The following is a 58,756-nucleotide window of genomic DNA, read 5'->3' as shown; positions in this document are numbered from 1 at the left end:
CAGTAGGTGCAGCTCGGCAAAAGGAAGATTGATGGCCGTACAGTGCGCAAGTACCTTCATGTGGTGAAAAGGCTGGGGCCAAACAGGTGCTTTAACGCTAGCAGAGGATGGCAGATGAAGAACTAGTGGCTGGAAGCTGGAACCGGACCCACTGAAATGGGAAACAGGGCCCAAATGTTGAAGTGGGGTGATCAGCCACTGGACGGGGTGGATTCGCCAGCTCTTGAAGGCTTCACATCACAGCCGGCCGCTTTTCTGGAAGATGCTTTAGCCAAACAAGTTACACTTTAGTCAAAAGCAAGTTCCTGGGCAGGCTCCCTCCAGGGTGAAATAAGAGGGCCTGCCTGTGTGCTACAGGTCAGACCAGATGAGCGAATGATGGCTGGTGGCCATGACTGCCCTCAAGCTGTGCCAGTGCTGAGTGCTCTGTGCACACCGGGTGACATAGCCCTGCCTGCCAGAGCTCCTGATGGGGTGTGGAGGGCCGGGGAGTGTTTTATACACTGCAGCAGGGGGCTGCTAGCTAGGCGGCAGATGCAGAATGGCACAGCCTGGCACTAGGGCAGCTACCTCACGTCTGGCTTGTGCCTGGGCTGGAACCCTGGGCACTCTGCCACCCTCCCACACATGGGGTACTGGAGCGCTGGGTGAAGGCCATGGAGCAAAAGGCCTCTAGGACCTAGTTCGTGGACTCGGTACTGCATGGCCAAACTGGGTTAGTGGAATGGGCAGTGGGCCAGTCTGGCTTTGGTTTAATGGCGGCACTGTGGGCAGTGAGTAGGAAGGTAACAGTGGAGCCCGGTGAAACACCTGCGGGTGAGCCACTCAGGAGGTTGAGAGACCAGGCCTGACGCATTAGCTGAGAAGATGCGCCATCTGCCCAGCTGTTGTGCCGGGGGGGGAATGAGCAGAGCCAACGCAGCAGGGGGCTGCTCATGAAGACCAGAGTGACACAGAGGTGCTCACGTGGGGGGGTGGGGGCTGAAGACACCAGGCCATTCTTAAGTTTACCAGCACAGCTGGCACTTGGCTAGGCGAGCCCACAGCCTGGGCGAACCCTTTTCTCTCACACTTTGCCTCATTTCCCACAGGGCTTTGGGGTGAGGCGCTGTATGCACCTAGGTCACCGCTCCCGAAGGGGTGAGCTGCCAGTGCCGACCCTGCTGCGTAATGGCGACTGGCTCACAGGATGCCATAGGCTGGTGGCCTGGCCTGAGAGTGGGAGAATCAGGGGATGAGGAGCAGGGCCTGTCAGGGGAGGACGTGCCGTCAGAGACCAGTGCGGGGCCATGGGCGCCAGGTGCACTGAACTGCACCAGCGTGCACGGGGCAGCAGCTCGCTGGTGCTTGCCTTGTGGTCATGGCTGGGCCGCTGTCATGAGAGCAGCACGTCCCTCAGTGAGGTACCCCCAGCACCTGTGCCGCTCTGCCCACAGCCCCAAAGAGCAGGCTGTGCTGGGAGTGCACGTGTGTCAGGACAGGGACACGTTTGCTTCAGGCTTGGAAGCATTTGCCCTGGGGCCTGGCACTGGGCAACAAGAGGCAGAGCCTGAGTGCTCTCCGCCAAGCTGCAGGAACGAGGGCAGGGGCACCCCTGCGTAGCAGGGAGAGGAGAAAGGCGGCCAAGCCGAGAGCAAAGCTCCTCAGCACTCAGACAGCCCCGGGGGTGGCACTACGGCTGCCAGCACTGTGGCTGTTCTGGGCAAAGCAGGTACTTCTGCCCCCCGGGATGTCACTCCAGTAATAACAGGCACTGGAAGTCCTAGAACAGCCCCTGCGCTGACGCTCAATCGACCGGACTCCCAGTTCAGTATGAGAGATAAACCCTTCCTTGTGGCTGCAGGCCCAGACCCAGGCACTGGAGTGGTCCCGTGTCCAGCCAGCCCCCTCGCTCTATATTCACACATGCTGCAGGCACGTTTGGAGCACAGGCAGCTACCCCTGTTGCAGGCCTTGTATGGCGGTTTAGCTGCACTGGCTGTAAGCCCTGTCCCAAAGAGCCTGCAGGCAGCTGGAGCCCAGCTGCAGTGAGTGACTCACACTGGGTGGGGGGCGAGGGGGAGAGAGCATGTGGGGGTACCAGCCTGGCACGGTGGCTCTAGTACTGTGGCGCTCAGTTTCCAGAGTTAGCATCACGGCTTAGCCAAACCAGGCCGGTCCTTGCAGAGAGTGTGGGGCGTATAACTGAGGGGCCAGGCCTGCGGAGAGGGACAAACAAGTCTCTGCTGCCGTTGCTGCTGCCCTTGGCTGCAAGCACACAGGAGGGCAGAGCTGGGCATGGGAACCAGTTCTGCTCTCTCAGCCTGGCCCAGAGCAATTCTGCAACCCCAGGCAGCTGTGGGGCTGCGCCCTGCCCTAGTTAGAGAATGGAAGGGAGCTGGGGCCCTGGAGTTGTCCCACAGCTCCTAGCCCAGCCAGCGCCAGTCCCTGGTGGCTGCATGAGCTGTGCCACTGGGCGGGCTGGTAACTGCTGCCGTGTGGGGGAGCAGCCTGGGGGCACCAAAGATCCCAGGACCAGGGGGGTGCTGAGTTCGCTCGGCCTCACCCCCTAGGAGGAGGTAAGCTATGCAGCGTGGGGTGCGTGGAGCGGGGGCCTGGGACGGGACCAGGTGCTGAAGCAGCAGCGTCTCTTCCGTGCCATTGCAGTGCGTACCTGCAGCGGAGCTGAATGGGCTGACGCCGTCACCCCGTGCCTCAGGGAGAGGGGCTGGGCTGCCCCAGCTGTGCTCAGACTGGGGCATGCCCCGCACCTCACAAGCTCCCTATCCTGGCAGTGGGGTGCCCCTCTCTAGGGCCTGTGCATCCCACTAAGCCCATCTCACACCCGGTCGGTCCCCCCAACAGCACCTGCTCACATGTGCCACCACATGCCAACGCTGTGGGCAAGTGTCCTGGAGATGGTCTGGCAAAGCTAACGATCCCGGCTTCCTGGCTAAATGGGCACTGGCCTGCCTGCCCACGCTGCAACGCATCCCACAGCAGCCACAAACCTGGACACAAACACTCACCCCTGTATACTGCCCCCCCCCCTCCCACCACAGAGACCCACAACCACTGCCCTGGCCGGCAGACCGACAAACGGGTGGACGTGCCAAACCCTGGAGCATCAACACAACAATCACAGGGCCAGCCACACACTAACACCCCCCCACACACCCCAATCCTCAAAGAACCCGACCCACCCAACAGAAAACCGTATCCTCAGCAGGCAAGCTGCACCCCTGCAGGGCTGCCATCACCCAAAGACTTTCCTCCCCCCGCCAAGGCTGGTAGGGCCCAATCCTGCACTGGGCGCGGGCTGGACTTAATGACCATTTCCAGCACCTCTGGGCGTGGACTTCCCTGAGGAGGCCCCCCCGCCCCCCGCCCGGAGAGAGCGAGACCTCAAGGGTTTAGCTGAAATACAAATAACCGGTTTATTTAAAAAGTGACAATCACATAATTCATCCTGTGAGAAGATCTGTAGAGCGGCTGCTCGAGACTTGGCCCCCGCAGTCCCGGCGCGCCAGGTCCTGGGCTGGAGTGTGAAGGGCTGCACAGAGAGGCAGACACAGGTTTGATCCATTGACAGGTAAAAGCCACCACTCTTGAGCCAGTCAAGAGCCAGCGGAGAGATTAACACTCACATCCCAGCAGCAGCAAAGAAAAATTCACTCAACTGAGAAAAATCACTGAGGTACAGGACATGGTGAGGGGCTGATGACCCAGCCGTTAGTCCGCGTATCGCCAGCGGCCTCGTCATGAGACACACACGCAGTTAGAAAAATAATACAAACCGAGGTCTCTAGAGCACTTTGATTCTTACACAGTAGGAAACAGATCTGCATCCATTTGATTCAGAGAAAGCAATTTGGTGTGTGAGTGCTGATTATCCCTGCCCGGCCCCCAAGAACAATGCGGCGGCTGGGTCGTGCGCAAGCACACGCGCTCTCAGTTGTACCTAGGTTTGTGCCTAGGACTATAAAGCGAGAAGACTCCCTCCACCCTGTCCCTGCTTTACAATAGCTCCGGGCGCCTTCCTGTCTCCCCCCAGCCTGCGGGCGAGGGTCATTCGGGCTTGAGGCCATTCTGTTGCTTTGGCTGCAGGGCCCTGGGCAGTTTTTGGTTGATGAAGAAAGCTTTAAGGAAGAGGTCTCTGATGATGGAGGGCAGATAGTGGTGGATGAAGTAAATGAGCCGCATGCCCGCCCCCGGGTAATAGCGCGCCGCCGGACTGGCGGAGATGAGGGCGTCGGTGATGCTGTTCACCACTAAACTCAAATCCTCATTTGCAGTCTTCATGAATTTCACAAACTGCTTGTTGATCTCATGGATGTACTCCTCCCCGTAGGCCTGCAGCAGGTCGGCGGGCAGGCTGGCCAGGAGCTGCTCCTTCTTCTCATGCCAGTAGGCAGGGTCGCAACTCGTACCTAGAACGAACCAAACATCCTTAAGCCCTCGTCCCTGCTGCCCGGGGGAATGCAGAGAGCGCAGCACCTCCCTCCTCCAGCCAGGGCGTCCAGGGCTAGCAAACCTAGGGAGCCGTCCCTCCTCCCAGCCGTGGGGTCAAGAACCGGCCCCGCTGGCCTGTGCTCACGGCAGGAGGGGGTCATGCAGTGGTTCTCATCACATAATCCCTTGTAAGGGCCAGGCTGCTCAGTGAGCAACGCGAACACGCCACTGCTCAGGAACGGCCTCCGGTTCTCAGGGGCCATCTACACAGCAAAAATACCCCGCGGCCGCGCGGCCCAGAGCCTGGGTCAATTGACTCTGGCTTGCGGGGCTCACACTACAGGGCTGAAACGCAGGGAGTGGGTCAGAGCCCGGGGGGTCCAGCCCCAGCCGGAACATGCCCAGTGCTTTCTCCAGCCCCGGAGCACGAGCCCCGCAAGCCCAAGGCAGTCGGCCCTGGCTGAGACTCGCTGCCATGGGGTTTTTGGCTATGTAGACGTACCCTCTGGACACAAGTTGGTGACCCGTCCCCGCTGGGTAGAGCCCTACCAAAGTCAAGGTCCAGTTTGGTCAACTTCATGGTCATAGGAATTTAAAATTAGTCAATGTCACGGTTTCAGTGTCTACACCTGAAATTTCAGTGTTGTAACTATGGGGGGCCTGACCCAAAAGGGGGTCACAAAGCTCTTGTGGGGGGGGGGAGTGCCACCCTCACTTCTGAGCTGCCTTCAGCCCTCATCCTCAGTCCTGGATTCTCCACTACCTCAGTGTCCCCCGCACGCTGCCTCGGCATGCATCTCATGGCCATGTAAGGGTTAGTCTACACAGGAACCTTATTCCGGACTAAGATGGGGTGTGAATTTACAATAGAACAGCCAGTCCAGAACAGCTCCAAGCCCACACTCCTCCTTTGGGCAATGCAGTGCAAGGATTTTTCAAAGTAACTAGTGGCACCCAGGGTGCAGCCCTACCTCCGGCTGACATTCCCCCAGGGACGTATCTCGCTGCCCTTGCTCTCTTTGATCTAGCTGTGAGTTGGGGATCCTGGGGTTTCCGTTTTTTCCGTGACACTCCCTGCCCAATGTTGCTCTTATACAATAACTGTTAAGTAACAGCAGCATAATGACAGGGCGAGGCAAACAGCACACGGACGACATGTGCAGATGATGACACTAAATTGACAGGAGTTGCTAACATCAGTGAAACCCAACAGCAGGCCCCAGAGAGACGAGACACGCGGCCGGCAGGTAAAGTGAGAGTCAACCTGCAAAAAGATTGCTAAAGAGCTGGGGAAAATAACCCCAAGCCTAGATCCGCCCTGGGAAGCAGAACTGCTGAGACTTGGGGAGAGTAAATTAGACAGGTTATTGCAGAGCGAAAGCACCACTTCATCCAGGAGCCAGAAGGCTGCTTAGTGCCCCATCGAAACAGAGCAAGGACAAGATCTCTGGCCCAGAGAGACACCACACGGCCAGGGAAGGAGCCGCCAGCTAAATTAGTTCCACGATATTAACATCCCGTCTCCCCTGCTGACCTGCCCCCCACGTTTGGACTGGCTGCGGTTCAAATAGCAAAATCTGTCCCTGGTGCTCTCCCCGGGAGTGGAGCAGAAAAAGCCCCGTGCAGTTGTGGTCGGAACTCGTGTCAATGCAGCCCCGCTCTGTACAGCTCCGGGGAGCGACCAGCTGGCAGGTCTCCCCTCACACCGGAGAAATGCTCCTCTCTAACCCGGGGTGCGAACACGCCTGGAACATGGGGTTCCGTTCTGGGCACTTCTATGGCCAACGTGCAGATAGTTCAGAGCAGAGCAACTGCCGTGACCGGGGCCGGAGGGATGGTTAGCACAGGACCAGAAAAGAGCGAGGTGCGGCCGAGGGACAGCTAAGGCCAGACGTTCTAGAGAGGCTCAGCATCGCATCCAGCAGCTCCTGGTGTTCTTACTGTGGCCACGAGGGGGACGTTCTGGCAGCCTCCCCCTTAGGGTCTGGGCAATCAGACAGCACCGCACAGTACACAGAGCTCCCAAAAGGGAAGCAAATGACAGCTGGGGCTGTGCCATTAGAGAGTTCAGGGTTCTAGGCCTGGCCGTGCCTGGAGTGATCTTGAGCAATCTCTCTGTGATCTGACCTTTACCGAGAGGCGGACGCGGCTGGTCCTTTCCTCCTCTCCTGTACAGACAGAGGCTTTAGTTAACAACAGCTGTGAAACGCTCAGTAAACATTCGGGGGGCCAGCTGGGACTGGGCCTCTTCCCACACAGCAGGTTTTTGGGAGCCGTGCATGCGTGGCGTTCCCTGAGACACGCACCCTTGTGACAACCTGCCCAACGCACCACGTGTCCCCCCAGCACGGCCCAGCTGGCAGGCGAGGGGCTCTTACCAGTTTTGAAGTAGCCGGGTAGGATCACGCTCACTTTGACCCCCCAGGGCTCCAGCTCGCTGCGGAATGTGTCCATGAGGAGGGTGAGGGCAGCTTTCGAGGCCCCGTACGCTGATAAACAAGGGTACGGCATGTCGCCTTGGGGAGAAGAAAACACGCGGGCCGTTGCTGCGGGGGCACAACAGTATCCGAACCCCTGGGGCCCGGTCCTGTGTGGTCCAGCACTTCCACACAGCACAGCTGGGCACACAGATTGGCATGGCCTCTCCAAGAGACACGGGATGAAACTCAGGACTGTCACAGCCGAGACCCGAGTTTGAGTCCTCACTCCGCCTCCAGCTGAGAGTGCCTCAGCCCCGGCACTGCAGCCCCCACTGGCTTCCGGCTAGAACAACGGGCGAGTGTCAGGAGGTCACTTCTCCTCCCTAAAGACCTCCATGGCTTTGGAGCAAGTTACCTAAAGCCACGCCACCCGCCCAGAGAGGATGGACCCGCCTGCCTCCAGGGGGAGACGTGTGGCAGCAGGGGTGGGAACTTCTTGGCAAGCAGCACAAGGCTACAGACTTGCCTCCAGGGGGAGAGACCGACCCCAACGCTTGGAGCTCTGCCTTCAGAACAAGATGCAAACCTCACAATGGCAGCTGGGGACGAGGAAGCAACACAAATAAAAACATTCAGCAGCTTTCTGGGCATGAAGGAGGCAGCTAGCCCCCTTGCTGGACTCTTTGCTGTGTTTGCTGCGGCCACAGGAGGGTGACCAGGTGTCCGGTTTTCGACTGGAACACCCGGACGAAAAGGGACCCTGGCGGCTCCAGTCAGCACCGTTAACAGTCCAGTCGGTGGTGCTGCAGGGTTAGGCAGGCTAGTCCCACCCTGTCCTGGCTCCTAGGCTGGGGGTGGGGGTGGGGGCTGGAACGGGGCCAATGGGAGCTGCAGGGGCGGTGCCTGCGGATGAGAGCAGCGTGCAGAGCCGCCTGCCGTGCCTCCGCCTAGGAGCCAGAACTGCTGGCTGCTTCCAGGGTGCAGCGCAGAGTCAGGACAGGCAGGAAGCCTGCCTTAGGCCCCCCACTAGGAGCCGTCTGAGGTAAGCCCTGCCTCAGCCCCCGCAAACCCAGAGCCCCCTCCTACACCCCAAACCCCTCATCCCCGGCCCCACCCCAGAGCCGGAGCCCTCACCCACATCCTAACCCCCCTGCCCTAGCCCAGAGCCCCCTCCCGCAGCCTGAACCCCTCCTCCCCGGCCCCAGTTAGAGCCCTCACCCCCTCTGCACCCCAACCCCCTGCCCCAGCCCAGTGAAAGTGAGTGAGGGTGGAGGAGAGCGAGCCACTGAGGGCGGGGGAATGTAGTGAGCAGGGGGCGTGGCCTCAGGGAAGGGGCGGGGCTAGGGTGTTCGGTTTTGTGCAATTAGAAAGTTGGTAACCCTAGGCCACAGGTGCCAGATAAAACATACATTATTGGGGATCGGGGCAAACTCGGCTTGATATCTATTAGCTGAGGCCAGTATGAAAAATACTGGGACCCTACTGAGAAGCTCACCATCAAATCTGCCTCCCAGGCAGCTAGGAGAACGGTGCATGTTTGGTTTCTGTTCAGGGCTATTCTATGGGATAACTCCTGCTTTTGGCCCGTAGGCTGATGGCCAAGTCCCCGGGTGTGGACTGGGGGAAAAACATGGCACATTTCAACTTTTGGGAGAAAAAAAAATCCAAATCCAAAATATTTGGGCTGAAAACCAAAATATTTCAATTCCAACGTGCTGCCTCGGTGCCTCATGGGAGTTGTAGTGCGGGCAACTCGTGCTCCTGTTCTTTATAAGCCAGGCTCCCTGGGTCGGACTACATCTCCCATAACACACCATACTCTCTTGTGGGTGGGATGGCGGTTGTGCTTCATGGCAGATGAAGTCTGGCTGGGGTGCCTGGCCCATAGAGAACAGGGACATGGGCAGAGTTTCAATTCAGCCGGAGCTGTCCAGAGCAGAGCTCCGGTAAATATTTCCAAGCCCGATGGAGTTTTCATAGCATGTTGGCTCTGTGTGTATGTGTGTGGGGGGGAGCGGCTTTGGGAAATACTCCAGGAGAATTTAAGCCCTGGACATCAGGCAACCAAACTACAGCTCCTATGAAACCTCTGTCTGCCAGAATCTGGGCGTGGACGACAGGTGATGGATCATTCGCCAATTGCCTGTTCTGTTCATTCCCTCGGAAGCACCTGGCTTTGGTCACTGTCGGAAGACAGGATACAGGGCTAGCTGCACCATTGGGCTGACCCAGTATGGCCGCTCTTATGAGGCCCTGTGGCCCGGTCCCCACCCAGCCCCACTTTTTCCCCACCGGGTGGGGACCGGGTCTTTACCTGCCGGGCTGCTGACGGTCACAATCCTGCCCCGGGCGGAGCGCAGCAGGGGCAGCAGCGCTTTGGTGAGCTCAAGCGTGCCGAAGAAGTTCACGTCCATGCAGGTGCGGAATTTGCAGAGCGGGGAGAGCTCGGCGTCAGCGATGGTGTCGTCGAAGCCTGCGTTGTTCACCAAACCCCAGAGCCCTGCGGGGAGGGGCCCGGAGAAAGCGAGCATCAGCGGGATGTAGGCACGGGACCGGCACGGCCTGACGCGACCCCCCCGTTCGAATGCCCGCGCCGATCGGGGCTGCTTAGGGAGCTCAGTTCTACCCTGAGGCAGGGAGGGGACCCACCATGATCCGTGAGCGATCCCCTCCCCCCAGAGAGTGCTCCCCAGATCAGAAGGGTACAGCGGTTCAGAGCCAGGCATAGATCATTTCCATGGACCTGCCAAGCTGCAGCTGGAGCCCAAGGTGAGGGGAGAGCAGAGTTGGGGGCATAGCCACTCCCAGGAAGGAGGGGGAGAAACAAACACCAGCCTCCCGAGCGGATCGTGGTGGGAGGCCGTGGGTGCAGCCTGAGCAGTGTAACCAGAAGGGGCCGGTCTGGGGCCCTGCTCCACAGGCTGAGGTCACCGAGTGGGGTGTCTCGCGCCGGGCTGCCCCCGGTGTTCTGATGCGGATGGGCGCGCCCGGAAGCCAGGGCTCCTACCTGTGCTCGCCGTCTGGGGCTGGACGAGCTGCTGGGCTTTCCGGATATCTTCCGGTTTGGTCAGGTCCATCTGCAGCAGCGTGAGGCTTGGCGAGCAGCGCTGCCGGAGCTCCTTGGCGCCAGCGCTCTGCAGGTCCAGCACGCTCGCAAACACCTTAAAGCCCATGGAATCCAAGTGGCACGCGGCCTGCTTTCCAAACCCGGAATCGCACCCTGCAAAAGCCCAGAGAAGACTTAGCACTACCCGCTGCCTACAACCCGGCCCGGCTGCAGCCTCCACATCCTGAGCTCCAGGAAACAGGGACGGGCATACCCCCCTTCCCCCCCAGCCAGGAAGATGCCCTGAAAGGGCAGCCAGGATTATCTGTGTCGGGGAGTTTGGGGGCGGTAGATCGACACCACATCCTCCCCCTACACCTAGAGGAAAGGTAGCTAAGCCATCTTGCCCTCTCACTCCCCACCGGGCACAGCCGAGGATCTGGCCCAGAGGAGGACGCGTGCACAGAGACCCTCTGCTGGAGCAGCACCTGTGTGCCTTGTGGGTAGGGGGGCAGGATCTACTTCATGGGGATTTCGTAGCAACAATAAAACCTTTCATGAGAACCATTCAAAGGGCCTTCGAAAGGCGGGTAAGTCTCATTATGCCTAGGCCCAGTGACTTGCCAGGTTGTCATAGGGAGCTGGTGATTGAGGGGCAGAGGGGGTCCTTAGCTGTTAAGCAGAACTCCCCATTAATTACAGCAAAGAATGGCACCACACGGTCCAGAGCCAGGCGCAGAACCCAGGTGCCTGGCTTCCCGTCTGTTCATCCAGCCACTGGGCAGCACTGCCTCGAGCACAGCAGCAGCTCCCAGCGGAGTGCCAGCAGTGACTGGGAGCCCAGCTGTGAGATTTGGCAGCCAGCGTGGGGCAGGTATGTTTTTAAACCAACGTACGACGCACCCCAGAGACCCCACTGCTTTCATGGGCCTCAGACGGGGTGTCTAGATAGAGTTTCTGGTCCTGGGTTAACTTGAGAGAAGTAGCACAACTGGAAATGCTACTCGAGACATTCCAGATGTTTGTGTGTCACCCGTGGCTAGGAGCGCTCCCACGGCGTGTGAGTGCTGGTACGCGGTGCTGGCAAAGCACTCCTGCTGCGAATGCAACTACAGTGGCAAAGCTATACCCATAAAAGGGCAGCTTTCCCAGTCTCGCTCCATTTACACTCTGGGCTTTTGCTGATCAGGACTCAGACCTCTTCGCACCCCAACCAACACAGCTCTTCTGGCAGAAGCCTGCAGTGTAGACTTGGCCTTAATTAAGGACTTAGGGCTAGTCTACACTGGCAACGCTAAAGCTAAAGGAAGTGTTGCTGACTTGCATTGCTAGTCTTGTGAGATTTGGCACATGTCACAAAGCCCCAGCTTCTGGAGTCAGGTGATTATGTGAGTGACTTTTTTTTTCTTTTTTTAATGAAAGTTTCTAGCCCTCATGGTTGTGTGAAAATGTGACTTGAAAAGCCAGATGATGAATTAAAAGAATCCCAAATGTCCACATTTTTAAACCCTCCTGACTTTGTAGCCAACCTCTGAGTGTTGACTGCCTGGGGCTGGCAGTGCTGAGTGGGGAATGTGGTGCCAGCAGGAGCCAGCCCAGGACAGGGTGCTAGATCTGACAGGCGGTATCATCCGGCTGGCCCCTGAGCCTTCCCACTCTCGTCTGGCAGTCTGAATGATCTAGGGTGTGTTTATCTGGGGCTATTTTTAGAGCTGTGCTCGGTGATGGGTTTGGAGATAAATGAGTGTTTTGTTCCTCCTCCGTGAGGTAAAAACAGCAGCTGAGTGACCTAATAAATCTCTGTGCCAAGGTCACGTCCTCATGGGACGGGGGCCTCCTCCCTTGCTGCTTGTCTGCTGATGAGATCGGAGGGGAAGATTAGGGGGGAGGTAGAGTCTGAGCAGGGCTTGGCTCCAGGGCATGGTGGGAAGGTGTAGATGGGCAGCAGGAGGCTGGGGCTGGTACTGCAGGCCCTGGGAAAGCTGTGTGCATTTGGAGCTGATGACGTTCATGTGGTGGCAGGTGTCCTACTGATAGCCCTGGAGGCTGACGTCCTCAGCTTAGTCCCAGACCAGGTACGGCCTGGACAGCAGCGTCTGCCACGTGCTGCCTCACCAGTGTGCCTCAGCCCGCACTGCAGGAGGAGAGGGGCCAGGCTTGTTTGTTCCTGAACCTCGTTGTTGAGCCTAAAGCAGGCCCAACCGCTTGTGGGGAGGTGAGGGGGACGGGACGGACAGACCGGCACCTGTGCTTGCTGGATTTGGGCGGCTATGACCACTCCCACTGGAAAGAAGGCCTCTGCACTGCTGGGTTTGTGCCATGTGCTGTGGGCTGGGGCTTGGTGCACAGGTATTATCCAGTAGCGGGTACGATAAGTACATTTTAGACAGTTCCACATGTCCAGTCCATGGTAGGCATTCTCCATAAGAAACTGTTATGCGGGAGGTTGGGTGGCTCCCAGGAAATGTGTCTTTGATCTGTGGGCAGCAGCAAAGTAGTTTGAAACTGGTGGACTAAATGGGAGAGCAGTTAAATGTCCCTTTGTTTAGTGATAGCTGAAACAGTAGAAGCCACTGCCCAAATCACAGGTCAGTGTGGCGAAACTGGAGTAGGAGTCGAGCCATGCAATCTGAGGGGTTTTCCCAGGGGTCTTACTGCAAACACAAGGGGCTGTGTATGGTTTGGTGGAGCTGTATGTGTGCGCTAAACAGAAACAGCAGAAAAGAGGAGAGGGCCCAGAGAAACCCAAGGAAGCTGCAAGAGCTTCCTTGTTCACAAATCCAAGCCTCTTTCCAGCAAGCACACTGCCCAAAAAGCTCTCTGTCTCAGCTTTCTCACAGGGTCGTGCTCTTAGCACTGAGCACAGCAGAAGTCAAACAGGACTTTCCATGTTCTTTGTCAATAAACAGGATTGCATCACAGAAACACCTGACTTCATCATCAATGTCTCCTCTTAACAAAAACAACCAGCAAGGACCTGAATATTGGCTAACATCTTGGGCTAAAAAGGGGAAGACTAAAGCTTGTCAACATGGGCACTTTACAGCGCTGCAACTTTCTCGCTCGGGGGGGTGAAAAAAAACCCCTGAGCGCAGCAAGTTTCAGTGCTGTGAAGTGCCAGTGTAGACAGTGCCCCGGCGCTGGGAGCTGTGCCCCTCGTGGAGGTGGGTTTTTAGAGCGCTGGGATCGCTGCCAGTGTAAACTAGGCCACACTCCAGCGTCCCAGCCCCGGTCATTCTGGGGCTGAGGCTGGTCAAGAAACGCTCCCTTCCATTCGATTGGCCCAGCAAGGTGTCTTGGATCCCTCTCGGAAATCAGACTTCCCGGAAAAACTCCCCGTCGGGCAGAGCCCAGGCCTGGCCAATGTCTAGCTGACCGGTGACCGCTGAGACCGGTGCGCATGGAAACACTCAATTAACTCTAGCCACGGCTGGTGCTCCAGGTAGAGTAAGCGTTTAGCACCCTTTCAGCACGTTGTGTCTCCGAAGTGTGATGCAAAGACGAGCGAGCACTGCTGGAATCTCCGTCATCTTCACTTTGATTTGAAACCCACCAGGCTGCTGCAGAGACCGTCAATAAAGTCAACAGCCACTGTTTATGTAGGGCCTTCAGTGCTGTGCCAGCCAGGCAGCAGTGGAGGGAGGAGAGGTTGCCTCAGACGCTTGCACCAGGATTCACTCTTCTGGGGCCAAGCTGCAGCACCTCCCCCTGGCAGCACACGGCAGGGCAGACAGGCGGGTGACTCGGGCGGCTGCGGCCCCCGGGGGTGCACAGGGACAGATGGCGGCACAGGACGAGGGGCTTGTCCTTTGAACAAGGACCCACCCTTGCTAAGCATGATTCAGGAACCTATATTTTCTGGCTTTTCATATCAAGGATGGCGGAAGACGAACGTGGGGCTCCGCTCAGCCCCCTCCATCCCCACTGTCCCTTAGCAAAGGCTCTGACTGCGCTCTCCCGGACAGGGCACCCTGCCTGTAGGACAATGCAAACCGCAGCACTGCTGGGAGCTGACGGACGTTATACCAGCAAGTGAGTCAAGCACAACCCCGCCCCCCCGCCCCCCTTTCCCAACAATTCCTTAGCCAGTAGGACTGACACCGGCTCTCCAAGGAGCCAGGGTGCCGCAGAGCAGGGACAGGGTGTCTTGGGAGCTGGGGGAGGGCAGCGACTGCTCCGCAAGAAGGATCTCCTTTCCGTCCACGCGCTCTGAGCCCCCGGGGCCGGAAAAGCTCAGTCTGCAATGGTGAACACCTGGCTGGCCGGGGCAGTTCTGGGCCCCCAACGCACTCCCCTGCCGGGGGCTAGGGGGACCAGAGAGCAAGTGTGAAAAATCGGGACGGGGGTGGGGGGGTAATAGGAGGCTATATAAGAAAAAGACCCAAAAATCAGGACTGTCCCTATAAAATCGGGACATCTGGTCACCCTACCGGGGGCAGAGCAGGCCACAGGGGATTTAAAACAGAAGCAGAGCCCAAGGGCAGGCCAGAACGTGGGATTGCACCAATGGGGCAGCACCAGTGCAGAGCCCTTGCAGCGTAGACACACCACGCCGGGGTGAGGAGTGACTCGCCCTGGTCTCACTGTGCCTCCAGGCTGTGCTGTGGGAAGGAGGAGACGTCAGGCGAGAGGCCCAAGAAGAGCAGGAAAGCCTAGCACCACATCCCATCCCTGCCTGCTCCAGCCACACGCCCCTCCTCACAGCACCGAGAAAGCAAAGGCTCCCCTGACCCGGGCAGGACCACAGCACCAGAGCCCCCCCCCCCGAGCACCGTCTAAGGCTGCCCAGTGCCAGGCAGGACAATGGCTCGGTGTGTTCCGGGGCCCCGTGCAGAGGGAGCTGCAGGGCAGCAGCGGGGGTCAGTTAGGGGTACGACGCTGGAGCCGGGCCCAGGCCCTGCTGGCCAGCCCCACGACTGATTCTGCTGGGCCAGGGATAGGCTTGTGTCCGTCTCTGGCTCTCACGCAGGGGCCAGCGTCTGAGGGAGCTGCCGGGGATCAGGGGGTGCAGGGTATTGCATGTGTGTGTGGGTGTGGAGGGGGTGTTCTAACTCTCTTCCCCACGTGGGTATGACCAGGCGTTACCGACCCAGCACAGCCTCCTGGGGCAGCTTTGAGCTGCAGCGCGGCTCTGCCCGCTGGGCGCCCGGCCTGCCCCGGGGAGTGGGCTAGCACAGGGGGCAGGCCCAGAGAACTGCCCGCACTCCCGCAGCTCAGAGCAGCCTGGCCTGGCAGAGGGGCAACCCCGTGGGGCGCTGGGAGGGGACTGGCTGGAGCAGGGCTGAGCCGAGGCCCAGGCAGGGGCCGGTGCGCGGCAGGCAGCAGCAAGGGGCTAGCGGAGCCTAGCACCGGGGAAGATTACGGCAGCGCAGAGCAGCGATCCCGTGGGGCCGCTTAGCGCTCTGTGCACCTGCAGGTATCATGTCCCGGGAAGGAGAGAAAGGAATGAAAACAAACAATCCCACCGAGGTACAGTGTGTTCTCAGTGCTGATGGCAGGGCTGATAGCTCCTGGCGGGAGGCTGTGCGCCGCTGGCTGGCAACATTAACCATTAACAGGAGCGGGACCTGGCCAAGGAACACAGCTCTTGTAATGCAGTCTGCACGCTCCCACGCGCACACACACCCTGCCCCCGCCTCATCCCGGCCCTGCACGCCAAAGGTGTACACGGCGCGCACACCCACTCACGTACTTGTGCAAATATCAGCCCCTCACCAAGACAGCCCCCACGCCCTACTGTCACACTGGCCACGGGGTGCGCACCATCCTCCGCTCCCTATCCACACATGGAGGAGTATGCACCAACCCACAGATCCCACCTGCTCTCCCACCCTGCTGGGTACGTACCCCCACGCGGCCCATCCACTCACTCAGGCGGTGGGGAACACAGTACTCAACCCACCCTTCCCTCCCCACCCCGCTCCCATGCATTCCGGAGGACACAGAACGCATGCCCAGGGAGCCCCCACTCAGCTCCCTGCCCAGGACGGCCAGGGCAGGAGGCAGGGTTAAGAAGGGAGCTTGTTGTCCTCAGTCGCTGCAGCAGCTGAAAGCATGCAGTGAACGGGGCAGCAAATACCTTAAGAAAACAGATCCCTTCGGGATCGGGCCCCACGAGTGCTGGGTTCTGGCCCTGATTCTGCCAGCAGCTCCCCGTCTGATGTGACCACTGGGGTGCCAACCGGAGACGTCTAGGGCCTGATTTTCAGGAGTGCCGAGTGCTGCATGTGAGCCCCCAGCCATATAGGCACCCAAAACCGGTGGCACACTTGAAGCGTGTGCCTGTCTCTGTAAAGCAGAGAGGGATTATTCCATTTTACAGATGGGGAACGGAGGCCGAGTGTTGGGAAGATATGAGGGATTCAGCTACTACAGCAACGAGTGCATTTGAGAACCCCCCTGGCAATGATACTCCATCTTTAGCGCAGGGTTTGGGGGGGGGGCATGAAATAATCCACAGGGCCATGCACCGAATGACCCCGGGAAGGTGGAATACCGAACAGTGGCCTCATTCAGTTAGCACCAGCAACCTTGTTCCCGGACTGTAAAAACGCCAGCCCATGAGCAGGGCATTACAGGTCGGGTCCGAATGCGTGTGCCCAGGGGAGCTGAAGGAAGGTTGCACGGATGGGGGCAGTGTCTGGTAATTGCGTCGTGTCCCTTTAAACAGCGAGAGCCCTCTCCGGGCACTCCCTGTGTTTTATGTTCACTGCCCGCCCAGAGCAGCGGGGTAGATGGAACTGGGCCGTGCATGGTGTAGGTCATTCAGACCCCACTGCGCCCGGGTGGCTCCTTCTTCCTACATGTGTTGTGTGAAGAGCAAAAGACAAATCAGGCAATCTTTAGCATAACTACATTGGGCAGGGGTGTGCCCCCCCCCCCCAGTTATGCCACCAGACCCCCCCAGGGAGAAGGCAACAGAACAGTGCTTCTGTCAGGGAGGTGTGTTACTCTGCCTGGCACCCGGGGTGCGTCGTGCCGGTTTTATAATGCAGCGGGGTTGTAGCCATATGGGCCCAGGATACTAGAAAGAAAAGCTGGGTGAGGTAGGCTCTTGCCCAGACCTAAAGAAGAGCTCTGCGTAAGCTCGAAAGTTGGTCCTGTGACGTTTTTAGTCAGGCCTGCAATTTTTCACTTGCATGCAAAATGGCATCGGCCCTGTGATGTGATGTGGCAGGTACGGTGCACGGGTGGTTATGTTGTTCTACAAAATGGCGTCCTCCATGCGTGTCCGGGGGCTGCAGGCACAGCCACTCCTGCACCGATGGCACGCCACTGCTGTCAGCGTTCTCTGCCTCCTCACTAGGGGGCCATGCTGGTCTAGCTCCACCCATAGAGCTCTGCCCACATTGGCTCTGACGTCTGGACGTGGCCTTGCTGTCCTTTACTCAGAGCTGTTTGTATGTAGTATTTGCTTTCTCCAGTCTCCTTGCATCTTCCCAGGATTTTCATAAGTTATGGCCAGGGGCCCAAGCCCTGTTCCCTGACCCCTCCTGGGTGGGTTGCATCTATTCAACTTTCCAAAGACCCTCTCTCTCTCTCCTGCTTTTTATCCGTTCGTTACAGGGTTACATTAAAATCGTATAGTTGGGCTAACTCCTGAGATTTCCCTCTCAGTCACCAGTGGGACTTTGAGTCAAGGCCTCAGCTAAGTTTTAAGGGTTCAGAAACTAACCTGAGACGCGTGGGCATGACCCCCTTGAGAACCAGGGGTTTCACACCGTGGCGAATACGAACTCCTCCATACTGCCAGTGTTTCATAATGGCGGTGAGCTGGCCCTGACTCTTCCATAGCGACCCAGAAACTCCATAAAGGTGGGGATGGAACGTCTAATGTTTGCAAACTGACTGTTTCTCAGAAAGCCAGCTTGTGACTCCTGGCAACACATTGTACCAGCACCGCCGGCCACCCTTGCAGTGTTTGCCAAGAGGTTACGGGGGTTTTGAATGGCACCCTGCTCTTAACCACTTCAGTTTTGCCAAGCACTTCCCATCTCTGCTCTGGGGAAGGACTTTTCCTAGCTACCAGTATGACCCCAACCCAGGCCCTGCTGGCCATGTTCTCCCTGACCATCTGCCCTTTCCAAGCCTCTCCATTATGGAGATATGGATGAGCCAAAACTGAGGAGATTAAGCCGCTCCGGCCGGGGAAGCCACACGCTGATCTTCCTAAATTTTCTTAAACCCACCTTTGGGTTTTAAAAATTCCCCAAATATGCTCAGACTTGAGACCAGCCCAGGGAATTTGCACCTGAACGAGGTTCTAGAAGAGCAAGGGGACAGGTCAGAATCCACATGCATTATCCGCTGCCACGACCTTGACTATGGCATTTCTCAGGGAGCTCCACATTCCGTGTGAATTGTGCATTTATTGCAGAGGTTAGATATGATCTGGATTGTGTCACAGGTCAGGGCACCTGCCCCTCTGTTTCCCCTTCAGCGGTCCAGCCAGGGCACCCACTCTCCAGTTTCTGGCTTCCCTGGCCCTCCCCTCTGGCCTGGCTGAACAGCTCACCTTCACTGGGTTACTCCCAGCAGAGTCTGCTTAACCAGTCCTGCTTGCTCTCTCTCCCGCGACTGAGAGCAGTGCCAGCGCCCACGGTTATAAGTCACTACAGTTTTTCCTGTGTAAGCTTAAGGTAAAAGTACTACTGAGAAAACACTAAAAGCACCTACATGCATGAAAGCTTACCCGAGATCCCTGACCTGGATTCTGGCTGGAGCAGTCCAAGACTCCACCCAGGTCCATCACAGCTTCAGCTCAGAACACGTACTCTCATGAACGGGTTAATCCACCTTTTATACAGGTTGGTGTCATTGGCTGGAGTTTGCAGGAGCAGCTGGGGAGTCGACAACAGGACTCTCTCCCAGAGTAGAGCTGCAAAAGGAGGCTTGGAAGTGGGTCATTTGCAATCCCCCCTCCCACCCATCCCCCAGTATTTCCTAGGAAATCCACTTTACACTCCTTGACCCCAAAAGTCCTTGGATGTTCCTAACATTTCCCCCCCAAGGTTGATGCTGGCTAGTCTCCTAGAAACGTTACACACAGGCCCCCACTAACACATCAACAATTGTATTTGTAATACACTGGACCCCACAGGTGTTAATCCTAACTCAAGAACTTTTCCCTTTATTCAATTAAGTTTAGGTTAATTGCATAAGGTTTGTCCAGCCACTGTCAGTCTGTCACAGTAACCACCCATAGAACCTTGTTTCAATGAAATGTCATTGCAAAGTTAATTTCTCCTTGGTTTCCTAGAGGCCTCCTTTGCCAGTCCTGCAGTCCCCTGTTACCCACGCCTTGGGCTCTCCCCCCCCCCCCCCAGCTCTGCCAGTGTCCCTCAATCCCAGCCCCCTGCTGTGCCAGTCCTGAAATGTCAGTACCCCCCAATCCCAACCAGTAGCCCCCACTGCTCCTCTCGTCCTCAGGAGCTCTTGATCCAACTGGAACCACCTCGTGGTTTTACGACAGGCACAAATGGGAACTAGAACTGGAGACACCCCGGCCTGGTTCTAGGGCGGCATGTGACGGAGAAGGGCTGGTGCATTCATTCGGGGGCCGCGGAACCCCTTCTCTATTTGAACACGAGGGCTGCGCGCAGGGACACCGTGCTGCTGCCGGAAGGGGAGCGACCGACGGGAGAGGCAGAACTGTAGCATTTTTGTCAATGAGCTGGGAGGAAACAAAGTCAGTAACGCAGACAACAGGTCATGGATACAGAGCGATGGGGGATTCTGTCCTGGGAAGCAGTGACTTGGATAGAGATTGGGGGTCATGGTGGAGAATCAGTTGAACATGAACGCCCAGTGCAATGTTGTGGCCAAAAGAGCGGAGGGGACCCTGGGATGCACAAACAGGGGAAGGGAGAGTAGCGGTAGAGAGGTTCTATTACCTCTGTTTGGCTGGAGCGACCGCTGCTGGAATCCTGTGTCCAGTTCAGGTGCCCACAATTCAAGAAGGATGTTGATCAATTGGAGAGGGTTCAAAGAAGAGCCAAGAAAATGATTAAAGGATCAGAAACCTGCCTTACAGTGATAAGCTACATCGCTTGAGCTCCTCGAGTCTAACAAAGAGAAGGTTACGGGGTGCTTGATTACCATCTATTAGTATCTACACGGGGAACAAACATTTAATAATGGGCTCTTCAGTCCAACAGAGAAAGGTCTAACACGAGCCAGTGGCTGGCAGTTGAAGCCAGAGACATTCAGCGTGGAAATGAGGTGTAAGTTTTTAACAGCGAGGGTAATTAACCACAGGTACAATTTGCTAAGGGCCGTGGTGGATTCTCCATCACTGACTGTTTTTAAAGCAGGATTGGATGTAGCTGTAGCCCAGTGCTGCTCCAGAGATCTGGTGGTGCCAGGGAAGCCCGTGAGGTCAATCTCCATGCTTCTGGCCATAAAGCTACTCAGCCCTGACGTTCCCTTGTACGGTGGGGATCCAGGGCAGAGGCCAGGTCTGTGTTACACCGCTAGGAACGAGGATCAGTTGGTTTAAGTACTGAATCCCGACTGCGTGGCAGCGCAGGCCCCAATCCTGGCTGGATCGGCTCAGCCCACGCTCCCTGCCAGGGAGAGATCCCAGAACTCTATGCCAGAGCCCGCCTGCCCGGGGCCACGTCCCATGGAGATGGAGTTTGCCTGGCGCCCTGGCTTCTCCAGTCACCGCTGGGGCCACCCCGCCAACGTTTCCAGACAGAATGTTGGTCGGGGAAAGAACGCCGAGCGGGCGACACCCAAATAGCATGTGAATTCTCAGCGGTTTCACCCAATTGTCAAAGTTTCGATTTGAAACGAATCCATTTAAAAAAAAAATCAAATGGAAGGAAAGTTTGAAATCAGTGTTAAAAACGCTCAGCGTTGACAGAATTGCTTCGTTCCAGGCCAAACACAATGTTTTGTTTGACCCCAAACCAATGTTTTTCCGACTCTTTGTTCCCACAGGACTGAGAGCAGCCCATTCTCTGGGCACCAAGACACCCCTGGGGCCCACAGGCAGGCTCCTCAGCTTAACAAGGAGAACGTGGCTCCCAAGTCAGATAAAAGGTTAGCAGCACAGAGACCAAGCCCTCCCCAGCCCCAGTTTGGGGCATGGCTCTCCCCAGGCCTGGCTCAGCCAGAGCCTGGTTACCACTCCACTCAGCAGCTCACCCCACCCCTCAGCTTGTTGAGTGCTTCCCGGAGGGTGAAAATCTCTAACTGGGCTGGAAAATGGTGACCGAGGGTCAGCACCTACTGGGGCTTTGCTCACAGGACTCCAAGTCCCACCTCCCCCCGAAGCACCAGATGCATCAGCAGTGGAGGGCTCCCTAGGAATCCCATACGGGGTGAGAGGGAGCCAAAAGGTTAAGGGAACCAGGCTCTGGGCAGAATTGTGTAAACGTTGGGTGGGACCAGTCTGAGGGACATACGGAGAACCAGCCACCATCAGCCTGATGGGGCTTCCTGGCCTAGTATTGGAGCAGATAACAAGGGAGCGTTAACCTCAATCAGGCAGCAGCAAATGCAAATAAATGACGCCAAGCCAAGCCAATGGAGCCCTCCCTTCTCTGTCGATCTCCGAGATAAGTGCCATCTGTGGCTAGAGTAAACTGGATTTCAGTCCTGTGCTCCATTGACTTTAGTGCCACCTCATAAACCTAGAAAGAAATTGGATGAACTCCTGCCAGATAGAGGGCCATGAATATGGATGCCAAGTTACATATTGAGCAGGAACCAGTTACTGATGGTAACCCCGCACCCCCACCACCAGTGGCAGCGGCATCTCCTGGACCCTCACAGGCACGGTTATGGGGCCCTCCCTAGAGCTGCTTCTCCATCTGCAGGGGGGTGGATCTGGGAGCAAGCCCCCTGCACACACCAGCACCAAGTGGGGAGTCGCCCCATGGCACTTGGCAGCATCCCAGGGAGACACAGACAGGGGCTGCAGGCAAAGTACCAAGTCTTCCACCCGGGGTGAGGACACCCACAGCACGGAGGAGGCAACTACCTGGGAAGCAAAGCCAGGGAAGGCAGGAGGCTGCTGTGAAGCAGCCAGTGTTGATCCCAGAGGCACTCTGCGGAGACAGGAGCAGGGATGCAATGGGTCTGCGGTGACCCAGGCCCCCCAGACAGGGAAGCAGGGACAAGGATGAGAGAAGGAGACACGCCTGAGGGAGCGAGATGCGCCGTCTAGATGGGAGGGAACTCATCAAGGGAACGGAGCAGTCCCAGAACGCTGGTGACACAAGAGGTCGGGTCTCCCCCAAAATGCCAGAATTTAGCCGCTCCCAGGCTGGGAAGATGGGAGGACAAGAGGGCCTGACCTCAGGAACCTAGAGCAGTGTTTCTCAACCTTTTGGATACCAGGGACTGTCTTGCTGCCTTTCTACACTGTGTCAGGGACCAGCGCTGGTCCACAGAGAAACACAGAGCTCCAGCACCCGGGAAGGGAGCAGCCGAGTGCAGGGCCCTGGCCACCTGCCCTCCAGGGGCTCTCTCGTCTCTCCATCCCCTTTGCCCTGCGTGAGCTGCAGTTACCAGGGAGCCTGCATGAGCACGAACAGGCCTGGCTGCCAGAAGCTGGCAGAGATAAGGTGTATTATATGGTTCCCAACAGGCAGGAGAAAACGGCAATAAAGATAAGATTTAAAAATGAAAGCGCACTCGGCCGTGTCCCCAGGGCTCCTGCCTGGCCTTTATTGGCCATTAGCCTTCTCAGTGCCTGACATCCTGCCTGCTTGCTCCCAGCGTTCCTAATGCGGTTAGACGCCAGCCCCCAGGCCCCCCGGCCCATCTGGACCTGCCAGCCAAGCTGCTTGCGGGAGAGTAACTTAATTTCACAAGCCAAGAAAGTCATTTGTCTCCCCAGGCCAGCGCATAGGACGATGGGCTCCAGCCTGTGAATCCATCTGCAGCCTGCACAGGACAGCCCTGCTGCTGGGTCACTACTCACAGGAGAGGAGCATTTACTGACCAAGAGTCAGCCCCTCGCTCCCAGGCGGGCCATTAACTTGTAGCGGCAAGAGCTACGCACTCACGCTGGGGGGCAGCCTAGAGCGACACCCAGTCCACACATCCCCCCGGCAAATCACATCTAGGTGGCCAGCGCTCCATGTAAAGTCTGCAAGAAACACCAGAGTCTGAAACCCCCTGGGAGGGGGGCCTCCACACCCCTGGTTTCCTTTGTAACAGTCATCTCCATGAAGGCAGAGCCTTCTCTTCTCTGGGTCCTGGGGTCTGCTGCGCCTGTCTCCAACAGCAGTAGCTAGCCGCAGTCCCTGAATCTCACCCATGCTTAGGAGTTCCATAAGGAGCTCAGGTGACACCAGCGTCACACAGGAAAATCCAGATAGGGTAAGAAGGACAGAAGATGTCCATGGCCCATGAACGTGGGTGGACACATAGTCAGCAGTTATCTGAGGGCACTGATGTTTTTACCAGAAAGACACCCAGGGAGGAGACAGGAACCGCTCCCTTGTGCCCAGGTAGAAGAGCAGGGTTACAAAGACAGTCAGAAAGTCCTGGTCAAGTCCTCCAAGAGATTCATAGATTCCCAGGTCAGAAGGGGCCTGACCTCCTGTCTAGCACAAGCCAGAGAACACAGAGGAGCTGCTGCAAGGCATCCCCATGAAAACATAAAGCCGCCCTCACCTAAACAGCCTCCCAAGGACTAAATTCTCCAAGCAACCCATTCCTCAAGCTCCATGGCTTGTTTCGTAGACACCCGACACACATCCAGCCTTCCTGGGGAGAGACAGAAGCAGCCCTATAGGCCTTTCCTAGGGCACTTGGGACAGCCAACCTGCCCCGCGTCAGGCACAGGGGTCCCCCTGCATCCAGGATCTCCCCTCTAGGCACAAAGTGCTCCTTTCCCGGGATTTACCAGCACTCATCCCAGGCAGACGCTTCTCCAAGCACTTGCATTAAACACAATCAAAGGAGATGCTGTCAAACAATGCCAGACCTGAGCTCCAGCACGACTCCACAGCCGCCGTCAGCAGCAGCAGCCCTTGGGAGGCCGAAGCCCATTAGGGCTCTCCCTGCCCTACTTTCCCACGCAACGCTCCAGCTCGGTCCCGCACAGGACGTGTTCACAGCCAGCCTGCACAGTCACCCTCCCCAACACACCCGGGCAATAGGCCATTAACGCCAACCGGGCAGCAGTGCCTAGGGTGCTCCCTTCGTGCCCGTCTTTGGGCCAGAGCTGATCAGCACCACCCTTTGCAGCAGCATCAGGCACACAAGGCGGGGAAGGGGACATTTTGGCTCCCTTGCAGTTTTTGATTTCACCAGTAAGTGGCATCAGCCATTTGTCTCTGCTGCAGAAGAAAGAATTGTAGTAGCAAGTGGCCTGAACACAGGAGCTTTGGGCTTGTCATATATTCCTTGCGTGAAACTGGCAACGCCAGTCCTAGCAGGGAACCCACCGTTAGCCTTTGCCACAAGGAAAGCTGACTCCATTCCTACTCTTAGTTGCTTACTCCATTTCTTACCCACGACAATATTTTGGCTCCCACCCCTTGATTACTTTCCTTACCAGTATCTTGACTTTGCCAAAAAACAGTCCAAATAAACATTCATCAAATCTCCTGCGTCCACTCTTCTGTTGAAAGGCTCAACCCATTCTAGGAGATTAGCGAGGCGTGATTCTCCTTTGCCGAACTTGTGCTGATTCTTCCCCATTGGATCATGCTCATCGAGGTGTTCTAGAACTTGAGTTTGAATTATTTCATCCAGTTTGCCAGGTCTGGACGCAAGGCGCCGGGTCTGTAATGCCCTGGATCACTAGTGCCTTGCTCCAGAGAATAGCTACAATGGTTGCTGCCCTTGAGTTCTTGGGTACAGGAGCAGATTTGAAATGTCAGATCTATCCCACGATGCCATCGTCTTAGGTGTGATTTGCCCAGGCCCCGAGACTGTAGAAGGCAAAGGCCTTAGTTACAGGCCTCGGTTGTTTAATGGAGAGTTTGATCTGAACTCTCGGCCGTCCCCCAGACAAAGAGATTGGGCTTTCTGAGTTCACATATTTAATCACTATTAAGCACTTCTGGACACAGCCTTCGCCTTCGCCTCCTCCTGCTCATGCCACAGGGGTCAAAGGTTACGAGAGCAAGGTGACCTGCTGCCAGTCTAAGTCACCAGTAAGAATCTACTCCTGCCCTCTGGCTGGGGCACCTGCAGAACAAACCACCCACGCAGAGCCAGAGCTGTCCGAGCTACCTGGGTTTCGCACAGAGACGAAGGAAAACAGCCGGGGAGGGCCCATAGCAGGGGAGTTAGACCAGACGCTCAGTCCCACTGGTGGAGAGGACCCGCCTGCCTCGCTGGTGCCTCGCACGTCTGGGTTGGCAGCTCACACGAGCAGTTGCGCAGGAGTTTATGGCAGCAGCGGGGATGCTGCGGGAACACCTCTCCTTAGGCTGTGCAGAGGCAGCCGGTCAGCAGGGCCGGCTCCAGGAACCAGCTTGGCAAGCAGGTGCTTGGGGCGGCCACTCTGGAGAGGGGCGGCACGTCCAGCTATTCGGCGGTGGGTCCCTCACTCCCGCTCGGAGCGAAGGACCTCCCGCCGAATTGCTGCCGCAGATCACGATCGCAGCTTTTTTGGGAGGGGGGGCTGCTTGGGGCGGCAAAAACCCTGGAGCCGGCCCTGCCGGTCAGGGAGGAGTCGTCCCAGGGCAGGCTGGGACGTGGTCCAAGCGGCGGAGAAAGGGGCCTAGTTTGGCTGAAGCAGGTCTCCTCACCCTCCAGCCCACGGTCCCAGAGCCTGCAGAGCACAACGCACCCCCCTGTGCGTCCCGCATGGTCGCCCCGGCTGCCTCCCCTCCCTGTCCGCGCCCTCAGCGACACCGCCAGAGGGAGAGCCAGGCATTTCACACACAGCGTTACAGCAAGACAATCCAAGGGCGTGACAGCGACGGACGGATGGACAAACGAATGAGTTCGGGGGCGGTGGAGCAGCAGCCAGGCCTGGTCAATAGGCTGCTGACAGCATCACGGCCACTTCACCTTCCGTGGCGCCCCTGCTGCCGGGCCCCGCTTAAGAGGCGTTTCCACCGCCATTCAAGCCGCCAGGACACCACGTGCTTTTTCTTCTGGTTCGAGATTGCCCACCTGCAAGCCAAGAGACGGCACCGCTCAAACCTCTGCCTCGCCCAGCCGCCAACCACCCCGCAGGGCACGGGGCTGAGAAAGGGAGTGAGTAGCTCGGTAGCCAACACCCTGGGGGGCCGCCTGGCTCAGGGCTCGCTATGGATGGGGTGATGAGCACTCCAGAGGGAGTCCAAATGTCTCCCAGGCTGTTTCCTAGGGATCTGGTGACGGCATTCGGCCCCCCTGCAGTCCAGGGCCAAACCTTACAGCTGCCTGAAGGGTGGTTGAACAGACTGTCTCCTCTCAGGCAGGGCTGTCAATTAGTGCTTACGGCTCCTGGCTGGGGTGCCTGCCCAAGGCCGGAGAGAGCCCCGTGATCTGGGGACAGGGGCCTCCCCAGCCCCAGGCTGGGGGAACACCGGATCCGAGCTCTCTCTGGCTGCCTGTTGCAGTGGTTCCCTCCAATCAGTCTGCAAAGATCCCACAAGGTGAAACGCCTCCGCTCCCCCCCCACCCCATCCCAGCCACGAAGGAACACAGACTTGTGCACACACAAGGGCACGCACAGCCTAGGTCCCCGTCACACATCATTTGCACAGGGAAAGGTTGCACAGATGCTCACACTTGATTCTTGACTCTTCGCCACGGACTGCCGGGGCTAGTTAGAAGAGCAAATCAAGTCCCAGCCGAGCCCAGCAGCGGCATCCGAGAGCGTGGGGGGCAGCGTAGCCCCCGGAAGGACATAGAACAGGATAGATTCCTAACGCCCCTTCAGAGCTAGCAGGCTAAGCACTAGAATTGCCTCTCGGCTTCATTTACCAAAATCTTTCCCTTTGGAAATGCGAGTCTTTAATTACCCAATCTCAGGCTACTTGCCTCATTCAGCGCAGGCCACCTTCCTTCGAGGGGTCACGGCACACCCCACTGATCACAGACGGAGGGATTTCATTGTGCGTATCAGAGTTCCCAAGCCTCGTCCAATACGCACAAGAGATTCAGCCGTGCCCCCAGCAGGCTTGGCTGGCCGGACCTGCCCGACACGGACACTACGCAGAACACAGAGCTCTTCCTGGCCTACCCTCACCCCTTCGGGGCTACCCTTCAAGGGGGGCAGGAGGACACGCAGCTCCGAGTTGAGCTTTGGAGTGCAGAAGAAGCTCAGAGACCTTTGCTCAAGTACTTGAAACAACACGACAGCTCTTAAGAATGTGTGGTTGTGATTGCCGGATTCTCCCTGGAGAGCGGATGCAGTATAAGAAGGGCTCTCCGAGAGGCAGATTTGCATTTAACACCTTCATTCAAAGACCAGGATGAAGGTTCCTTCAGGAGAACAGAGCGAGGGTTCTTTGACCGTGACCAGTAGGGTTTTCGTGACTGTTGGTAACTCCAAGAAAAACAGAGACAGTCACATGGAAGATTAAGAGACTTCCAGAATAGCTGTCCTACAGCGTGAGGGTCATATGAACCCACAATGATCATGAATCCCCTGGGATACGCCATCCACATGGAGAAACCAGACAAAGCCCAAAGCTGCAAGTGCTCTGCAGGTCTGGCTGTGCATGGGATGGAATCTACGGGATGTGCCTTGGCCGACACCGGGAACTGAACCGGGGACCTCCAGCACTAAAAGCAGATGCTGCAACAGCGTAAGCTAGAGAGGCAAGACTCTACTGCTGGGGGCTGTAACAACTCATCCTCTGGGGATCAGCACAGACGGGCACTACAATGCTCCCCAGCGGCTACCTGGGCATGTGCCGTGGTGAGTCACATGGCACAGGCTGGCAGTGTCTTGAGGGAGGCAGGGTTTGAAGGTGACGAGGCAACCTGCGAACCCTGCTCTGCCAAGGAGCAGAGGGCCAACCACAGAGAAGATGGGGCTGCTTGGTCAGGCCAGGCAACTGGCACTGCCCCGAATCCCCAAGGAATGTGCAGTGGCAGCTCCCCTACCTGTGTGGCCTCCACAGAAACAGTGGGGGTACAGATTGCAGGTGCTCCTTGCAGCCCTGGGTTGGCTCGGGCCCTGTTGCTTCACTGGTGCATACAGGGTGGCGAGTCTAGGGGATGTGCCTCATTTGGTGCTTAATAATAATAATAATAATAAAATATGGAGATATACCTAGCTCATAGAACTGGAAGGGACCTTGAAAGGTCATTGAGTCCAGCCCCCTACCTTCACTAGCAGGACCAAGTACTGGTTTTGCCCCAGATCCCTAAGTGGCCCCCTCAAGGATTGAACTCACAACCCTGGGTTTAGTAGGCCAATACTCAAACCACTGAGCTATCCCCCCCCAGTGATTCTTCTCCCCCAGAGATCAGAGACAACCAGAGCTGGGCCCAATTCCCAAGGAGGAAAGCAGCACAGCTCGGGTAGCTGCTACCCTGCACCCAACCTCGACACCTGGTCAAACAGGAAAATACAGGCCTGCCCGCAGTGTCATGGGAAGATGGGCCAGGAGAGAACAAGCCAGGGCAGAGAGAGACAGCACTGGATTTAAAATAAAATCAGAGTGGATCAAAGGAAAGCGGCCGATGTCCTCCGGTGTCTGACAATGCCTCAAGAAAGCCGACTGGCACCAGTAACTCCTGCTAGCGTGCCTGGAAATGCGGACATGTGGACCTAAGAGTGGTGAAGGGCTGCAGACACAGGGCACCGGAGGAAGGTGTGTAGTAGGCTCTGATCTTAAAGATCTTCAGCAATGGCCGGAAAGGAGGAGTAAACAGAACAAAGCCCCAGATGACAGGCAATTGGCAGAGTCGCAAACACCAGTGAGAGCAGAGAAATAGTGAGTCAAGTGCTGGGAACAGAACAAAAGCAAGCTTCATCTTGGGGAAATGCAGGTAAAACGTCTGGGGACTGGCGATTCCGTGGAATATGAGCAGGGGGAGCAGCAATGTCTCCAGGGCTGACAGCAGAGAGCAAGTGACCGGAGTGTGCGGAGCAGCGAAATTACAGTGGCCATGCAGGGGCAGCAGCTGGATTCATGCATGCGCGGGGCAGCGTTCCCCTCGCCGGCACCTGCTCTTCTGTTCTCACAGGCTTGTTACCGGCTTCAGGCAAACTGAAGGGAGCTCAGAGAAGAGAAACGGATTAGTGGGCCTGGAGGGAGTCATTTACCGGGAGGATTTCAAGCACTGCCTAGGTCCAGCTGTGCTCAGCAGTAACTGACCGGGGAAACTCCTGATTACCAGGGCACGGGCATATGACCAGGAGTACAGCCAGCTGTTTGAGGGGGTCTGTGAAGAGGCAGAGCCCCTCCCCCACCCTCAGACCTGCAGCTCAAACAGTTTGAGTTTGCTGGAGTTATGCAATTGCAGACAGGGGGTTATAATGGTTTAGGCCTCACTGCTCCTTCTCCCGTACTCTGGGGTGGTGCATTCTGGGAAGACCCCCTGGCCGGATTCACTCCTCTCTTGGCTTCGTCTCTGCCCAGGTTTCGGATCACTGGCAGAGCTCATCTTTGCCCTTCGCGGGGCTGCAGCCACACTGCTGTTCTGCATTGCGGTGCCATGTCTGGGCTACATGGCACTTGCCGTATGGCGCTGACGGCACGAAGGCAGCCTGCGGGACGGAGGTTTTAATTGGTGGAGTTGGCGGGGTGGGGGGGAAGAGAGGGGAGTTTAGTGGTTGCCAGCAGGCCCAGGCTTGTTTGAAAGATATTTTGTTTACTGCCTGTCTGTGCCCATACCTGCTGGCACATACGGGTTGTGGCATTTCTCATGCCAGATGGATCTGGGGAGGATTATTACCCAGCCCTGACTGCTGGCAGGGCTGGTGACATGCCAGGCACTCCCCAGATGGAAGGGAAGGGACCTGCCAGCCATCCCAATGGATTTGGCCACTAGGAGTGAGCGACTATGTGAGACGGGATGACGGTGATTGTCTATGGAACATGGCAGTGCCAGTTTGGCTTAGAGCAGTATCATGTGGATGGGGTGAGCGAGGAGGGGAAGGAAGTAGCAGGCATTCTCCAACCCGAAGACCCCACTGTTACACCCTGATACCCCAATAGCCCACTGACAGTGTGACCCCCCCTCTGGGATGCTACCTGATGTGCTGGGGTCTCATTGAGCCCACCTGTTCCACCAGCTGGGGCTTCCTCACGCTGTTTATGCTGTGCCAGGCCGTCAAGCCTTCGCACACACACACACACACACACACACACACACACACACACACACAGCCACACCCAGCTGCAGACACAGAATGAAGTCAGCTGTGAGTGAGAGGGTTCACCCAGCACTCACGTGCACACCCCCTTTGGGAAGTAAACCCAAAGTAATAGTGTCTTGTACTGTTTAGAAAGATCTGCACAGTGCAATCTCATAAAAATTCACCCTCTCCCTGCATGTGGAGAGAGATATGCACAGCTTCTTCCCCCCCAGATATGTTATAAACAAGAAATAATTTACCTTTTGTAGTTAATAAACTTAAGGGATTATAAGGGATAGCGAACAGATCAAAGCAGATTACCTTAGTAAATAAAAAACCAAACGCAAATTGATCTTAACACACTAGATAGCAAGATATAAATTAGCAAATTCTCACCCTGAGTGATAAACAGGCTGGCAGATTCTTAAGGCCCAAGTTGCCTTGGCTTTCCCAGGTTTTCATACACAGGCTAAAAATCCTTTTAGCCTGGGACCATCACTTCCCACAGTTCAGTCTTTGTTCCTCAGGTGTTTCCAGGTGTGTTGTAGGAAGAGTGAGGACTACCCACAATGCCATTTCCCCCTTTTATAGCTTCTCCCTACTTGCTTGAAAGCTCTTTAACCCAAGTCACAGCAAAACAGTTCCTACTGTGTAGTGCTATCTCAGAGGTTTCTCTTGTACACAGTTCCTGAGATAATCCTTGTGTACATTTCCTCAATAAGCCATTAACATTGTTCAGCCTTTTTACGGTCGTCCCTGAAAGGCTGCTTGTGGGTGTTTTCAACCTCAGGATGTGTTTCAGTAACACATACATAGCCAAACTTCATAACTTCACGTATGACGGTAGCACGTACAATCCACGTACGTCTGATCATGATGCATGCCGAAGTGCACGGTCCTGGCACAGCCAAAGGAGAGCAGCTGGTCTGGCTTTTCACAGGACAATCTGCTTGTAAATTCCTAGCCAGTTCCTGCGATGTAGCAGAAAGGTGGTTCTGGACACTCTCAGACAAGAGCTCCACTCTAGAGAAATGCTGCCAGACTGCAAGCCGAGAGGAGATTGTCCCTGCTAGGACTGCCCAAGTACCATAGGCGCCGACTCTGTGGGTGCTCCAGGGCTGGAGTACCCATGGGGGGGGGAAATATAGTGGGTGCTCAGCACCCACCAGCCACAGGTGATTGATGGTGCTGCCAAACAGCCATTTGGTGGCTCGGGGGGGGGGGGGGCGGAGAGCAGTGAGTGGCAGGCAGCCTCGGGGAGGAGGTGGAGAGAGGGGAGGAAGAGGCAGAGCAAGGCTAGGGCACCCCTGGGGAAAGAAAAAAAGTCAGCGCCTATGCCAAGCACCCAGAGCAGGGAGCTCTGCTCCCGTCCAATTGCCGCTAAAACTCCATTGGGCACCCCCTTCCTATGGAGACTGCTTGGGTAACTGCTCCCAGCTTCAGGAAGGAGCATTCCGATACCACCGGGGATTTCCAGCTTGCTAAAGGGCCGTCTGTGCTGCATGACTGGTGCTGCAGTAACCAGGCCCATGCTAGCTTTGGGCAACAGTAGCAGTGTAGACCTAGGCCCTGGCTTTCAGCATGGGCTACCAGAGCAGGTCCCCAGTGGGCATGATGGACTGGGGCAGCTAGCCCACCCACGCCATCAGGTCTACACGGTGACGGTTAGCTGCACCAGCTAGACGAAAGCTGGTTTTCCTCCTTTTCAAAGCATTGTACAGATATTGGTCTTCAACACGCCGCCGCTGTACAGATGGAGAAACTGAGGCACCCCCATCCAATGGGCCAAGGCCACACAAGTCAATTCCAGCAAGATGGGGTTCGAACAGAGGCTTCCAAACCTGTCCTTAGCTCCCTCGCCCACAGCCAGCCTGCTGCGACCAGGAAGGGCTAAACACAGGTTCAGTTACTGGCAAAGTCATGTCCTTTATCAGGCCCGGCCCAGAGCCTGACTTTGGAGAGCCTAGAGATCAGAGGCCCCTGTGCTTTCCCTGCTACAAGCGATCAGTACAATGCACTGACCGAGTCACCACGTCTACATTCCCCTGCCCAACATCCGCCTTCAGAGTCCGAGGCCATGAAGAGTTAAAGTATTGGCTGGAATTCGTTTTGCTGGGTAAGGAATACAGGTATTGACACCAGATGGCTCAGCCCTGAGAGTGCCTTTCAAAAGTCACAGAAGGAAACGACAGAGCTCGTGAACTAGAGGCCACCGGCATGCATTTGACAGCATTTCATGCAAATGTCTCAGTGGTGCAAGTGAATTCCTTGAGTCCCCTCCTGTGAACCCTGCCCCACTAGCCTAGCCCCACTCCCCCTGCTATTCCCCGTGCCACTTTCTCCGTACTCAGAGAAACCCTCCGCAGCACAGCTGGTGAGGTTAACTGAGCACCATGGACACGTGCCCAATTCGTGCCTCCTTTGGTGCAGCGGGGAAAGCGCGGACAGCGCCCGATGCTCCCCAGCATTAAAACAGCCACATGCTGAAGGGCATAACACCAAACCCACGGCTCCCAGACAGGCCTAGCAACATTAACTGCTTAATGCTGGAAGAGAAGTAGGGCCAGCTTCTCCCCGCTTCTTTGGTTCAGTGTCCACGTGGCCCACTTCATTCCCACGTGCTTCACGCCAAACACGAGTGCGCAGAACAGGGGAAACCGAGGCAGCGGATTTGCAGTAAGCACCCTTGTGTCACCTCGGCAGTTTAAGCAGCATGTCACTTGGACTGGCTCTCGGAGACATGGTGTTAAAGTGCTGCGAGCTGCTGCGGGTCTTGTCTACACTAGCAATGGCAGCGGGGAAGTACAAACATTCTGGCGCTGGGAAGGCCCTGGAGCTCCTTGCAGGGGTTCTAAGCGTCAGAGACATTTGCCTGGGAACCGGGGCCTACTCCCCACGGCCCTGCTGTTTGTGCCGTTATCTACATGGGGGTAAAACAATCCCCGATCCGCACGGCAGCGCTTTACACTCATTTTGTGTTGGTGCAAGTGACAGCACATGACAGGGGAACAGTGAGTTAGGCCCAGGATCTTGGTCCTTTTCAGAGTCCCTCTGCCCCCACTGCAGACTGCTCAACCAGACACACAGCGTCCGTCTGTGGGACCACCGGGGCTGTGGAGACGTGTCACTCCAGTCCCAGATTCCAACGCCAGGAGTAGCCAGGGGCAGAGACCCTCTCAGGAGCAAGGCCCTGGTTCCTGGAGTGATTAGCTTTGCTGGGGAGGGGTAGCACTCTACAGAGTCACTGGGGGCCATGGTACATGGGTTAGTAGCTTGGTAACTGACCGATCTCAAAGCATAACTGTTAATTAGGATCATCCTCCAGTGCTGTCCTGCTGCGGTGTGTTCTTGGCCCAAAGCTAGTCAATATCTGTATCAATGATCTGGAAGAGGAGAATTGCTGACTGAGTATGGAGAGGACAGATTCGTGGGATGGTAGATAAGGACAGGGCAGTTCTACAGAGCCGTCTGGAGTGCTTGGGATGCCGGGCACAATTAGACATGCATCTGATATGGCCAAATGCAGTCATACAGCTAGGAACAGAGGATGTCGGTCAGACCGACAGGGTGGTGGGCTACGCCCTGGAAAGCGGTGACTCAGAAAAAGGAGGTTGGGCGCCTGGTGAACACCAGCTGAACAGGAATTGCCCATACGACGACGTGGCCAGGAAGAACAAGCGAAGGAAAGCTGAGCCGGAGTAGGGGGGTGAAGAACTTCTCTATATGCACTGGCGAGATCAGTCCCGCACTGGGGAGCCCATGACTGGACACAGGGTCGAGTTCTTGGGCCCCTGCTGCAAAAAGCATGTTCAAACCCTGGAAGAGGTTCCGAGACGAACCACGTGAATGACTCCAGGTCTGGAAAACCTGCCAGACAGTGAGAGGCTCAAAAAGGCCAATCTCGAATTTAGCCAAGAGACAAGGCTCTGGGCCTTCTCTAAGTACCCACAGGGGAGATGGGATCAGAGAACAGATACTTCACACTAATGGGCAGAGGCAGAAGAACCAAGAGCTGCGAAATGCCAACATCATAGAATATCAGGGTTGGAAGGGACCTCAGGAGGTCATCTAGTCCAACCCCCTGCTCAAAGCAGGACCAATCCCCAGACAGATTTTTGTCCCAGATCCCTAAATGGCCCCTCAAGGATTGAACTCACAACCCTGGGTTTAGCAGGCCAGTGCTCAAACCACTGAACTATCCCTCCCCCCCGCCAAGCTGGAGCTGGAAAAAAGGTGTCCTGGTTTCACCTGGGCGTCACTCACTGGTGCTCTAGTTCAGCCTGGAGTTACGCGGCCAGATGCAGGAATGGCCGAGTGGGATTTATCCAGCCTGCCCTGCGGCTTGACAGGGGTCCTCGGTGGAGGCCTGCAGTGGTTTGCAGGAGGCCGCTGCTAGCTCTCAGGCAAGGGCAGCAAGTCCACACAGCTTCCACAGGCCTCTCCCTGTGCTGAGTCCCATGGCGCTCCTCAGAGCACAGCCCAGGTTGACTCAGCTGGGGGCTGGTCTCCCCAGGGAGTCCTGGCAGCCAGGATCCCCAATGCTGGGGCTGGTCAGTGGGAGAAGGGTGCTGAAGGAGCAGGGGCTACCTGACGTGGGATCCCAGGACTGGTTGGGAACCCCTGGCCCGTAGCCCCCCTGAGTCTGTGCAGGGCAGGTCCCGCACGGCTTTACCCTGGCCCCAAGCAGGGATCCTTCCCACCGAGAGCCATCTGCAGAGGCCACCTGTGTGCTGCAGCTTTGCCTTGGGTTTCAAGCCGCTCTTGGCTAGTGCTCTGAGCTCGGTGGCTAGTGCTCGAAGAGAAGCAGTATCGGAATTCCGCGAGGGAGTTGAAGCAAGAGCGCCGCGACCTTGCAAGGTCCTTTCCTAGCCCCGGGGAGGCCAAGAAGCTGGTGTTTGTGTTCTTGGTTCTTTGTCACCTTCAGACCGGATAGTCTGGTTTGGATTCTTCCCCGTTGCCCCGCGGGCCTCCTTGACCTTTATGGAGATTCTCCGACTGGCTGGCTGTGACCAGAGTGCAGGAGGGAAGCCAGGAGCTCCAGCCGGTTTCCAAGCCCAGCTCTGCCAACGACTGGCTGCACCTTCCTGTGCCCAAGAGACCTCGGCACCCTGCAGCCAGGCGGCAGCGGTACCCAGCGGGCGAGCGCCTAGACAGCCATAGGAGTGACTTCTGTCCTGTTCCACAGCCCAGCAATGGCTTTCGGCTGCTTGGCAAGACCCGATGTGGAAGTGGAGGGGAGGGAAGGGGGAGCTGGAGCTCTCTGGGGTCCTCTGCCTCCTGCGGCAGCTCTCTGCAGCAGAGCCAGGAGTCCCAGTAGATGGCTCCTAAGGCTACTGCCAGCGTGGCTCGCTCTAATGGGACAGGACGCTTGGGTGAATTCTGCCCTGCTGCAGGAACGGGCCCTTCTCTCCCCGATGGGGCGTGCCCAGCCGCACGGTGCAGCCAGGCACGCTGCTGCTGAGCCATCCAAGATCCTGGGGGTGTCACAGGGGAGTCGTCAGCACCCCAGGAAACAGAGTCGTGACTGGGGGCAGGGTCTAAACCCACAGCCCCCATGCAGCACAGCGGTTCTGCCTTCACTGGTGGCCCTCCACAGCCCACTCACCAGGGATCTCTGCTCTGCTGCTCATGCAGCCATTTCCCCCCTGTGAGGCACCAGGGTCCCCCCCCACACACACATCTAGGGGTTCTTCCCCTACAAGGGCTGTGCTCCCCTTGACCCAGCAGCTACACAGGGACTGGGGAAATTTCCCCCACCCAGGAGCACTCTAGGCCCAGCGTAATCAGCCCTACACTACTCCAACAGATGGGGTGTGCCAGGGCAGGAGATGCCTCCGTGGCACTCAGTGGGACTGGGATTCCAGGTGGGGCCAGCCCAGCCAGCCCTCTGCAGGCGGCTGTGAGAGAGCAGCCCCTGGGGTATCAGCGCATTTACCCTCCACACCCCTAGGAGGCAGGGCAGCGCCCGCCTCCCCACTGTGCAGAGGGGAACCGAGGCACAGAGAGACTAAGTGACTGGCCCAAGGTCATACAGGAAGCCTGCGGCGGAGCAGTGACTTGAAGCCCGGTCTACCAAGTTCCCACACTAGTGCCCTGACTACTAGGCCATCCTCCCTGCTCTGTCCTACCCAGGGCCACACTGCCCAGCCAGCCCAGTGAGCACTAAAACGCCAGGGACTGTCTGCACCACACCCCACTGCTGGCCTGGTGGAGCCGCCCTGGCGTAGGCTTTGTCCTCCAGGCGCTACCAATGTCCCTGGCATCCCCAAGCCTCCAGAGTCCTGCAGATCCAGTGCTCTGCTGAGTCACACCTGGGCTCCTCCCAGACTGGGCTCCTGCCCGGACACTCTAAGTGCGCCCAGTGCGGAGTGGAGGCTGGGGGGGCAGGACCACCCCTGCACATGTAGGGGGTGAACTATACACACGGGGCAGACAGGGTTTGGCATAGGACCATGAGGCCCCCTAAGGAACCACTGAGAGGTGCAGCTGGGAGGGAGGGGAAGAGGGGCAGGTGGGTAATGCTCTGCCCTTGTGTTTCCAGCCTCAAATTCAAACCCCGCATCAGATCCTAAATGAAATGAAGCGAACCCTCGGGTCCCAGGAGCACCTTTTGCTGCCAAGAGTCACCGCAAGGCTTGCCTGGTTTGAAGCTCAGCACCGGAATCGCAGGGGGCTGTGGGGCAGGCCTGTCCTACACCAGCAGTATTCACCCCCACACTGAGAAGCGTTAGATTCCCCCTCTAGACATGTCCGAGTGAGGGCTCTGCACAGAGGACGCTGTCCCTGGACGGTGCGGAGGGACCAGGAATCCAGTCATACCTGGCTTACAATAAACACGAAGGGCCTCTTGGTGCTGTCCTCAGAGGCTGGGCAATCGGTTTTGTAAAAGGAAATAAACAAAAACCTTGCCAGCTGCATTCTTTCCTGGAAACCCAACATGTTCTCTGGGGGGTTGCGTCTCGGGCTTTGCTGTGGCTCAGCGAACAAAGACAGCTGTGCTGGAGCTTGCCCGGAGCGGGTGCCGAACGAGACCTTGCCAGAAGGGTCAGACGCCGCTGGAATTTGATGCTTGCATCACGTGAGTAAAAAGCTCTGCTGAACTGGGGCCTAAAGTCGCCACCCCTGCTCCGGGTAGCTCACTGGCACCCGCGAGGACAGGGAAGCTTGGACCCGGCGGCCACAGGCTAATGGCACTCATTACGCAGCGAGGGAATCGCAGCACAGGCGCGTGGAGGCCTTAACAGAGTTGGATTTCTACAACCAGGCAGAGCAGGTTTCAAGGGCTCAGCAACCCCAGCTGGGGGCCAGCAGCTCCCACTGGGACATCCCTGCACAGATTTGCAGAAGCTGTCCTGTTGGCTTTGAAAACAATGCTGCTTCTCCCCCTGAAGGTGCAGTGGAGCCAGGCCAACACTCAGACTCATAGACTTTAAGGTCAGAAGGGACCATTCTGATCATCTAGTCTGACCTCCTGCACGACGCAGGCCACAGAACCTCACCCACCCGCTCCTGTAACAAACCCCTAACCTATGTCTGAGTTATTGAAGTCCTCAAATCGTGGTTTAAAGACCTCAAGGTGCAGAGAATCCTCCAGCAAGTGACCCGTGCCCCACGCTGCAGAGGAAGGCAAAAAACCTCCAGGGCCTCTGCCAATCTGCCCTGGAGGAAAATTCCTTCCTGACCCCAAATATGGTGATGAGCTAAACCCCAAGCATGTGGGCAAGACTCACCAGCCAGACACCCAGGACAGAATTCTCTGTAGTAACTCAGATCCCACCCCATCTAACATCCCATTACAGGCCATTGGGCATATTTACTGCTAGTAGTCAAAGATGAATTAATTGCCCAAATTAGGCTACTCCATCATACCATCCCCTCCATAACTTATCAAGCTTAGTCTTGAAGCCAGATATGTCTTTTGCCCCCACTACTCCCCTTGGAAGGTTGTTCCAGAACTTCACTCCTCTGATGGTTAAAAACCTTCGTCTAATTTCAAGTCTAAACTTCCTGATAGCCAGTTTATATCCATTTGTTCTTGTGCCCACATTGGTACTGAGCTTAAATAATTCCTCTCCCTCCCTGGTATTTATCCCTCTGATGTATTTATAGAGAGCAATCATATCTCCCCTCAGCCTTCTTTTGGTTAGGCTAAACAAGCCAAGCTCTTTGAGTCTCCTTTCATAAGACAGGTTTTCCATTCCTCGGATCATCCTAGTAGCCTTCTTTGTACCTGTTCCAGTTTGAATTCATCCTTCTTAAACATGGAGACCAGAACTGCACACAATATTCCAGATGAGGTCTCACCAGTGCCTTGTATAATGGTACTAACACCTCCTTATCTCTACTGGAAATACCTCGCCTGATGCATCCCAAGACCGCATAAGCTTTTTTAACGGCCATATCACATTGGCGGCTCATAGTCATCCTGTGATCAACCAATACTCCGAGGTCCTTCTCCTTCTCTGTTACTTCCAAGTGATGCGTCCCCAATTCATAACAAAAATTCTTGTTATTAATCCCTAAATGCATGACCTTGCACTGTTCACTATTACATTTCATCCTATTACTATTACTCCAGTTTACAAGGTCATCCAGATCTTCCTGTTTGATATCCCGGTCCTTCTCTGTATTGGCAATACCTCCCAGCTTTGTCTCATCCGCAAACTTTATTAGCACACTCCCACTTTTTGTGCCAAGGTCAGTAATAAAACGATTAAATAAGATTGGTCCCAAAACCCACTGATTTTGGGTGCCCAGCTTGAGGAACCAGGGTGTCTAAAGCCAACAGCAAGGAGACAGACAACCCAAGTCAGCGGGCACTTCTGAAGACATTGGCCTTCGGACTCCAATTCGGCACAGCAGGTGTTCAAGGTTTGCTAAGGGTCAGAGGAGTCTCAGAACTGGGCTAGAATGCCAAGGTTGCACTAGTATCATTCCAAACTACGGTGTACTTGCTGGAGGTGCTGATCGTGGGCCAGAGTGAACGTTCTGTGCACAAATGCAAGTCACTGGGTGAACCCGAAACCAAACCACCAAAACATAGGCAAGGAACATCTCTGCGGAGGGAGGAAAGCCTGGTCATATTATTTAGAAGAGTGCAAGTCGGTGGATGCCCCTTGGTGCGGATGGACTGGGCAGCTGTGGATTTGACCAGCAAGGGGCTGGGAAGGGAGCCAGGCTGGGTGAACAAAGCAGGGCTCCTCTGTACTGCTGTCAGCTGGAGTGTCCGTCCAGCCTCCCAAACCTTAACCATGAGGGAATAACCAGGCGCTCACAGGGGAGAGAGGAACCGTCCCAGGGACAGAGTGAATAGCTGCGTCGCAGGGGGCCTGGGAGGTTCTGGGAGCATCACCAACGCGGAACATAGAACCCCCCCCCCCCCCAAGAGGGGAGCTCGGTGGCTACTACCCGCAGAATGGAGCCTGGCCTCAGAGAGGAGCTCAAGGAACCAGAGCTCCGGGCTCAACACGAGCTCTGCTTTTACTCCAAAAGCCCCCACGCCCGACCTCCCCCCCAGCCCAGAACCGGAACCTGGTTCACCAGCACCAGAACCTGGTGTCAAAACTGCACATCACCAATAAGTGCAAGCAGCGGAGGAGGGGTAAGCTAGTGAGACAAGTGAAGGAGTACAGGTGGCGTCACTAGGGATCAGCCCGAACCGGACCCCCCAGTCCGAACACCCCTGGTATGGAACTGGATCAGAACCAGACAAGCAATCTGCAGCTTGGGCCAAATGCTAGGTTTCACACCTGCTCAGAGAAGCCCCCTTTGAACCACAGTTCCCAGCATGTGCCCATGCTTGGCCTCGGACATCAGCTCAGAAGACGGGACTCCCGTCGTGCAGGCCGCTCGTTCGGTGGCTGCCACTCCCAGCAATGGTTTACTCAGCAGCTCGTGAACCATACAGTAGTGTAGCTAGTGGGGTGCAAGGGAAGCAGCCGCTTCCCCTCAGCACATTTCCCAAAAGCGGCGCCTGCCGGGCCGGCGCTCGGGGCAGCACAGCTGGAGGAGCCATGGGGGGGGGCGCAGCAGGCACGGCCGGAGGAGCAAGGGGGCCGGCTCCTCGGCCATCGCACCCCACCATCGCCGCAGGGGCAGCCACCTCCTGCGGCGGCTCAGGGCTCGGCGGCCAAGCACTCCCCGCCCCGAGCCGGAGCTGGGATCCGCCCGCAGCGCGGGGCCGGGATCGGCCGGGGACAGGCGGCGGCGCAGGACAGAAGGTGAGCGGCGGGGGTCTGGTGCCTTGCACTGGGGGGTCCCCGCCGGGCGAGGGGCTCCCTGGGGTCGGGCCCGCAGGGCAGGGGCGCAGGCTGCGCTGTCTGGACGGGGGGCCCTGGCGCAGCACAGGAGCCTGGAGCCCGGGGCGGGGAGGACGGGACCCCGCGGGTGGGGCCGGGACCCCGCGGGTGGGGCCGGGCAGCGCAGCCCGGCGAGGGACACATGCAGAGCGGGCTGGGCAGGAGAGACTCTCCCGGGACCGTGGGGGGATGGGGGTATCTGCACCCCCAGGAAGCCCGCAGGAGTCCTGAGCTGGGCCCCGGGGTTAATCTGGGGGGGAAACGGGAGGAGCCAAGGGGGGGCGTGGCCAGGGGAGCCAAGGGGGGGCGCCTTTTTTATGTTTGCTCCCCCTACACTTAGACCCTGGCTACGCCACTGGAACCATACTGGGTACGGCCACACTGAGGCTGGCCCAGGTCAGCGGATCAGGCTCACGGGGCTCGGGCTGCGGGGCTGTCAAACTGCAGGTGTAGACAGGCTGCAGCCTGAGCTCGGACGTCTGTGCTGCAATTCAAGAGCCCCGTAGCCCTGAGCCCAAGTCCGCGGACACGGGCCAGCGCGGGTGTTTCACTGCCCCATACCCGGTGAGTGCTCGCTGACAGCCTGAGACACGGCCCAGGAGCAGGGAGCTGATCGGTCCGCAGCCAGGCCACACTGACAGCTTCCTCCACAGCTGCGCAAGGCTGTGATCGGACGGCTCTTGTGCAGTAAAACCCTGGCAGCTCAGCGCCCGGCTTGCCCCGGGCCTGCAGGGAGCGGTACGGGGAAGGGCCCGTGACCAGCATGCTGCCTACTGCCGGATTTGCTTTTGGCTTGGGGGCAGCTTGCCCCGTAGCACACACTGCTCTATACAGCACCCAGCTGCATCCTCTGGAGAGGACACCCCAGATGAAGCAGGTCATCTCTACCAGCCCTGCGTGCTGCCCCGCTCATTTACCCTTGGGGGGCTCCCCTCACTGCCCAGCTCATCCCAGAACAGTTCACTCAGACCTACTGCAAATGGACAGCTGCTGCTGCTAGAGAAACACGCCAGGTTCCCAAGCAGGCAGCCCCCAGCCTGGGAGAACGTCCTAGTGATGGCAGCCATGAGGGAATGCACAAGGGTGACCGACGGCAGGATCCGGCCCAGGCACAGCCAGTGATGGACACAGACCTCACGGTCTCGCGGTCTCGCAGTGCACTGGGGTGGAGCTGCCGCAGACAGACCTGTCCAGACGCTGGGCTGTCTCTGAATAACCCGGTTCTAGCTGAAGGGCCTTTTTTGGGACAAATATTTTTCATTGGGAAACCAAGATCAGGGCTGCAGAAAGCCCGACGGGCTCATGCAGAGGGCCCGAGGAATTGGATTAGTGGACAGATTCCAGGTGGCAAGGCAGGAGGAAGCACTTTAGGCTAAGAATTGGCCACACAAGTCACACGGACACAGGCAAAATCCAGGCTCAGGCCTTTCCAACTGGAAGGACCCACCAAAGAGAAACGTGGGCACTTGAGGAGAGAGAGCCGACGGAGCCCACGCACGCTGCTGCTGTGCCAGGGCCGAGGAGGTAACAGCCCAGGGGCCTTCAGACATGAGTCATGCAGCATCAGCTGTACCTGCCTCCATGTGCCGTGTTCTGCATTTGCTCTTTAACCCACTGGGCAGCTCCCAAGCCTGTTCCATTCCACCGGCGCCTGGTGTTGGTTGGAATAAACCCCTCCCTTGGCACACACCTGTACGCCCTCGCCTGTGATTGCCCAGGACAGCAGACACGCCCAGTGGGGTGTTTATTCCTCGGGATTACAGTTTGCCATGGTAAGCGAAACGGAGTCCTGCTCTAGCCACCTGGGAAAGAGGCAATATCGTGATTGATACAGTGACGAGTGTCCAGAGACAATGCTGGTGCTAATGAGACAGCTGGCCTGAGTAAGCAGGTACGATCCGTGTGGATCAAGACTCCGTGCATATGCCTAACCCTTCAACTATTCTCCTGGCAGACACGCACCCAGACTGTACTCCGGCACTTCACTCATTAAGCACCTGCCTCTCATGTGCCGGCCGTTTGGCTCACCCCTCTTCCTATATGTCAAGTTATTGCAAGGCAGCTACTGCAGCCTTGGTGAAAACTAAAGAGCACAGACCTCCTTACTCCTGGTCCCCCATGCTTCCTCTGACGTGCACCCCTCCACACACCCTCCTGCTGCCCGTGACTGAACCTTGCTGCATTGCAGAATGGTGAAGGGAAAAGCTGGCAGCTTCCATCTCACTGACCCGCTGCAGTCCAGGCTGGGGGAGGAGGAATATTCTCAAACCAAAAAGTTTAGAGCTCTCGAGAACCTCTGCCAATGCAGAGAAGATTCGGATGCACATTAGCCCTTGGGAAAGTGGCCTGTAACTGAACAGATCCTAAAACTGATGGGTGGAGATAACCCCTCCCAGACTGTCCTGCCTCCCCCCAGACGGAGCCATCCAGGAAAGGCCCCTCCAGGCTCCAGCAGCGAGCCTGTTGCAGGTTACACCTTTGACTAATCCAGGGCCTCCCATCCAGAGGCAGCCCTAGCTTTTTTGCCACCCCAAGCATGGCAGGCAGGCTGCCTTCGGCGGCATGCCTGCGGGAGGTCCCCGGTCCCGTGGATTCGGCGGCATGCCTGCAGGAGGTCCCCGGTCCCGTGGATTCGGCGGCATGCCTGCGGGAGGTCTGCCAGTCCCGTGGATTCGGCGTACCCGCCGCCAAATTGCCGCCGAATCCGCAGGACCGGCAGCCCTCCTGCAGGCATGCCGCTGAAGGCTGCCTGACTGCCGCCCCCTGCCGCTTGCTGCCCCAGGCACACTGCCGCCCCCTGCCGCTTGCTGCCCCAGGCACACGCTTGGAGTGCTGGTGCCTGGAGCCGCCGCTGCTCCCATCTCTAAACAGCCAGTGCTCCGTAACAATCCCTTAGGGCGCTCAGCATCACCTCCCGTCCCCAATGCAGCTGGGAGGCAAAGCAGCAGGCAAACTGGGCTGAGGCTGAGCCTTACAGACCAACAGCAGGGCCTGGACGTGCACTCTCGGGCCACGGCGATCTCGGACTCCCCTCGCTGGCAGCCTGGGAATGGCTCAGGGGCAGCGAGTCTGGGGGACTGCCAGGCATGGGGCAGAGAGGCCGTGCAGATGCCAGGCACTGAACACCGGAGGAAGAGGATCTCCAGTGTCAGGTTTGATTCTGGGAAGGGGAAACAGGTGAACAAAAGAGCGTGTGTCTGTGGGGGAGCCGCAGAGCCAGCGCCTCCTGGCCGCAGCTCAAGTCTGGAACACTGAGTGATAAATGGGCGAGGTGAACTCGAGCTGGAGAGAACAAATTCTTGGCATGGCCCACGTGGCGGGAGAAGGCGCAGAGCAGCGCCTCTGTCCCGAGCAGCTGAAACATAACAGCCACCTGCCAGCAGCACCAGGCCACAGGATCGGACCAGGAGGCATAGCAAGCGTTAGCTCCCTCTCCATGGGCTGAGGTGGGGAGCGTGCTGCAAAGGGCTGGTTCTAGGGGTGGGACGGGGGGTCACCTGGATGCTTGGGGGCAGGGTGCCTAGAGTCTATCTCTAGTGCTGCCCTGTGGCCTCCCCTCCTGGGAGGGACTGGGGAGGCCCGGGGCAGCCCCTCCAAAATTAGAGCGGTGTCCGAAAAGGGGGTTAAAATGGGGACCGAGAAGGGGAAATGTTCCAGGGCTGCTATGGGTAATTCTGAAGGGCCATACAAGGAAAATAGCAGTGTTAGAGAAACTGAGGCAGCACTGAACGCTACCATCCCTCAGAACGGCTGTTGGGGATCAGACCGAGAGTCCATCCAGCCTCCTGTCTCCTACAGCGGCTGGGACCGAATGTTTCAGACGGTGCAAGAGCCCCTGGTGTGGGGAAATGATGGAACGAGCACTCCTGCATATGTATTTATGCAAATTTCCACCATGCACGTCTGAGGAGGCAGGTGTCCCCCCCCCCAAAAGCTCACGCTCCGATACGCCTGTCAGTCTGTACGGTGCCATAGGAATCTGTCGCTTTTCACAGACCCAGACTAACACGGCCACCCCTCTGATGTTTCAGAGAGATACTGCAGGCTGCTGGCCTGTCTCCCATGCCAGGAAGCATTAACCACCACTTCCAGAGCCCGCTCAGGCCTTTCTTCAGGGCACCAGCTATTGAGGGCACCAACAATCTGGAGCAACCCCCCCCAAACAGTTCAGCATAAACCCCACAGCTTCCTTGCCAGGCACCTCTCCCCCCCGTCTGCCTAGGAATCCCACTGCCCACCACAGCCCCCAGGCTGCTTCCTACAGCTCCCCTCAGCCCGAGCGCTCAGCCTTTCTAGGAATCGGCACTGGACCCCCTCCCAGCTGATCACCCCCCACAGCAGGTTTTAATGGGCGCTGTCTCCAAAGAGGGCTGGCTGAGGGCGGCCTACCCTGCTGCCCATACTCAGGAACTAGAGAAATTCGAACACCGCAGAGGCCTGATGCCAGATGGAGAAGGTAGAATCGTCAGAACGACGCAGAAAAGATGGAAGGGTCAGAATGATCCACAAATGGATGTAGGTGCCCAAGCAGGGCCAGGTCTAGGGACGAGCAGTTTCCCTGGGCACCGTCTTCAAGGGGCTGCTGCATGGTTTGTGTTTTAATGTTTTCTGCCCTGGTCTGTGTCCCAATTTTAGATGATCCCTGAAACCCCTGCTCAGCTGCAACCTAGCCCTGTAGGCAGCTACAGCTCTGCTGTCAGGGTTCCCTAGGCACCTACATCAGGACCCATGCACTGCTGCCTCACTGTAGGCGCTGGGACGCCGATCCCCCACCCGAGCCACGTGAATACGGGCATCCCTCCGCCTGTCTTCTCCAAGGGCCGGCCTCGTGCGGGGAGAACGCCTAACTCTGCACAGAACAGCTGGGGGGAGCCAGCTGCCTCCGGCAGAGCCTTCAGCCCAGGGCTTAGAGCACTCCCCCAGGGTGGGGGAGACCCCACAATCGTCCCTCCTCCGTCTGAAGGGGTCTCCCCCATCTCAGGAGTCGAACCACTGAGCGATGGGATACCCGGACATCAGTCTCTCTTGCTGAAGCCGTTCCACTTGAATTCAATATTACCTGGGCCAGAGAGAGTGGGAGAGACGCTCTCACCCAGTGGTGAGGGGGGCTCACTTGTGAGGTGGAAGACCCCTGGTCGAGTCCCTTCTCCTCACCAGGCAGAGGGAGGAAATTGAACTGGGGACTCCCGCATCCTGGGGGAGTGGCCTAATCACTAGGCTAAACGTTATAAGGGAGGCCCCTCCCTGACCTGCCCACCCTCCTCAGCCGTTTTGAGCACAGTTAGGTAGGTGCCTAAGTTATTTCGTGCAAGAACAGCTTGGGTACCAAAGCAGCCTGACTCCTGGTAGGGGATTGCTAGCAGAGCAGGGCACCTCTGAGAAGGACGCCCCTCTCCCTGGGCTAGCTTCGGCAGGGCTTTTGGGGATCCCAGTCTAAGGTGCCGTGCTCTCCCCGTTCATCGTACAGCGAGCCTGGGCGCAGAGCTCAGGTTCTGGGCAGCACAGGGATTTTCAAGGCAGCTGACACTGCCTGAGCCCCTTTGGGGATCTGGGCCTGAGTGGTAAGCCACGTTTCTGTTCTCTACTGGACACGCTTTTCCAACAGTTACTAAAGAGGATGTTAAACAGCATCTACTAATGTGAAACGTTCTTCAGTTTGCAGGACCAGATAACTTGCACCATGAGTTTTTAAAAAATTGGGGAGGAGCTGCCCGGACTGTTGGTTTTTAATAATTGAAGGCAAACTGGGGAAGTTCCAGAAAATTACTTGATTTTGTGCCTCTCTTTAAAACTACAGGCCAGATAGCTGTTCCACTATTTTGTTTCCTGGGATGGATGTCAGGCTGATGTGGGACTGTATCAATAGAGAACTAAAGACAGAAATATAATTAATAGAAGTCAACATTGTGTCATGGGAGATAGGTCTCATCAAATGACCTTTATATCTTTTTTTTAAATGAAATTACAAGTTTGGTTGATAACAGTGACTGCAATTACACTATACTTTGATTTCTGGGAGGCATTTGATTTAGCATCATGTAACATTTTGATTAAAGTATTAGCCAGTTTCTAATCCAGTTAATGTCACTTTAAAATAATAATGCTATCGGATAGATCTGAAAATGTGTTATGGGACATTTGTAGCAGAACCCTGTTCTTAGACCAATGAGATTTCATTCCTTTATCAGTGATCAGGAAGATGATATGAAATCAGGGCTGATGAGCTTTACAACTGACACAAAGATTGATAGGGTGGTAAACTACACAAGGACAGGGTCGTTGACACAAAACAATCAGGATTGTTTGGTAAATCGAGTACATTCAGACATGCATTTTGATATGGCCAAATGCAAGGTCACATATCTAGGAACAAAGAATACACGCCACACTTAGAGGACCGGGGCTGTATCCTGGAAAGCAGTGAGGGGGGGGGGGACTTGGAGGTCATGGTAGATAAGAGCAATGCTGGCTAAGAGGGCTAATGAAATCCTTGAATGCTCAGTACACAGTTCAGTGGAGCACTTAAACATATGACTTAAGGAGCCCAATCTATGCAGTGTATCAAAGAGAAGGTAAAGCAGTAATTTGATCACACTCTATAATTACCTACAGAGGGAGAACAGATCTGACGCTAGAGGGTTGCAATCCAGGAGGCAGGTTCCAGTGGGTGGAAGTTGAAGTCAGCAGAGTTCAGACTGGAAAGAAGCCCTTTTTCGAATCGTGAGGGTCAGTCACCATTGGACCAGATGGGCAAGGCAGGGTCGTCGGCAGGACTGGATGCCTGTCCAAGAGGTGTGCCCTAGCTCAGCCACCAGTTATTGGGATGGATGCAACAGAGTCTGTGTGAAATCCTCTGGCCAGGGCAGGCTAAATGAGCCCGTTCAAAAGGAGACTGTTGGGGCCCAAAGGGACATGAAAATAGAGCTGCTCAGGAATTTTCTGACAGCATTTTTTGGATGGAAAATGTAGTTTAAACAATGTTGAAATTCTGTGGGGGAGGTTGGGATTTCCCAACATTTTTTATTTCTCTCCCTGGTGGGTTCCTAAACCACCGGGCTAAGGAACCAGTCTCACACATCACTCTCGGATTGTTCCGGAAATACTGAACTAGTCATCGGGCCAGAGAGACGGACTCTGTAGCCTGGTGTTTAGGGCCCTCAGGGAGGCAGGAGACCTAGGGTCCGGTCCCCCTGCTCCAATCACCCTTTCATTACTAATCCAGAGCGGAACAGCTTCCACAGGAGAGAATGAGGCAGCCCCACGTCAGACTATCCCAGAGCCAGGCCTGTGTTTTGCCAGCCATGAGGGTATAAGTGAGAGTCGACACCAGAGACCGAAGCTGCATTTTCTCTTGGCTGTTCTTTCCTCTCCCCTTCTGCACGTGTTTGTCTTGCAGGAAATGCGATCGGACTTTAACAGCAGCAACAAAACCAACAGCTCCAGCCAGCCTCTACTAATTTCTGATCTTTGCCCCAACAGGACAGTTATTCCTATCTTTACACCAGCGAAAGGACTGTCAAAGGTTTTTTCCTTCTAAAGACTCTCTCCAGCTAAAGGGAAAGGGAACAAGGGCGGAAGCCTGACTTAACACCTTACATTTCAAAGACTTTAACTGGGTTGCCTTCTTCTGTATCTTTACTAAAAGGTTAAATGACGTTTAATGCTGTGTTTGCCATGGGCCTAAGCAGGCAGAGATCTCCATGTACCAGCCCCTGAGCTTTGTTTAACGTTGTAATGTTGGACAGTGGCAGGGTCTTGTTAGCACCTGTTAGTCTTTGGGCCCGTATATTCCATCTAAATACAATAGATCATCTAACCTCCTGTCTATCACAGGCCATTACATTTCACCCAGGTACCCCTGAACTGAACCCAGTAATTTGTGATTGGCTAAGCCTGGTCTAGAAACATCCAGTGTTGAAGACTCCAAGAGATGGAAGACCTACCATTTCCCGTGGTCGCTTATTTCACTGGTTACGCTCACCCATTGTTGATGTAGTGGAGGTCAGTTAAAGTTCCATGTAACCGGATGAATTTGCTCATAGATTCATTTGTTTATTTTCAATCAATCTTGGAACACAAGGGAAGTGTCAGAAGACAGGAAGAAAGCTAGGTTATGCCAATATTTAAAACGGGAAGACAGGGTGACCTGGGTAGGTATACGCTGTGAGGCTGTATAAAAAGGAAGAGGACCGGCTTCACGAATATTGTCACAGCTGTTATACAATTGCGATAAATCTTGTACGAAGTATGCCTTGTAAGGTATCATTGGAAAAGTTAGCACACATCTCAGGGAAATGTGTGAACCGTCATTGGGTATGAAGATATGAAATTTTATGGTTTCTAAACATGCTTGTTACTAAAGATGTTGTGTTCCTGCGTAACACCCACAAGACAGATTGACATCAAGACTAGCCAGTCAGGTGTCGATGGGGCATTAAGGAGAATCAACTCTTCTAGTGGACCCAGGGGCATGCACAAGAATAAAAATTTGGCTGCATATGGACAGGCACTTTCTGTGCCCCCTGCAGACAGAGGAGCTAGTTCTCCCTGCCACAGCCCCAGGGCCGGTAGAGCTGGATCTCCCCATGCCCCAGGACCGGAGGAACCATCATCACCTGCCCCAGGGCCAGAGGAGCTTGCTCTCCCCACCCCAGCCCCAGAAGAGTTCTGTGCCCCCACTGATTGGGGGGGCAGGCCCCTGCTTTCCCCGCCCCCTTGTGCATGCCCCTGAGTGGACCCCTCCCGAAGATGCCTCAGAGCACAGAGACAATGGAAACCCCATGATTCAGCATGTAATGCATAGCTCTGTGTCTGAGCCATGGACTGGGGGTGGGGTGGTGACATCACCTCCCAGCCTCATTCCTGCCCCACATCTCTGGACTGTGATTTCTAACCAGGAGAGCTTTGAACAATGGACTGAGGACCATCCTTTTGGGTAAACCAGAAAGACGTATTGCAAGCTAGCAGATTTAACATCACTGCTATTGTACTGATGTACAGACTCTGAAATCAACTGTAATATATACGATTCACTTTAAAACAAAAGGTTTTAGTAATAAAAAGAGTTAATAGGTTAGTTTACTAGAGGATTGGCATCAGCGCGTTTTTTTGGTGAGATCCTGAAGTCCATATTGACGCGGGGTGAGTGGGTGCCTCTCTGGGGCTGGAAGAACCTAAGATGCGATGAACTTTGGTTTTAATAGCCTTTCATCATAAAGTCTGATTTGTCTGGGTGGTGCATGAGGGGCAAGGCCTGAGGGAGACTGTCTGTGGCTTCATAATAACTAGTATAGTATTTTGGAAGGACATTTGTTCCTGGCTTGGTGAAATCTTACGATAGAGATTACCACCAGTTTGGGGAACATGCTGCTGGCATCCTGTCCAGTTCTGGTGCCCACAATTCAGGAAGGATGTTGATGAATTGAAGAGGGTTCAGAGAAAAGCCACAAGATTGATTAAAGGCTTCGAAAACCTGCCGTATAGGTGAGAGATTGAGCTCCTGGAGTCTGTTTAGCTTAAAGAGAAGGCTAAGGGGTGACTTGATCACAGTCTGTAAGTACCTGCACGGGGAACAGATATTGAATAACAGACTTCAATTGACAGAGATAGGTCTAAGCTGATCCAGTGACTGGAAGTTGAAGCTAGACACACAGGGCCGGTGCTACCATTAAGGCAAACTAGGCAGTTGCCTAGGGCGTCAAGATTTGGGGGCACCCTGCGGCAGCTCCCCCCCCCCGCCTGCCTTGAGGCACCCCCCCCCATGGCAGCTCCCCACCCCCCCGGCCCGGGGAGCCATGCGGCAGCTCCCAGCCCCAGCTCACCTCTGCTATGTCCCCTCCCCGAGCACGCCGTCACTCCTCCACTTCTCCCAGGCTTGCGGCGCCAATCAGCTGTTTGGTGCCACAAGCCTGGGAGGGGAGGAGAATTAGAGCGGGGGCGGCGTGCTCGGGGAGGAGGCGTAGCAGAGGTGAGCTGGGGTGGGGAGCTGCCGCATGGCTCCCGGGGGGGGGGGGGGGGGAGCGCCTCAGGGCAGAGGGGGGGGCGGGGAGCTGCCGCAGGGCTGGGGTGGGGGGGCGCAAGGTGGAAGTTTTGCCTAGGGCGCGAAACTTCCTTGCACCGGCCCTGTAGACACATTAAAACCAGAAATAAGGAGTAATTATTATTTATTTTTAACCACAGAGTAGTTAGCCACTGGAAAGGACCAAGGGCACTGATGTTCTGTATTGACCATGTGGAATGTTGGAGGTGTCCAGGAGGATGCGAATGGACGTCTGCCCACCTTCCAGCCACTGACAGCAGCAGCTCATCCATCAGTGCTGCTGCTGGCATTCGGGGGCCTGGCCGGACTCCAGACTGGGCCAGCTCTAGCGAACCGCCTGTGGCTAGAGGAGACTGAAGGGGACCTTTGGCCAGCACCTCTGGCGGTTAGTTTCAAACCCTGCCAGGTGTTTGAGCAGTTCCCGTTTGCCCTCCAACGTGCACTGCGTTGCAATCGATCAACATTGACTTTCACCTGCCAGCGTTTTGGGTGGGTCCTGACGCAGCCGCCATGACCATCAAGCAGCATCTCAGGCCCAGCGGCCATCTGGGGCTGAGCTCAGGTGTCGAGTCCGAGTCGCTGCTGGAGCTGCCACGTCCACACTGCTATTTTTGGCAGGCTAGCTTGAGCCCACTTAGTGCAGCAGCTCAGCCGTTCCCAGAGCCCTTCCCTGGGCTCCCGGCCTCCTACAGCTTTTTCCTGAGCTTAAACCAGGAGTCTCGCAGGAGTGGTTGTTCCCAGGGCTTCCATTCCCCTGTCCAGAGTGGGAGGACGGAGCTCCTCTCTCCCTGCCCCCTCAGTATCTTTGCAATCAGGGCAAAGAGCTGTGCTCTTTCCCAGGGCAAGAGAGTTAACGCTTCCTTTGCCACCACGGGGCATGCCGGTCCCATCCTATCACACCCTTCTCGTTCGGAGCAGACACATCAGTAGCCGGGCCCCCCACGCATCCAGGGCTGAGGTCGGTGCTCCCCACTTACAAGTTATTGACTAAGAACTGCTAAACACAAGGAGGTGCGACAGCCCCATAAAGGTGCCGCTAACTTCGCTCGCTTCCCAAAACACATTGCAGCCGCCCATGGACGCCTGGAACCCGACTAGGGCCAGGAGCAACGACCTGCCTGCAGCACACCTGCGTGGATCCTGCCTCTCCGCCCTCGAGCAGGTGCCCCCATGACCCAAACAAACATGCAGGAGGGATGGCCACAGGAACCCCTGGAGTCTGCTACCACAACTGCCCAATCCTGGTTTAAACAATCGGTTTTAAAGAGATCTGTCTGTGAGTGACAGCCCCCCCCCCCCCCAAACACATCCCCCAGAGATCAGCAGCACGGCCTAGAGTCTGGCAGATTCCCAGCTCAGAGCCGTACCACTTGAGCTGCAGGAGGAACTGCTTTCCGCTTTGTGGACCAGCCAGTAAAGAGGCTTTCACCACCCGTTCCCATTGGGTTACACAGCTATTGTGTTCTAAAAATGCTCTATAAACAAGCAGTCCCTCCGTCTATCCGCTCCGGTCTGAATCAGCCCATGACGCGGCAACACCGAGCAGCAAAACGCAGATTCTCGTAGCTTTCACACAGCCTGCAACAGGGGTCCAAAAAGTGGGGTACTCCTGGAAATAAACTGTGAATGCCACTTGAACCACGGGCCGGCACTGCTGCACCCACAGTAGCGACAATCCTACTTTTACACACTGCATAGGTAACTTGTAAAAAGAACAGGAGTACTTGTGGCACCTTAGAGACTAACAAATTTATTAGAGCATAAGCTTTCGTGGGCTACAACCCACTTCTTCGGATGCGTGTAGCCCACGAAAGCTTATGCTCTAATAAATTTGTTAGTCTCTAAGGTGCCACAAGTACTCCTGTTCTTTTTGCGGATACAGACTAACACGGCAGCTACTCTGAAATAGGTAACTTGTGGAACTCACTGCCCAATGGGAACCTCCTGAGCGAGTGAGGGCCGAAGACAAGGGCTGCTAGCCAGAGGCTGGCTGTGCACGCCACACACTCCTGCGGCCAGCATTGTGTAAGAAGAGAGGAGCCCCACTCCCCTGCCTCAGGCCGCCCCGCCCCCAGGGCATGGGGCGGGGGAGAGACATGGCTCTCCATGGCTCTGGTCAGACACACAAAGGCCCCCACCTCTTCCTGGGGAGTGGGTGCCTCTGGCTGAGGGAGTGACACACGCAGAGCCTGAACCTGTTTGCCAGGAGTGGGCCCTGAATTAACTCACCAGGGAATGGGGCTACTTATTATGCAAATGCTAAATTGATTTGATGCCCGTCCTGCCTGAATGAAGCACTTGGCATCTGCCCCTGCAAAGAGGTCCGGGCCAGGGCACAGCCACAAACTGACCCGGGTCACCAGCTGCAACTGGAACCTCAAGGAAATGGCAGCGAACAGCAAACGCCGCAGGCCTGCAGAGTGTCCCTTCCAGGCCCTGGGGCAAGAACACCTCATTCCACTCACTGACTCACCAGTTATATAAGCAGTGCCACACACAGGCCTTGCTCGACATGCTCTGCTGCATCCCAGGTCAGCACGCTGCATCGGAGAGCTGGAGTCACTGGCACTTTGGCAATGCCAAGGGACCCGCCAGAGACATGCACATGTTCGGATGCAGGCGAGCATCCATGTGCCCAGGAACACGGCACGTGTGCACACGCAGATCACGCACGGCGGCTTTCAGCGAAGAACACGCTTGCTCTGCCCTCCCTAGCATGGCCTGTATCTGCTGCCGCCTCGGCCTTCACTCAGCTGAATCATTCACACCTGCTGCATTTGTCGGCTCTCACCTTGAGCTCTGTAGCTCCCTCTGGAGTACAGGTGTCCCCGAGAGTCATGCTCTGATCCTCCAAGTCCAAGTCCCTCTGGCCTCATCTCCTCCCAAAGGCCCCCCCTCTCTCCTCCACTCCCACCTTCCTCTCTTGGCAAGGCCGTCACCACTCCAGACACTGCGGGACCTCTACCCCATCAGACTGCTGTTGCTGGAAACAGCCAAAGAGCAAACCCCACTCTTCCTGCAAGGAGAGGGGCCTTGCTCCCTTGGGAAGTACCCGCCCAAACATTCAGCATCCCACCAGCTCCCGGACCACGGCTCTCGCCCTGTCGGAGCGTATCATGATTTGCATCAGTCAGTAGGCTCCTTCCAGGAGGGATCAGGATCCAAGAAGCCAGGAAGTGCTCATGGAGGGCTACCTCGGCCCGCCCTGCCAGCCCCTGGAGAGGGAAGCCCTGGCCATTACAATAGATGGCTTGGCACTCTCCAAGGGGCATGGGTGGGTGTGCACATGAATGGCCCCATTTTACAAAAGGGAAAACAGAGGCCCTGGGAGATTCACTAACAAAGCTAGCTAAGGGCAGCGCTGGAGCTAGGACCGAGGTGCCCAGGCTCCCAGGACCTTGCCCGCCTCACTGGTGCACACCTTCTCCCATAAAGGGGCATCTCACGGTGTTCACCGTCAGACAGGTAAGCACAGCCATGTAGTACCAGTAGCCCACCAGGCTGCAGAGAGCAAGAGGGAAGTGCCAGAGACTCATCCCCGGCAGCAGCACAGCCCCAGGCTAGCCAGCCATACAGCCGTGGGGCAGCGTGCCAGCATCCCACTGGAGACACCATCTTCGAGGAACAATTCTCATGGGGCTCAGGCTGCGGGGCTGTTCCATTGCTGCAGAGACTCCCGGGCTCGGGCTGCGCCCAGGCTCTAGGCCCTGCACGGTGGGAGGGTCTCTGAGCTCAGGCCCAGGCCCAAACGTCTACACAGCAAAGAACCAGCCCCACAGCCCGAGCCCCTTGAGCCCAAGTCGGCTGGCCCGGGGCAGCCGCGGGTTTTTCTTTGTGTGGTAGACATACAACCCTTCAGCCAGGGAAGCACTGCTAAGTGCAAGTCCAGCTCTGCTGGCCCAGTTCAGAGAGCAGGAGCCCGGGACAAGGGGCGACTGTCTGTTCTGCTGGGCCAGGCAGAGATCGCCGAGTGCAGGAGGAGGTGGAAGGAAGGTGTTTTATGGGGCAGCCAGTGGTAGGCCTTGCCCACGGAGTGGGGCCAGCTACTGTCCCCAACTCCCGCCCTCAGGACCAGTCAGGGGCCATGCGATACAAGTGTAACTTACTCTGGGAGGAACACCCAGTGTCGAGCTATACCACCACCAGCAGCAGGGGAGCCCTCTGACGGCAGAAAAGCCCCCAAGCGGACCCCGAACGCACCCCCATATCCTGCTCCAAGGGGCAGCCTGCCTCCCTCCGTCCCAGGCACGGCAGCAGCCCATCCAGTGGGCTGGATCACCACGGCCCTCACGACCAAGCCACGTGCAGATCCGGGACGCCACACCGCAGGCATCCGCACCGGCCCATCTCACGTCGAGCCTTCAGAACCACGGCTCTGCTGCACAGGCCGGGTGGGCCCTTTCCACAGGACATCGGAGCCCTTGTGCAGGAACCTGGTGTGAACACGTGCCGTTGACATCACACCGACGTGCACACACACACACGGAATCACCCGCCCGGCACTGCAGCCGGGTGCAGGCGCTGACCGGAGACGAGTTCACCCAGCTCCTGGCACAAGCAGGCGTCCCAGCTACAACAGGCCGATTAAACATTAACCGCCGGGGAGGAGGGAGGCTGAGCCCTGGGCACGGATGCCAGGCGCACTCACCTGTGATGAAGACGGCTTTCCCCGCCACGGGGAGCCTTCGCCCCTGGGCCACGCGCCCCAGGGCCAAGCAGCCGGCGGCGGTGAGGGCGGCGCCGAGCGGCAGAGGCAGGCACACCTGGCACAGGTACTGCAGCAGGACCAGCACCCCCAGGTGCAACAGGGCCCGAGTCAGGAGCAGCTGGGAGCGGGAGAGTCGCAGGAGGAGGCTGCCCGCGAAGAGGAGCCAGAGCGAGCCGTAAACCCAGCGCTCCATGGCTCGGGGCCAGCGGTGCCCGGCGTGCGGCACAGACAGCGGCCAGCCACGGCACCTACTTATAGCGGGGCCGGCCGGGAGAGGGCGGAGCCGGCCCTGCCCTGCCAATGGGAGCCGGCCCGCGGGCTGGGCTGGCTCTCCGCGCCCCGACACACTCTTGCCCCAAGTTGGCTGCGGCCGGGGCGCGGAGAGGCGCCCCCGGGGCCAGAGCCCGGCCGGCCGCGGAGCCTCTCCCCCCGCCGGCTGCGGGAGCCCTGGCCCGGCCGCGGCTTTCGAAGAATCGAAAGGAAAGTGCGCGGCGCGGGGCGCCCTCTCCGCCGCCTCTGCCCCACGTGCGGCCCTGGGGGCCGGCCGGGCAGTGCCAGCCCCGGGGTGCCCGGCTTGGCAGGACCCACTCCGCGGCTCTCTGCGCTGGTGGCCCGGCTACCCCGGGGCGCGGGGCCAGGGGCTGGGGGGCGCAGCGGGGACAGCCCCCCCGGGCGCCCTGGAGCTCCCCGGCCAAGCGGCGCTTCGCTCTTTATTTCCTCTTTGGGGAGTGAAAAGTGCCCCATTGCACAGCCCTGCAGGGGCGCCCCCAAGCCAGGGCAAGCCGCCCCCACCCCGCTTTCAGTCCTTAGACTCTGCTGCAAGGGGGGGGGCAGCCCAGCTCTAGCTATCCAGTGGGGCCAGCTCTCCTGAGTTTACTGAGAGTCTCCCATTACTGGGTGTGCTTCCTAAAGCCCCAGCTGCTGGAGTCAGGTGATCCAAAGAGACTCTCTGCCTTCATTCACTACAAAGTCAAGTGGGTAGACCCCCTGGCCTGAGCTAACCGCTTGGGACAGTGTCCATTCCCCTACGAGCTTATATACCAGAAGCCGAGGAGGGAGCACCCACCCTTGTTGTTTTTGTAAACGGTCGTGGGCTGATTGATGATTCTGTGAAAGGTGGGGTTGAGCCACCCTGGAAACAAGAAGAGAGATTTTTAATAAAGAGAGCGTGTGCAGCGCGAGCTCCCAGCCAGGTCCCGCTGCCAGTGGCTGGGGCTGACCCTTGGGTTGATCAGTAATGCATTCGTACAGGACACATGCATCCAGCCTGCACGGAAGGGACAGATTCCCTTGTCCAAAGTCTCATGATGCACATTCCTGCTGACGCTGTTGCTGCCCCTTGAAATAGGCGGCGAGACCCTGTGTCCCTCTCCACGCTGTTAGTCTTTGCAGCCGAGCCGAGCTTCACCTGTACGCCTTCCATCCATTAATGGAGCTTCGTTCCTGGTGGTCTGCAGCAGGAAGGCAATGAAAGGGTTAACCACAGTCACACCTCTTGTGCGCGCCACCTGTATACATGTCCCCACACCAGGCTCCAGGTGAGGATGAGTCCTTTGTCCTTGGGCAGTGCTGTCTCTACTTTCCTGCACGCTCTTTCCCTCCTGGGGCCCCGAAATCAGTATGGGGGCATCTTGGGTGATCCCGGGAGCATCTACGTCGGTGACACTCACGAGCTGGAACCCCACACAGCGAGGCTGGAGTCACGCCTGCTGCTCTGCTGGTGGCCCAGAGCTGCACAGCTATGCCCTGGAAACAACCCAGGTGGGCACTGCCACTCTGGGGACCGGTCTGCACAGAGCTCTGCCTACCGCTGGAAGTGCCAGAGATCAAAGGGAAAGGGCATTTCAGCTCCATTTATGAAGGCCCCAAGCCCCAGTGCTGGAGCAGCTTGGGGGGCACAGTCCTGGGCTGGGGTAAAGGTTCCTTCCTCTGCACCTTTCAAAGTCTGATTTCGCCTCCCGTTGCCACCCACCTCCCCACACCCAGCACTCCCTCCTCTCCACCAGGCAGGTGCAGCGGGGTTTCCCGGGGGGCTCCTCATGGCAACCAAGCCCACAAGCGGGGCCCATGTCCATTACTAGGCCAGGCCGGGTTATTTCCCTGCTCCTGGGCTGTGATTAGGTGTGAGTACAGGGCAGGGTGGCAGCAGACCTGGATTCTATTCCTGGCTGCTGCTGACTGACATGCCAGGCAACCTTGCGCAAGCCACTTCCCCTGGCTGTGCGATGGGGGTAATGACCCTGACCTGCTCCCAGGGATGTCACAACCATTGACAGCTGTTTGTTCAGGGCTTGGTACAGGCAACACGCTGCATCGGTGCCAAGTGTTATTTAAGAGTTTTAGCTCCCACTGGTGAGCTGGGACGGGGCCCTGTTGCGGCAAGCTCTGTGCAGACACGCAGGAGACATCACCCGGTCCTCGCCCTAGCAGCTCCCAGTACAGAGTAAGCAGGAAAGGAACTGCCCAGGAGGCCATGCAGCGGGGGCGGGGGCTGGCGTGCAGCATTCGTTGTGTGCGTGTGAAGATAACGATGCTCAGCACGCGACTGAGTGAGCAGCGCTGTTCGTTAGTTTGGCTGGGGGCAGGGGGGATGTAACAAGGGGGGCTGGGAGCAGGCGGGGAGGTGAGTGTGGTGGGGAAGGGGGCGTGAGGAGGGAGGCAGAGAGAGAAAAGGGCAGCAAAAAGCCAGCGCTGTGAACTTGAGCAGAGCTCATCAACTGTGGGTAGGTGTCTAAAGCCACCTCAAAAGCTCCCCCGATAGTCCCAGCAGGTGGGTGGGAGTTGGGCTGCGAGGGGAAGAGAGCCAGGTGTCCGGGGTCTCTGAAGTCAGGCAGACGGGAGTGGCTGGTAGGGGTTCAGGTGAGGCTGGGCAGGTTGTGGAGGGGGCTGGAAGGGCACCAGGGGCTCTGAATGATGAAGATGAAGCGTGACAACACTGACCCATTTTGGGTAGCCACAGACAAATGGCCGAGTTAACCTAAGTGCCCCACTTTACCTCAGACTTTCTTCTTCGCATCCGAACGCCCTGGCCCGTGTGCCGGTGGAACCCGGCCAGCTCAGAGTGATGGCGCTTTGCCGTCAGGCTGGGCAACGGGATGGGCAGAGCACTGGGACGGGGCCGAGTCTGTGTGATGAACAGCGCAACAAGTCAGGAGCTCCCCACCCAGGCCCTGTGAGACGGTAGGTCAAAGTCCCTTTTTGTCTCCTTATTTATTACACAAGGTAATTGCTTCTGCCTCATTCACTTAATAAAGCGCCTTTTTTAATATTTCACTGAGTCAGTACTCGGTGATCCTTTGCGCTTCTCTGCCCTGGATCACCAACCGTCTCCTGCAACAAGCCTGACCTTGGCGCCCTCTGCGTGTGTTTGTCTGGGCGGCAGAGACACTCCCGTGTGCCAACCTCCAACTCACACATGGTTCAAGGAGCTCTGCCAAGGCTCTGCCAATGGTTCATTGTCACTGCTGGCTTACCACAGAGTTGCCAGTTCCCTCGCTGGTGGGCACAGGCACGGGGGAGGGAGCAGCAGCAAGCCAGGGCCATGCGTGCTGGCGCAGCCTGAGAACCAGGCCTGTCGAAGAGAAGAAGAATGA

General features: G+C 57.0%; 1 protein-coding gene across 1 annotated transcript; it reads right to left on the bottom strand.

The window, feature by feature from the left end:
• Positions 1 to 4,047: 4,047 nt before the first annotated feature.
• On the bottom strand, positions 4,048 to 55,356 carry HSD11B2 (hydroxysteroid 11-beta dehydrogenase 2). The gene is made up of 5 exons (XM_065416730.1): positions 55,104 to 55,356; positions 9,859 to 10,071; positions 9,166 to 9,351; positions 6,810 to 6,947; positions 4,048 to 4,409 (listed from the first exon to the last, which is right to left on the bottom strand). Exons 1-5 carry the CDS (start codon positions 55,354 to 55,356, stop codon positions 4,048 to 4,050), a joined length of 1,152 nt encoding a protein of 383 aa, XP_065272802.1.
• Between the last annotated feature and the right edge of the window lie 3,400 nt (positions 55,357 to 58,756).

The sequence above is a fragment of the Emys orbicularis genome, chromosome 14 (genome assembly GCF_028017835.1).
Source record: "Emys orbicularis isolate rEmyOrb1 chromosome 14, rEmyOrb1.hap1, whole genome shotgun sequence".
NCBI lineage: Eukaryota > Metazoa > Chordata > Testudines > Emydidae > Emys > Emys orbicularis.
This window is presented reverse-complemented; position numbering and strand designations above follow the sequence as displayed.

What these genes read in the sequence shown, in the direction of transcription:
- HSD11B2 (XM_065416730.1), bottom strand. Translation starts at nt 55,356, where the DNA reads ATGGAGCGCTGGGTTTACGGCTCGCTCTGGCTCCTCTTCGCGGGCAGC. An exon ending in GAAAGCCGTCTTCATCACAG is followed by an intron (nt 10,072 to 55,103) that starts GTGAGTGCGCCT and finishes GGGCTTTTGCAG; the next exon opens with GGTGCGATTCCGGGTTTGGA. An exon ending in GACCGTCAGCAGCCCGGCAG is followed by an intron (nt 6,948 to 9,165) that starts GTAAAGACCCGG and finishes CTTCTCCCCAAG; the next exon opens with GCGACATGCCGTACCCTTGT.